Source organism: Acinonyx jubatus, chromosome A3 (assembly GCF_027475565.1).
Source record: "Acinonyx jubatus isolate Ajub_Pintada_27869175 chromosome A3, VMU_Ajub_asm_v1.0, whole genome shotgun sequence".
Lineage (NCBI taxonomy): Eukaryota > Metazoa > Chordata > Mammalia > Carnivora > Felidae > Acinonyx > Acinonyx jubatus.
The window spans coordinates 137,459,712-137,530,908 of record NC_069388.1 but is presented as its reverse complement, the minus strand read 5'-3'; the positions used below and the strand labels follow the sequence as shown (position 1 = coordinate 137,530,908).

The following is a 71,197-nucleotide window of genomic DNA, read 5'->3' as shown; positions in this document are numbered from 1 at the left end:
CAAGGGGAGAAGGTCCAACCACAAGGGAGAAGGTCCAACCATGAGAGAAGGGTCCAACCATGAGGGGGAGAAGGTCCAACCATGAGGGGAGAAGGTCCAATCATGAGGGGAGAAGGTCCAACCATGAGAGAAGGGTCCAACCACAAGGGGAGAAGGGTCCAGCCACAAGGGGGAAGGTCCAACCACAAGGGGAGAAGGTCCAACCACAAGGGAGAAGGTCCAACCATGAGAGAAGGGTCCAACCATGAGGGGAGAAGGTCCAACCATGAGGGGAGAAGGTCCAACCACGAGAGAAGGGTCCAACCACAAGGGGAGAAGGGTCCAGCCACAAGGGGGAAGGTCCAACCACAAGGGGAGAAGGTCCAACCATGAGGGGAGACAGGCCAACCATGAGAGAAGGGTCCAACCATGAGGGGGAGAAGATACAACCACGACAGAAGCATCCAACCACAAGGGGAGAAGGTCTAACCATGAGGGGAGATGGGCCAACTGTAAGTATCTCCATCTGGGGCACAAGAGGGCTCCTCCTTTCTGAGGAGGAGTCAACGGGTATAAACAGGTTAGGAAGAGTGGTCTGGGTGGGGGATGAGCCTGATGGGCAGGAGTTGGGTTTGAAAGAAATGTCTTCCCTGGCAGTAGGTGTTAGAGAAATGGTACTTGCCTCCCACTGGAGCAGCCCCACCGACCCTTAGCAATACGGTTCAAGCTATTAGAATGATCAGTACATGTCACAGAGCAAAAAAGACCCCATCGTTCACCCAGGATTTGCCCTTACTCGTTATAAAAGGAGACAGTTCAGGAGATTACATCATGCCGTCTGTCAGAGTTTCCGGGTGCTTCTCCAATCCACCTTTCCTGTGCAGCTCACTGTGTCCCACACGTGACAAGCCCAGCTATCTCTAGGGCATCTCTGCAGTGGCACATCCCGACGGCCTCCACTTAACTCTGAGATGGCTCTTCCACCACCAAATGTGAGAATATCATGCACCAAATGTGCATGAGAAGCTTCCAGAAGCAAAGGCAAGATCACCCCGTTCCCCCTTTGGCTGCATCGTCTGAACCCTCCCGCATCAAAACTAGTCATTGTTTCAGGGACCCGGTTCCCTCTTTCCCTTCGCCCTTTCCTCCCCCAACCAGGACAGGGTCAGCCTTGAGGTGAGGAATCAGTTCGAGAGGCGCAGGAGGGAGACCACAGGAACTGGTGTATGTGCCAAACAGCATCTTGAGGAGGCCTGGGTGAGGCCACAGAGCATTTGCCCAACTGTTCCTTTATCTCCACAGTTGACACGTGTGTGGGAGGGGTGAGGGAGGGACGACTGCGTGCCCAGCGGCTGCAGAGTTGGGACCCGACCTCAGACACAGCTCAGAATGTGGTCAAAGGCCAACACTGGCCACGCCAGGAGACAGAAGCTAAAGCAGGGACATCTTTCCCAAACCTGAGGGATGGAAACACACTTAGAGTAGGGAAGTTATCTCAGTTGACCCAAATAAATGGACCGAGTCCATTGAGCTTACTTTGTGCATTATTGGCCTAAAACACTAAAATTTTACTTCATGCGTTCCATCAGTCACTATCACTGCCAAAGACAGGCCTTTCAAACTGGTGCAGTGAAGTCAGAGATTATCATGCAAACGGAATCGTAGTTTGAAAACACATCCTACTCCAGACCTTGGCTTCTGTCACTTTGCACCCAAGCCGGCAGACACAGACCCAGATTTGGGGAGTGGAACTGGTACACTGCAGAACTGTCTCCGAGAAAAAGAACACGAGGCCGTGGACCAGAAGTACCCCACGACATGGCGAGGCTCCCACGCGGGCGAGGGCCCTGAAGCCTCGGAGGCATCAGGTCGCGGGAGAGCGGTCCCTGCTGGCCGGAGAGATGGGGCAGGCCGGCCATAAAGCCCGGAGCCCTTCAATACCACGAGCTGGGTTTCCGCTGAGGAGGTACGAAACTGAGCAGGAGGAGAGCGCTGTGTGCACACAGAGAATTAACACAGAAGCTTCCCAGGATGGGGGTCCAAACAACTCAGTCACAGGCCGCTGCTCCCATGACTCTGACTTGCAAATTCTGCTGGCACAACATCCACATCTCCCAGGATTGCCCTGAGGTCAGCCGGCTGCGAGCACAGCGGTCCCTGCAGCCTGGGGTCTGGGGGCTTGCTTCTGTGCCCACGCCCACACTGCAGAGTCCCCTCTGGCTGCATGAAGCCCAGGCCCCTGACTCAGTCCTCAGGTGTGCTGGGTTCACTTCCCAGGATTGCTGGCCCTGCCCATGTGCTTTCAGGTGAGTGACAGCAAGCCCAGGAGAGACCCAGGCCCTGAAATCCTGCTGCCTTCCTATCACAATGCACCACTCACATCTTGGTATGGACAGAGGAAGCCGTGAGAATACCAGAGCTCTGCTCTGCCCCGCAGCTTAACATCAACACAGCAATTTCATATTTGTGTCACTATGACTGACCCCCAAAACCTGCCCTTTGGGCTTTATCTGGATTAAATTTACGCCACTCTCCCCCGCAATCAGGTCTCACCATTGACGCCTGTGGTTGGGACTGAGAGACAGACTGAGCTTTAAAACAAGGCAGTGTTATCTAGAACCGCACGGCAGTGACCCTGAGAAAATGGGCTGGGCCTCAGGGCCATGGGGTCCACCACCCTGGATGTGGCTGTGGCACAGTGGGGGCCGTGCACAGCAGCCAAGTGGATCCGCCTGGTTTGCAGGGTTGGGTGGGAGCTCGTTTTTACATGAGTTTTGTACAAAAGTGTGTTGAAATATTTCACTTCCAAACCTGATGAGAAAGAGGACTCAGTATCCATCAATACCTCGCAGTGAACGCGGGTTGGAGTCAGTGGACTTGACTGCATTTTGTTTACAGAGGCTTGTGTTTCCACATCCTGGTTCCCTTGCTGTCAACAATCAAAACCTAACTCACGTGCGTGTTGTTTTAGGCAAGTTACCAAAACTGTGCAGATAGGAATCGATGCAGTTTCGATGGTGAAATGGGCAGAATCAACGAGCTTTTTCCCTCCACCAAACTTCTCTTGAAATTCCTCGTATGCTGGCTTTTTCCTCCCCAGAACATACAGTTCAGTTGTCTTCCTTTTCTTCTTCTCCGTGCGATGCGGCTTTCTGTAGCAGCTCAGGGAAGGCAGGAAGGGCACCCTGCATGTCCCCACCCCGGCCAGTGTGGTACTCGATACAGTGTCGTGCGCTGTAATCACAAGATGCATGAATGGAAAGCGGACGAGTCAATCAATGTTAAATATGTGAACAGATATTTAAAATAAAACACATTTACTTTAGATTTCCTATTCTGACACCAAAGTCCAATGGGTGGGACTTCCCCCTAGACCAAGCAATTCTCCAACACCAGCTGGGTGGCCTACAGTTCAACCCGACTCTGACACAACCTACCTGGAGAGAGTCGGGTCCCAAGGGTTCAGAGCCCAGTCCTACAAGACTCCCTCCACCTACCTTCAGACATCAACGGACCACCTGTCCTTTTGACTGACCAGCTGTAGATTGTATAGCTTAGAGTTGCCATGACTCCCAACTTGGGTTTGGTTAATTTGCCAGCACACATCACAGAACTTGGAGAAACACGTCACTTACTAGATTAACAATGTTAGAACACCACAGACCCAAAATGGCATCAGTTGGGTTAAGACCCCAAGTCAGTAAACAGGAGCTTAATATCTACTCTAACTGCACTTCTAACCTCTCCCAGAAATGTAAGTCTTAGTGGTCAGACAGCCATTTCCTGATCAGCACCAATGAGGCCGTCCCCCTGTCCATCACACAGGATGGATTCTCCATCCCCACCCACCCACCAAGGAAGTCAAGGTCACACGGACCTTCTCCATCCCCCGAAGGAAGACAAGGTCACACGGGCGTTCTCCACCCCCCGAAGGAAGTCAAGGTCACACGGGCCTTCTCCATCCCCACCGAAGGAAGACAAAGTCACACGGGCCTTCTCCATCCCCCCCGAAGGAAGACAAGGTAGCCCAGTTAATGGGGCCCCTGCCCTTCCCCCTCAGTAAAGGTGACCTAATAACTTCCTTGCCTACCCTCCTCCCCATAAGACCTTCCATTTTGTGCAAGTGCTCCCAGCCCCCTGGACCCGCCAGACGGGATGAATCCCTTGACCAAGCCAAGTGGATGCGCACATTTACAAGGCGAAGGACGCAGAGGGCAGGTGTGGAGAAAGGTACTTTCCACGCCCTCAGGGAACAGCTCTCTTCCCAGTGTCCTGTGTTCAGCAACAGCCTGTCCTAGTACAGAGGCTTTATTACATAGGCAGCCCCCTCCCCTCCCCTGAGCTCAGGCGGGTGGGACTCAGATCTGGAGAGGGGTCTTCCTGGCACCCAGCCCCCATCCTTACGTGTGTTGCACTGGTCACTTCATTAACATAACAAAAGACAGCTTCAACCCGGATATCACTTGGGAAATTCCAATGGTTTTAGTTTTGTGCCACAAACTAGGTGAAAACCAAATGTGATTTTCTTGTTATAGATCATATCTCAATATTACACCAGTTTCCTTGCAGTTTTAAACCTAATTACAACTGAGAATTTTTGGCCACTACATATATTTTTTTAATGTACCATATATTTTTACATTCATACCATGTATTAACATATGTATGAATATATTGCAAATATGGTCTTGCCAAGAGAGAAAACACAAGTATTTGCACAGATTGTGTGCATTTCGCTGTAAATATCTGAAACACGGTGCGCACTTCCACGGCAGGCTTTAGGGCTGCATCTGGGGGGGCACCGGCACCTGGCTCCTTGCCCGAGGCCACACCCCTGCATCCAGGTGGGCTCCAGAGCGAATTCCGGCCCCTGAAACACGGGCGGAAATGGCAAGCACCACCTTCAGACCCATCCCTCGTCCTTTCCAGAGCTCTGAGCACTCTTGCTCACTCCCCACCTACTGGTGAGTGAGGAAGACTCTAGAAGAGGAGCCAGGAGCAGGGAGCCCCAGGGCCGAGTCTCTGTCAACCTGAGGGGAGGGAGGGGGGCCGAACTCTCAATGTGCTCAGGCAGCAAGACGAGGGCTTAGTCTGTTCGAGCGGCTGGCGTGACCCCCTGGGCCAATCTGAGAGTGAGTGAGCCATCCCATCAGATGGTCCTTATGACAGAGGGACCTGGGTGAATGGCCTGACTTTGCAATTGACTTGTCCAGTGAGGAGGAAGGCTCTGGGTTGTCTTCTCACAGTGGACATGCATGGTGGCAACAATCTGAAGCGCCTCAAAGCCCAACAGTATTTTTCATTTTACTCATAAATTTCAAAAACATTATGGCATTTCTAGTCATGGGGCAGATTTGAGCTACAGCCTATGAGTGTGGGAGATAATTTTGTCCAAAATGTTTTGCAGAAATGGTATTCTCGTTTTTCTTTCTTTTTTGCAAAGAAGTAACTTCGTCCTGAGTCATCTCCTTGCACTCACGTTAGTCTCATAAAAAGAGTTAAGTTGGACAAAAGTGAAATTCTCCAGGTTGCTTACCAACTTATCCCTTGGAAATACTAAAACATAACTCAGATTTAAGCATTTAGAGCACTTTCTCTATATGAAAAATACAGCCAAATCGAATAAGAAACCTCTGCATTTATACACACAGATTTGCTAACTATAACTGTGGAATTCTTTGCAAATATAGATTTGGCAAAGAGAATTAAAAAAAAAGGAATCTCAGTTGACCAGGGGGCCGGGGTACTTCAGCAAATAGCTGGTCACAGATGAGCTAATAGACGTTCTTACTCAAAATTCCAATCCACCCAAGCCTCAGGGGAACCTCCAGAAACCACAGGTGATGCTAGGGTTTTGCTGATTAGGTGGGTTCGGGCCTGTGCAATTCACACTTCCTGGCAACCTTTGCCCACATCAATGAGGTAATATTTTCAAAATGACTCTGAAATGCATCTTTCATGAATTAAGTAGAACACACCTGCAGACGATTGAAGCAACACATACCTTTAGGTGCAATCTTGGGCTCTCAGAAACCACACGGTTGTTACGGCAATCAATACCGTTGTCATTTTGTTTTCCCGAAATACGGGCTTTGTGCCAAGCACATCTGCCTTGGTGGAAAGAAAATCATTCTTTTCCAACTTTCTTGCCACTCTGTTTGCCGGAATCCTCTTTTGATTTTATAGTTCGGTGCAAACCTCTTAATTTTTTTCTATGCACTTCATGCTTCCATAGAGCTTCCCAGAGAACAAATTGGAAGACTTACTAGAATTCTCCAGCAAATATTTACTGGACGTTAATCCAGGTGCCACTGGGAGGACACGGAAATGATGACAAGCCATCAGTCTTAAAATAACTCATATTTTTGTTAGTATTTTATTTTTTGTATGATCTGGTTCCTACTTCATGGAAATTATTATCTGGTTGAGATAGATGATAAAGCAGCATTTAAAGAGATGGTTAAAACCACAATGACGTGTAGGATCACTTGTTAAGTGATGTCAACATGACAGCCCCCAAACAAAATGTATGCTCCCTATTATTTTCTGTGATTGTTCCAGCCACTCTGTGGCCAGGCATTACCCATCCCTCCTCCCAACAGAAACTAAGGGTCAGAGACGTTGAGTATTTTACCAAAGTTCAAAAAACCAAACAGCCAAGAATTAGGTTAAGAATGATTGAAATTTCACTCAGTGAAAGGACAGGAAGTGTTTTTAAAAATCAGAAACACAGGGGCACTTGAGTGGCTGAGTCGGTTAATGTCTGACCTGATTTTGGCTCAGGTCATGATCTCACGGTTGGTGGGTCCAAGCTCCACATCGGGCTCTGTGCTGATGGTAAGAAGCCTGCTGGGGATTCTCTCTCTCCCTTCCTCTGCCCCCACCCCTCCCTCTCTCTCAGAATAAATAAATAAACTTTTTTTAAAAAGTCAGAAGCAGAGAGCAGCTGGACAGCTGGGGCAGTGAGAGCCAGTTTGGAGTGAAGCATGGGGCTGCCCGAGAAGGTGGGGGAGGAAGAAAAGCCACCTGGCGGAGGTTGTCAGCACCGAGGCCACGAGAGTCCCTGGAAGACATCCCCCACGATGGCTGTTCAGCAGGTGTCCTTCCTGAGGCCGCCACAAGGACCCGGGTGCGGTTGGAATGAAACCTGTCACTTGGCTTTCCCAGCCTATGCCTGGCTCCCTGGCCCTGGGATCTGCTTAGGATCCAAACAGAGGGGACTTGGAGCATTGAAGGTCAGGACCAGCATCCGCGGCTGTCGGGACGGACGGGAGGAAGCTGAGACTCCCAGCAGTGGTCCAGGCTTCCAACCTGAGGCACTTCAGAGTCACAGGACTGAGGACAATGGGCCACTCTGGTCTGTCTGCAGCAATGAAGCAGACGGCTTCCACTCTGACTTGGCCTGATGTGCTACCTTTCTTATGAATGTAAAGGTCTAAGGCCTCCAGTTCCCTTCAGCGTGTCCTCCCCAATGCTGTGACATTGGTTTATGTGTCATGAGGGATAAATATTTGTGGAGTGCCTGGTGCTGGTGGCCGGCAGTATAGCTTGGAAGGGGAAGAGGCAGACACAGAGGGAAAGCTTGGAAGAAGGGACACGTACCCGGAAATTAGAGATAAATGTGTAGAGATGGGGACACATTCTTGCAAAGGCATGTGACGATGTGGGGTCTCCACTGACTCACTGAAAGCCCAACGAGGCTAATTCCTGGAGAATGAGCCTAGAAAGACCCCCTGGGCCACCTTCCTCAACTTAGGATCAATTCAAGTGCAGTCAAAGGAGGGACCGCTTTCCTGGAGGGTGGAGGGAAGAGAGAGGTCCCTTGGGGGCAGATGGGACAGAGGGTGGAGAGAAACAGGCCTGCAGGGTTTGGAGGCTAACCCGCTCTGGAAGGGCACAGAGGGCCAGTGTTTAAGCATCACTCTTGTTTTGGGTGTAAGCAGTTGGCTGGGATTTGGGGCCATGGTTTAAGAGTTAAAGCCCTGGGACAGCAGGAACTTTGGAAAAGAGGTTGCGCTGGGTCATGTGGGGTTGACCGGACAGCCAGCGGATACGGGGTCTTGCGGCTGATGTGATGTGCCTCCTGGTGGCCGGGCCAGGGGACTCGTTCCAGAGCGAATGGCACACGGGCCGAGGGTCTGCATGTTCACAGAAACCCGAGGAGACAACAGGGCCCTGTCCCCGCAGGGCCGCCCCTCACGCAGACCCACAGCCCCGCGGTGCCGATCACACATCTGCCGCCCGCAGTGACAGAAGTGCGACCCTGGATGGTCTGGAAGGTTGACTGAGGCCCAGCACCGAGGTGAGCCTGGTCGGGCACCTCCTCCCAACCCTCGATGCAACCACAGAGGGCGGTGGTTCCTCGCCCCCCACGTGGCAGAGTCAGAGGAAACCTGGAGCTTTCTCTGTCCCTAACCATTTGGGAGACCGTCCACGTGGAGCAAGTGACCCTGCAGCCTGGGTGTGGCCAGAAGTTGGATCTCCCAGGGCTCTGACGGTGGCCTGAACGAGCATCCGTGCTCGTGACGGATGACAAACTCTGGCCACGAGCTCCCTCGGAAGCTGTGTCTTCTAGCGACCCGTCTGTGGAGACAGACGTGGCTGAGGATGATTTCCCTGCACTGCGTATGCCGAGCCCCCCGCCACAAGCCCCCACTCCCCGCCTTATGTGGCACCAAACCACGGGAAAGTCAAGTACTCAAAATATCCTGTTTATTGGGTAGATGCAGTGAAATCAGTACCAGTCGTACCCAGAAATCTGGGAAGTGATTTTCTGGAATTGATTCTAAAATATTTGCAACTCAAGGGGGTGGGCGTAGTCAGACATTGCCAATAAAGTAGGGGTCAATTACAGAGCTGTAATAATCTAAATTAATGCCATATGACAGGGCGTTCAGGCCACTCAACATGCAGCAGTTTTTAAAGGAACTTGACAAATTGAACTTAAGAGTCTGTTTTCCTTTTCAGGGAATAGCTGCACAGACGTTGCTTTTCAGAGGCTGGGACAGAAGAGTCCCCAAGCTTCACTGCCTTAGGAGCGGGGAGTGAGGGAAACGGTGACTCTGGAGAGGGCAAGGGACACCTGATCTATGCTTTCACTCTGACTGCCGGGGGAGGGGTAGATTTCCAAGGTCTCCAGCAACCACTCAGCTCACCTGGTGCGGGAGAAGACCCCTCCAGGCGGCCCTCGCCCTCGTAGTGGGAGCTGGCCGCTGAGGCTGGGCTGTCCTGGGGGAGGGGCTCACCTGCCCGGCCCGACCCCATCCTGTGATTCTGCCCTGCCCCAGACACCCCTCTCGGCCACCCTGCTCTCCACAAAGGACCGGGTGATTAGCATTTACAAAAAACCCGAGTTGAACTATGTAGCAGACGTTTTTTTAATTCAGAAAAACCCTTTGGGGCACCCAGCACACGCCCGGCCAGCAGAGCGCCACTGCTGAGAGCCGCGTGGGTCTTCGCGCCCCTGAGCTTGAACCCAGGCAGAGTGAGCCCCACAGGATGAGCCTCCAGCACCGAGCGGGCCGGGCCCTCCTTCAGGCCTGATTTCCCATTTCTCAACATGGCTGTTTGCACCGTGGGATTTGCTTCCTATGCATGGAAGGAAGGGTTTTGCAGTCGGCTGGAGGGATTTCACGTAAAAAAACAAAAAACCACAGTAAGTGAGGAAATGCCAGTTGAAGACACACACCTAGTGTCTGAGGGACAGGGACACACACAGTGTCCAAGGGACGGGGACACAGACCTAGTGTCCGAGGGACAGGGACACACACAGTGCCCAAGGGATGGGGACACACACACCTAGTGTCCGAGGGACAGAGACACAGACCTAGTGTCCGAGGGACAGGGACACACACAGTGTCCAAGGGACGGGGACACACACACCTAGTGTCCGAGGGACAGAGGCACAGACCTAGTGTCCGAGGGACAGGGACACACACAGTGTCCAAGGGACGGGGACACACACACCTAGTGTCCAAGGGACAGGGACACACACAGTGTCCAAGAGATGGGGACGCACACTTAGTGTCTGAGGGATGGGGACACATACACCTAGTGTCCGAGGGACAAAGACTCACACCTAGTGTCCGAGGGACGGGGACACACACAGTGTCCAAGGGAGGGGGACACATGCACTTAGTGTCCAAGGGACAGGGACACAGACCTAGTGTCTGAGGGACAGGGACACACACAGTGTCCGAGGGACGGGGACACACACACCTAGTGTCCGAGGGACGGGGACACAGACCTAGTGTCTGAGGGACGGGGACACACACAGTGTCCAAGGGATGGGGACACACGCACTTAATGTCCGAGGGACAGGGACACAGACCTAGTGTCCGAGGGATGGGGACACACACAGTGTCCAAGGGATGGGGACACATGCACTTAATGTCCGAGGGACAGGGACACAGACCTAGTGTCCGAGGGATGGGGACACACACAGTGTCCAAGGGATGGGGACACACACACCTAGTGTCCGAGGAACGGGGACACACACACCTAGTGTCCGAGGGACGGGGACACAGACCTAGTGTCTGAGGGACGGGGACACACACAGTGTCCAAGGGAGGGGGACACACACACCTAGTGTCCGAGGGACGGGGACACGGACCTAGTGTCCGAGGGACAGAGATGGTGTCCGTGAACAACAGATGATCTTGAGGTAGCTGGCCTCCCACTTCAGGACCCAGGAGACGCGTGCTCAGAACAGCCACAAAGCAGGTTAAAAGCCGTTGTCCCCGGGGCCCACGTGGGAGCAGTTTCTGCTGGTGACCGGCGGGGCTGGGACGTAAGAGCAACACCAAGGCGGTGACGCTCTGAAGCGAGCAAGGAGGCAGGTGCCCTCGGCGACAAGGTCTGCGACCCGAGTCTGTCGGCAGTGGGGCCGCGGCCTCTCGGCAGGCAGGCCCACCCATCTGAGCCTCCACGCGGGCGGCGGGCGAGCCCCCCTCCAAGCTACCATCTTTTATGTGACCTCCTCGGGTTGTGCCAGTTTCCACGTGCGAAGAAATGCTGCACTGAGAGCACGGCAGCATTTGGTGAAGCTTTGTGTTTCCAAACCTGAGTGATATCCAAGCCAAGCTGGTGACCAGCCAGAGCCTCCGCTGTGACCACTCAGGTCCCCGTGAGCCCAGTTCCCGGGCGCGGGGACCCCGCGATCACTCGCTCACTCGCTTCCCTCTGGTGGGAAGTTTCTCCACCACATCTGCTTCTCTCCAGTTAGGTCCCACCCAGACCCGCCCCTCCTCCTCCGGCCAGCTTCCACCCCAAGGTGGACGGGGCAGCGGGTGGCATCGTGCCCGAGAAAGTGTCAGGGGAGGGGGGCACACGTGACCTTGAGCAGGGGCATGGATGGCTCTGAGCATCACGCTCCCTCGGCAGCGGGCGCATGGTGTGCACCCCAGCTCCGGGCATCCCCGGGGACGTGCTTCCTGCCTTCTCTGACCTCCCGGTGCACCTGCTGGGATTTCCGGCTCCACCACAGTGACCTCCCTCCATCGCTCAATTTGAGGCCAGCGGAAAGTGGACGCGTCCCTCAGACACAGGTTTTCCTAGTTAGGAATTACAGGACAGGAAACAGTTAATGCATCATGTTGTCTGAAGGGCCCAGGGGTTGCCTGTGAGTGTGCACACCGTGGTCTACCTGACTCGTCGTGGTAGTTTTTCCAAAGTTGTCTTTGGCAGAAATACACCGAAAATGCTAAATGTGGTGCGCATGAAACCACTAAAATCAGAAACGTTTTCAAGGAAACGGCCATTTATTTTTCCCATTAGCAAACCAAATGATATCTGTGATGGCCACTTCAGTGGGAGCAGGCTCACCGGCGGGCAGGATTCTGACCGGACGCCGAGGCCCACCCAGCATCCACACCCCGAGTGGCCCCTGCCGCACGGCCCCATCACAGGCAGGACCGGGCTAGCTTAGATTGCAGACTTCGTGGAGGCTCCTAATCAGCAAGCTTGGAGTCAGTCCACGGGGGAGATTACCCTGGGTGGTCCAGACCTAATCAGGCGAGCCCACGCGGGACAAGAGGCAGTCTGTGGGGCCGTGCAGGCCGCAGGGGAGCAGACTCCATGCTGAGGAGACAGTCACATGGCAAGGACTAAATGGAGGTCTATCTCTCAGAGCTGAGGGCTCGGCCCTCCATCCCGGAGAGCAGCTCTGCCACGGCCCCGGGGCCCCGCAGACACAGCATGGCCTCTGACCGCAGAAACCCCGAGCTAATACACGGCGTGTGCTCTGCAGTCCCACTTGTGGTATTTGTTTTGCAGAATATAAACCAATACAAGTGCTAAAACAGACCATTCCCTTTAATCTCCCAGCAAAATTCCACACACCTGCTGCGTATACCTAAACGTGTTAACCGGTTTTGTCAGCCGCAATCGCGTCCACAGTCCAGTGGCCGCGCAGGGAACTGTGCCCGTCTCCTCGGCAGACCTCGCCCCCCCCCCCCCCCCCCCGGTCTGAAGCCATCGTGCTGACCGACCGGCCTTGTGTGTCTCCTTCCACTTCGTGCTCCATTTTTAGATATGTGTATTGTCCAGGATTTTGAGAGAAAGTGAACTGGAAACTCGTAGAACGTTTGCAGTTGGGCGGAAGCAGGTTCGTATCTGCCGAGGCCGTAGGACCAAGCGTGTTACACGCAGGCGGCAGGGAGCACCAGCCGGCTCTGGTGGGATGTGGGAGTAACGCCCCTCGCGTTGGCGGGATACTGGAGGGCTCACCCCGCGTGTTCTGTGGGCGTCTCCATAAAACTGTATCACATTTCAATCGGCCTCATCTTCCTAGTTTGGGTTACGAATCGTTATCAAAACCATTTATGGAAGAGGAGGAGGGCATCACGGGAGACCTCGTGCCCTCCGGCCTCAGGTTTAGCCTGCGTTTGCCGTTTCCCAGCTGAGGGTGCGGACGACCGACTCACCGTCCTCAGGTCTCTCAATGAGGAACTTCAGGAAACAGAGGTAACAGGACAATGATAGTTCCTGCCTCCCTGGTGTTCTGTATGTGATGTGATGAGGTGTTTCTTTTTTTTTTTTTTAATTTTTTTTAACGTTTATTCATTTTTGAGAGACAGAGAGAGAGCATGAGTGGGGGAGAGGCAGAGAGAGAGGGAGACACAGAATCGGAAGCAGGCTCCAGGCTCCGAGCTGTCAGCACAGACCCCGACGCGGGGCTTGAACCCACGAACCATGAAATCATGACCTGAGCGCAAGTCGGATGCTCAACCGACTGAGCCACCCAGGCGCCCCAGATGAGGTGTTTCTCATAATGAAATTCACCGTTGTGCTGGGCAATTAAGTTTTAGCTACTATCAACTGTATCACTAGAAAATCTGCTTTTTTTCTGTGACTTTTGGTACTTACTTTTCTTTTAAGTAGTGAATAGTCTTGAGTGGACTCAGCGGTTATCAGAAAACCAAAACAAAACAACACAACCCAGGAACCACTCGGTGACGGTGACCATGGGGAGCTGGCAGGAGAGGACCCGGACCGAGGAAGAGACTGGGGGTCCCAGGGGCCCACAAATGAGGACGCGATGGTGCAGGAAAGCTGAATCTGCTGAGTGAAGGTGAAGGAGGCCACAGGGAGGAGCCTGGCCCCAGTGAGGATGGGCCTGGGACCCAGCGGAAGGTGTGTCTATTCAGGGGGACAGGCGCTCTTCTCTGATCGCGGAAATGGAAAATGATGCGTGTGCGGGTGACCGTGGACGTGGAGGCAGTGATGAGAAGGGTGCACTGTGCACAGAACCACTTTCTCCATTGTGAGGGCTCCCAGCCGAGGCCCCGTCTTCCTCCCGTTGGGCATTCAGTTCAGAGTCTAGTGAGTTCCAACCCTACGTTTATGTCCCTGCTGCAGACCAAGCCACTTGGCCGGCCCAGTTTCTTTTTCCTTTTCTTCTTTGTTTTGCATCTAGTAGGTAACTTAATTGGATACAGTAGAAAATGTTCATCAATGAATATACACATTATAAATATTAGATGCATTTAAACTTCATAGTTTCCAAGTTATTTTATGAATCCCATTTTACCTTTTATTAAAACTTATACTTAGAATAATAACAGGCAGAGGCCACTTAAAATCCTGTCATAAGTATCCACGTACCCACCACCCAGCTGAAGAAAGAACGCGTCACACGTGAACACCGCCCCACCGTGGTCCCACCCCTTCGCCTGCACCGGGGAATCAGTAACATCCTGAACCCGAACTCGCTTTTCCTCCTGATCGCACCAGGCGTGCGTGTGTCCCTGGGATACATAACGTCCCATTTCACTTGTGTTTTGACTTTCTGCAGATGAAAGTACAGGCATAAGTTTCTCTGTCACTTTTTTCACTCACATTTTGCGTTTGAGATTTAACACTGTTGAAGCTTACAGCTGAATAGTACTATGTTTCATAGAATAGAATTCACCCATTTTATGCCGATGGACATTGGTCTCCTTCCAGCAGGGGACGGGAGCAAGGCCGCTAGACACAGCGTCCCCCTCGGGGCACGCCCAGAGAGCCGTCCGGTCTGCGCCCCGTCTTCATCCCTGGTGGGGACGTGTCGAGGTGTCTCCGGGGTGCGGCACACGCACACTCACGGCGGCCGTGGGCGGACGTGCCCCTCGCCCCCTTTGTGGATGTTTCCTGTGGGACGCACGCCAGTCTGCGGAGGGCAGGACGTGCCTAATTGTGCTCGTTTGAATGTCTCTAATTTTAATTACTATTTGGCCAGGGACTTCCACATGCCGATTATAACCACTGAGCTCCCCCAGGAAACGCCTCTCCAAGGGCCGTGTCTGTTTTTCCGACAGGTTGTTTGCCACCTTTTCGTGGGTCCGTGGCAATTCTGCAAACTCTGACCGGGACCGAGTTGCCCATCTCCTCCCGGCCTGTGTTGCCTTTTCACATTCTTTGAGGTACCTTTTGATTCATAATATATACATATTATGAATATATTATATTGTATTATAATTCATAATATTAATGTAGTCAATGTTATAAATTTATCCTTTATTGTTAACAATTTTTTTTATCTTGTGTAGAAAATTTCTTTTTCCACCAAGGTCAAAAAGCTATTCTCTGGTATTTTCTCCAAAATGTTCAGTGTTTCAAGTTTCACACCTGAGTCCTTGAGCCACTAGAGTTCACTTTTAGGTTTCCTGTGAGGTAAGATCTGTTATGGGGCTGAGTTGTGTCCCCAAAATTCTTATGTTGAGTCCTAACCCCCAGTACCTTAGAGTGTGACCCTATTTGGAGACAGCGTCTTTGAAGAGGTGACTAAGTCACGAGGGTGGGCCCTACTTCAATAGGCCAGGTGTCTTTACATGAAGAGGACATTTGGACAGTGACACAGGGAATTTTGCCTTCGCTGCCATCCCCCGCCTGCCCCCCTGCCCTAGGCGGGACACAGGTCACCTTATCCAGGGTCCGCGGTGGCTCTGCAGGTTTTCCTACATCCACCTGGCTGGACACCATCCCAGCACGCATAATAAATACTTAATAAATATTTGTTCTTAACTCTGTCCCCTTGCTTTATATCGAAATACACTTAGCACAAGTATAGTATAGTAGGAGTGCTAAAAATAATAGAGCCTTGGGGTGCCTGGGGGGCTCAGTTGGTTAAGCATTGACTCTTGATTTCAGCTCAGGTCACAGTCTCACAGTTCGTGAGTTCGAGCCCCGAGTCGGGCTCTGTGCTGAGGGTGCGGAACCTGCTTGGGATCCTCTGTCTCCCTCTCTCTCTGCCCCTCCCCCACTTGCTTGCATTCTCTCTCTCAAAATAAATAAAAATAAACTTAAATTGAAAAAAATTGAGCCTCTGTTACATATATGTGTGTATTTAGTCTTCTCTTTGTGCCCTCTGAAGCTCGCGGTAGCCTGGACCATCCCGATGGCCCCAAAGGACAGGTGACCGTAGGGGGACAATGTGCTTGGTGAACAAGACAACACAAAGCCAACAGGAGAAGCTTCCGAAGTTACAGACTGTCTTTTGAGGACTGAGAACATGCCAGCCTCCTACATAATAAATAAAGACCACAAAAGTCTTCTTAAAAACAGAGATGTTGGGGCGCCTGGGTGGCTCAGTCAGTTGAGCATCCGACTTCGGCTCAGGTCACGATCTCACGGTCCGTGAGTTCGAGCCCCGCGTCGGGCTCTGGGCTGATGGCTCAGAGCCTGGAGCCTGCTTCCGATTCTGTGTCTCCCTCTCTCTCTGACCCTCCCCCGTTCATGCTCTGTCTCTGTCTCAAAAATAAATAAACGTTAAAAAAAAAAAACAGAGATGTTTTCAACAAAGGGTCTGAAACAAGAAAAAAAACAAGCTAAACTTTGATGTGCTGCAACAGATAAGCATTATTTTCTCTTGAACTTAGAGTTTGGGTTGCCACTACATTTTAGTTCACACGTCAACTCCAAATTTCTGGCCATGATTATTTCATTATTTCTTAGTTATTGTGACAAAACAACCAAACCAAACTTTTTTTTTTTTTAAGTTGAGTCTTGGGAAAAACCTATAGAAGATCTTTGGTCATTAATCAACGCACCTGTCACTGCCTTGAAATCCTGACTCTGGCGTCTGGAAGACTCCAGGGCTGGGGATCTGCTGCCCCAGGGAGCGTGACTGACACACAACCTTCTGTTTCTCTCATTTGGGGGACCAGGAGATAGAGCTTTTGTGTCCTGGGAGCTTTCCTGTCAGACTCCACTCAATCACGACTCAGTCGTCCTACAAATCACACACTCTGTCCTCCACCATCTCCCCTGATTGACTGTCCTTTCAAATCCACCAGATTCAATTCTGTTAGTCTTCTTCTGGCTGATTTTACATCGGAAAATCTTGTAAAGGACTAGAAAAAAATACTGACATCTGTAGAATGTAAACTATACTTGGAAATGCAAACTTAGACACTGACCGTGGAAAGAAAAGCACCCATGTGCTCTACTGCGTCTGTAAGTAACGCATGGGGTCTGGGAGTCAAGACCTGGCCATCCTGAGACTGCCCACCTGTGGATGCCCTCTCCTCTCCTTTCCTTCCCTTCTCTTGTTTCCCTGACACCACTCAGCAGCCAACATGAGGCCTCTTCTGAAGTTAGGTCTGTTTTCTGATCCTCTGTTCCTCGTAACATTTTTGCTCTGAAACCCAAGATTTCATCAGAGGGAAGGGGAGGAAGACAACTCAATGGTCGAGTTCTTGGATACAATCCCAATAGTACAGTCTGTGGAAGCAACAACTGGTAAGTTGGACTTCGTTAAAATTAAAAACTTCTCTGTGAAAGACACCGTCAAGAGATGAGAAAACAAGCCACAGCCTGGGAGAAACCAATTGTCAAAGACATATCCGATAGGGGGTTGTCATCCAAAATACACGAGAGTCTTAAAACTAATAACCCAATTTAAAAATGGACAAAGGTTAGAGCACCTGGAGGCTCAGTCAGTGAAGTGTCCGACTCTTGGTTTCGGCTCAGGTCATGATCTCACGGTTCATGGGTTCAAGCCCCACATTGGGCTCCACTCTGACAGGGTGGAGCCCGCTTGGGATTCTCTCTCTCCCTATTTCTCTGCCCCTCCCCTGCTCACTCTTTCTCTCTCAAAATAAATAAACTTAAGAAAAATTTTTAAAAAATAAATAAAAATGGACAAAAGATCTGAACACACACCTCCCCAGAGAAGAGACAGAGGCAGCAGATGCCTCACTCGTCTTCTGCGAAACGCCAGTTAAAACCACACGGGGTCCCACTGCACACCCATGAGAACGGCCACAATCCGGAACCCCGACAACGGCAGGTGCTGGCGAGGACGTGGGGCAGGAATGCCCACTCACGGCAGGTCGCGACGCAGAATGGTGCGGCCCCTCTGGAAGACAGTGTGGAGCCTCCTCACAAAACTAAACACCAGACGGTCCAGCGATCACACTCCTTGGAATTCAGTCAAAGGAGGTGAGAACTTACGTCCACGTGGAAACCCGCACGTGGATGTTTACAGCAGCTTTATTCGTAACTGCTAAGCTCGGAAGTAACCAAGATGCCCTTCAGTAGGTGATGGAAAAATAAACTGTGGGCCATCCAGACAATGGAATCTCATTCTGCACTAAAAATACATGAGCTACAAGCCACGAAAAGACAAGGAGGAATCTCAGATGTTACTGAGTGAGGGAAGCCAATGCGAAAAGGCCGTGCACTTGATGGTTCCTGCTATACGAAAATCTGGAAAAGGTGAAACTGTATACACAGGAAACAGATCAGTCGTTGCTGGGAGTTGGGGGATGGAAGTCAGGAGCACAGATGATTTTTAGGGCAGTGGAAAAATACGTATTTAATACACATATAATAATGATGCATGCCATCGTACACTTGTGTGAAGCCCGGCAGTGAACGTGCAAGCAGCTGCGAGAGGAAACAGACCGACATTAAGGCGGGAGGTCTGTGACATTTGAGGGCTCCAGGGACAGGACAAAGTCCGCAGCTGGCCCTCTAGGACTGGGGCCCCGCTGGACCCATCGTTTATGTGTTGAACTGATGCTGCTTGGTTTGTGATGATGCCCAGATGGGAGCCTACACAGGAGGGTCCAGGGAGCCAGAAGGGGTCCAGGACGAGGCTAGTTCTCCCCACAGGCTTCTCCTCCGTGTCTCCGGAGCAGCAAGCGGAAGGAACTCGGCCCAGATGTGCCCAGATGTGAAACAAGTGACCAAGATGCTCCCTGCAGCTTCCAACTGAAATTAATCATTAAAATGCCTTCCTGAGACCGAGCTCTGCAGGGCGAGGGCCAGACCTCCGATCTGCACACCTCCGTGCCTCACGTGCCGGCCGTGAGTGACGAGCCACCTGAGCATTTCGGCACCCGCCTGGCGTGCTCTTCCTGCAACTTAATCTTTAAAAAGTGTTCCATTGGATTACATTACAGTTAAGTATGTGTTTATTAATTCAAATGGATTCCAGGGCCTGGGCAAGCATGCACACTGGTGTGCGCATCTTTTGTTCTCTGCTGTGTGTGTGTGTGTGTGTGTGTGTGTGTGTGTGTCTTTATCCAGTCTGCTTCTGACAAAGTAAAAATTAACTTTACAACATAGTTTGGACATGGTCAGCTTAGTTCAAATGAAGACAGGAAATCAAAGCATCATAATTCTTGGTCTGTTCCCTTTGGAGAAGCCTCAGCCTGGCCCCCGCATCCCTGGAGCACTTGGCCTGCTGCCCTGGCGCCCTCTGGCGGCGTTAGTGAAAATACACGTTTCCTCGCCTGAGAATAAGTTTGCAAACCTGAGGAGAGACGGGTTCTGCGTTTTGACATTTTTGTTTCACAGCTTAGGAAACGGGCCGCGCAGAGCACATGGCTGCTGAGGGGGGCACGTCCCTCGTGCACTTGTTTGCACACACGTCTTTCTCTCCCTGGGCTCCTGGGCTGAGCTGACACTTGGATGTGTCCCGTCCTGGGTGTGAGTCTTAGGACTAGATCGATACCAAGTTATCGCCAGCCCGCTAGCCACTACTGTCCATGCGCTTTAGGGAAATTTAACGCCTGCCATATGTTTTGATGCTTGCCGTCATCTTATTAAATGAGTACGGCACGCATTAATACACATTTTATTCGCAAGGGGAAACAAATTCAGAAAAAACTCAGTGATTTGGCCGACACTGCCTCTCTAGCAAGTTCCGAGAGTCAGAAGTCAAACCAACCCCTCCCACTCCAAAGACACTCCCCTTCCAGGCCTCGTCTCCCACAGAATGCTATTTTATGTCCTTGATAGTCTTGTGAGCAAGTCTCTGGGAACATGGGAAGCAGTGTTTAAAACCTTTTTCTGATGCAGGAGGAGTCTTCTAACACGGCAAGACTCGGCGCAGGTGTCTTTACCCAGAGTCCACTGCTAGACGTGCAAACGATTCTCAAAACCACTTCGTTTTCATGAGCAGTTTTACAGCCACCAGGCGCTCATCCCGCAGCCGAGGCACAGCGACTATTCCGGAATCTCAGCTGTGTGTGCAGGTAACTTGCTGTCAACAGGAAGTCACCTCACTGGTAGGATGGGGCGTGGAGAACCCCCAAGGCCTCTGGAAGGCTCTCCTAGAGGGCGAACGTGAGGGCGCCATGAACATGAAATCCAACCGTTATCGGTCTTCTCCACCTCTGTCGTCCTCCGTGTCTCCGTTATTCTGCTCAGTGGACACTGCAGGGAGTAAACATTCCAAGGCTGCTTGTCACAGGCACCCCCACAGCGGGAGGAACACGTGGCCCCTTCCTCACGCCAGAGGTGACCAGCCACAGAAGCAAGTGAAGCAGGGATTCAGGGGGGTTCAGGCCGAACACTATGCTGGGGAAAAAAAAAAAAAAAAAAGACAAATCCCACAAGCATCCACTAAATATATTTCAAAAACGTACATCTTTATAATATTATACCCCAAGTATGTTTTCAGGGATTCTTGGCTAAACTTTTACATGTCAAAATATAAATAGTCTGAATTCACTATTTCCTTAATTGCCACTTTTACTATTAAATGCACATAATCTCACAAAACATTGACTTGACATGAATCGGACTGACTACTTTGGTTTAATCCTTCCGACATGAGTAAGCACTTCCAGACCAGAGCGTCAAGAGTGGAGGGCTGGTCTTCGTGACTTCACGGGTAATACAAGTTTGTGTAAGTAAGTGAAACAAACCCCCAAAACATTTGGCATTAGCCAAAATCTATGCAAAATAAATAAATAAGTAAAACTGAAAGTAACTGCTTTGCACCAACTTCCTTGTTGTTTGTCATCACGCTCCTTCCAGGATGCGTGGCGGCCTTGTTGGCTTGCAGTGAGGGTGAAGTCCCAGCCCTTCGCAGCTGCGCCAGTCAACACAGAAAACACAAGAATTTCTCACAGTTCTAAACTCTTACAACAAAGGCGAAAATCAAACTTCAAACCGGAAAGACATTTTGCCTTACATGTTATTAATTTTAATAATCAATAATGTTAATTATGTTAAATATGTTAAATGTTTTAATAATGTTAATGTTAATAAATATATGAAATTAGAAACAATTTTTAAGAGGCAATATTGTAGTATGAACAGATTAGTCCGCCAAAGTGCAAAATGTCAATTAGCATTTGCAAAATGTTAGCCTCTCTGGTAACCAAGAAATGCACATTAGAACAATGAGATAAATTTGTGTTTATTCACCAGAAGAGTATTCTTTTAATGTTGCCAGCTAAACAGGGTCAAGGAAACACGTGGAAACGATGCTGGTTTATGCTTCCTGAAGACCGGCTTAGCAATATTTATCAATTGCAATAAAACGTTTATATTTTGACTTAATTTCACTTGCAGGCTTTACCCCACATCAATAACTAACATGTAAAAGTACGCCTCGGTAGTCGTAGAAACTTGTATTGCTTAAGTTAGGAAAACAATCAGAAAAACTCTGCACCTCCAGTACCAGTAACTGGTTAAGCAGATTGAACTAGTGATTTGGTTACAATGCAGTCATTGAAAATGACGTACATATTGAAATGTGATCATGATAAAAGGAATTGAAAAAATACTTCATAAAAAATTGACCTTAAGGAAAACTGTAGGGGCAGCGAACTGACATTTGACCATCTCCTTCCGTTCCAAATACACCGGAGGTCATTTAAGAACAGCAAAGCAGACGAGGGCAAGCTGGAGTCCCTGCATGTAAGATTCAGGAAGAGCGGACTCACGGCGGTGGGCAGGGCTCGGCCCGGGGAGACACGCCCAGGCTCCCCGAGATGGATAAACTCGGCTGGGGACCAGGCCGGACCTGGAGCGCGGGGACCAGCGGTGCCCGTGGGTCCCCGGCAGAAGAGGAGACACACAACACAGGGTGGGCCTGCTGTACGGGCTGCAGGCGGAGGCGGCCGAGTCACCGTCCCTGTCTAGGGACGGCTGTCCCGGGCTCACCGTACAACGCGGGCCGGAATGCCATCCGCGGACCGTTTCTGAACCCGCTCTGGAGGCTGGAAGGAGGCAGTGTGGGGGGCGAGGCCGAGGACATGAAACAAACGTAAGCCGTAACCCCTGCCAACAGGGCACCGACGTAGGCAGTGTCACCAGATGCAGCGTGAGACGTCCTCGGCTCCAGGAAGTGAGATGCACAGCACAGAGGACACGTGAGGTCAACAAGAGGCGGCGGGGACCCAAGCACCCGAGGCTCGAGGCTCGCTGGCCTTCCCGGGGGCGCGGCCTGGCGGGGTAGGGTAGGTGGCTTGGTGTCTGTAAGTGTTGGACCCATTTCCACTGATATTCCTTAGTCCGCATCCCTAGTCAATAAGGATTCCAAATTAAAATTTTTAAGTGCTTTGACATTCAAGTTTTATTTATTTATTCAGACAGAGCAAGTAGGGGAGGGGCAGAGAGAGAGACAGAGAGAGAGAGAGAGAATCCCAAGAAGGCTGCGTAACCTTGAGATCATGACCCGAGCTGAAATCAAGAGTCAGACACTTAACCCACTGAGCCACCCAGGTGCCCCTAAAAGTTTTTAACTTTAAATTTTTTGTAAAGGGTGAGACTATGTCACCATGTCCTTGCCACTTTGTCACAATAAATAATGCAGGTTTATATGTCACCTTATTTGATATGTGTGTGTCTGTGTCTGCGCTGATTTTCTGACAAAAGTCAATGTCTGGGTACGTGAAGCTCAGGGCCTAGTGAGGGACCACATGGCCACACCAGCAGAGCCAACCTTCTGAGGGTTCCTGCTTCGTCCACAGAAAAGTCAAAGCAAATGTACAATTTCAGGGGGAAAAAACCATACTATATGTTATTAAATATATAGTCGGTCAAGTCAATCATATGGTCAGTGTCAACGAAGACACTGAAGGTGTCACAGATTTGGAATACGCAAAATATATTTTTATCGTGAATCTCTTTTTCCCCCTCTTTGTTTACAAATATACACGTAAAACGTCTACTTCACTTAAACAGAGGGGACGATGTCCTCTGGATGGAGCGGGCAGTTTGGCGTGTAGGACCTTCCTTCCCATGACAATGAGAATTAAAACACTTTTTAACAATTGCATTTTAAGGCACAGAATATGAACTTACCAGTTAAAAAAGGTTTGTGTGTGTGTTTGTGAAAATAAAATATAACCGCCCCCCCCCGAAATTGCATATGCACACACAAATGTACAAAGACAAGGCCCCGTGTCATGTTTTCACACTGATATACATCATTAAAATCAAATTCAGACCATGTTCATGATACTGCACTATGACATCCAGACGGTCCCACAGCACAGTCCAAATAATTGCAGGGAGTGGAAACGCGGTGCGGCCTCCTTACATCAGTCACGTGAAGCCGGACGTCTGGCTGTGTCCCCTTCCCTCTACGGGTCCGCACAAGCTCAGCCTGCACATCCCTTCTGCCTTGCATGAGCTCACACGGCTACTCCTGGGGACCAGGGATGGGGCCGGGGCTGTGACGCCTGAGCTGTCCCAGGACCACGACACCACTCAACACCTGATGGGGAGCATCCCACTCACAGGCTGCAAGTGCAATGGACTTGAAATGATGGAACACGGATGCTACTTTGAAACCACTTTTTACATTCAATACAAAAGAGAACATACCAGGAAGGAACTGGAAAACATGTCATAGTAGAAACTTCACTGGCTCTGTCTAGAAGATCCTATCAACTCCCTTCTAAAACTGTCAGAAATCAGGAAATTGTTTCTCTACCAAGAGTTCACAATTGTCCAGGAAAACGTTCTATATTTCAATTTCAAGATTTAATTTAAAAATCTATCAAAGTGTGGGGTGCCTGGCTGGCTCAGTCAGTTGAGCATCCGACTTCAGCTCAGGTCATGATCTTACTTAGGTTCATGGGTTCAAGCCCTGCATCCAGCTCTGTGCTGACAGCTCGGCGCTTGGAGCCTGCTTCAGATTCAGTGTCTCTCTCTCTCTCTCTCTCTCTCTCTGCCCCTCCCCAACTTGTGCTCTGTCTCTCAAAAATAAATAAACGTTAAAAAAATTTTTTAATTAAAATAAAAACTATCAGAGTGTCACCTTTTAAGCTGCTAAATATAAATGTCAGACTTTTTTTTTTTAAAGAATATGTTTCGTTTAGAGGGAAAAACCTTGTTAAAATTAAGACAACTATTCACAATTTTTTTCAAACCCAAATCAAGAGCCAGCAGCATTTCCTATACTGGACCCTGCACTTTTAAAAACCTGGATCTCTACTCACCTGTCGCCCTCCAGCTACGGAAGGACCAAGAGGCCTGAGCGACAGTCTGCAAAGGAGATGCTAAGAGGTAATGGTGCACCTGTTCTAACACAAGTGCTAGCACATTCCTGAGCACCCACACTTTTAAAAAGTGAAATTTAGGAAGGACTATAATCTTGTCATCATTGTAAAAACCTATTAGCTGGAACAGCTAAACAGTCACTGAATATTTCTACTTCTAATCCCGCATCCTGAAAACCTTTCCATGGAGCCCTGACTTGGAAGGCCTTTGTACCGTTAACTCCTAGAACTCCTGTGAGAACACAAAGCAGCCCCGAACTTCCTCTGCCCCGGGGCCAACTGTGTGCCCTTCACAGAAGCCTTGCCTCCTGGGCCTTGGCTGCCTGCGCTCACAAGCCTGACTCTTTTCAGGACCTTGCTCCCAGGGTCTCACATACAGACTACTCCAGCCCAGGGCTTCTCAATCCTGGCACTGCTAACATGCCGGGTCAGATCATCCCTAGCTCGGGACCACCCTGGGCTCCAGCCCTCCAGTGACAACCCAGAATGTCACCAGCTTTGCCACATCCCCTCCGCGGAGAACCAGCTGGGCCGCAGCCTGGGAAGCAGCGCATGCAGGGGGTGACGGTGCCGTTGCACGGACAGCACCGTTTATCATTTGCTTCAAAGTGTGTACGTTGCTTCAATGCTTTACAATGAATACTAATCGTACAGGTGACAACTCGGCGAACTATGCACAGACACTACTGATTTACACACTTTAACAGGAAGATGCCGACATCCTGGGTCGATCCAGGGCTAACCAACACCCAGATGGAACAGGAGACTAGTGTTTATTTTAAAAACCAGTTTTAAAGTGTGTCCTACAACACGGATGTCACGATAAAAGAACCCTCTGCACAAACGTGAGTGGCCGAGTAAGGACGCCTCTGATGCACACTTTAACCCTTGACTCAACAACAGAGGAAAACAACGTCCATAAGAAAACCAACACAACTGTTCCAGTGTTATTCTTCTTTTCTCTTCCTTCCTCTTCTCTTCTCCTGTAACGTTTTCAGGTCAGTCATTACGTTCAAAGTCTTTCGGACCCACATAATCTAAAAACAATGATTTTGAGACACGTTTAGAATTGGAAAACACACATCCATCAACAACACTAGAACTCAGAAAGCTGTAACACACATACCACAATGATCATGGCATTGAGCAGCAGCGGTGCTGAAAACACTAGAGAAATGAACATCCCCCGTGAATCGAAATACTGGTATTTTGAAAATGACCTGTTTCAGGAAGAAATTAAAAGTTACTTGGTATAACGGAAAAACGTCCTTAGCGATATTCCCTGACATAAAGCTCCTGGAGAGCCTCTTACGTCGACTAAGGCTCCACCGCCTGCCCCACAACCGAACCCACCCTCAGCCCTTCCCAGCTCACTCCTACTGGGCCCCATCAGGGAACGTGCAGCGGGCCTGCAGCGAAGAAGGCAGGAGCCCCGGGGCCTGGGGAAGAGGGCGGTGGGGGCAACAGCAATCAACCCTCGGATTTGCCGGGCAAAGTAAACACTTGTGCGCTCTGGTTAACGGCGAGTTTGACGTCACCTGGGACGTGCTGTGCCTTCCGTGGGCCAGAAGGCGTCACGGGCTGCACGAGCTCCAGAGCTACTCTGAGACGGTGCCAGCCGGCTCTCTGCTCGAACTCTCACCAGCAGGCTGAGTCCCTCAAGCTGCCCCTAGGCAGAGGCTGGTTGTATCCTGGGGCTCGTCTGCGGCCACGAGTGACAAGCAGGACGACCGTTTATAAAGCACCTAACAACCCGTTAGCTCAGTGAGTCACGGAGGAGCCGGCCAGCAGCCCTGGCGTCACGGCTGAGAACAGGGGAGGCAGAGCTTAGAGCTTACACTATAGGGGGAGATGGTTCAGATAAGACGACACTCAAAACGCACTCATGTGACTGATGTTCCGGAGAAAAATGAAGCCAAGGAGCATGGAGTTGCACGTGGGCTGCAGGAAGGCTCCCGACACTCCAGCAGGGACCCGGGGGAGCCACCAGGGCCCAGCCGCGGCCAGCCCGTGGCCGTGGCTGCCGTGGCTGCGCCGAGGCCTAGGTAGAGGAGGGGCTGGCGCCTGGGGAAGCAGGCCACCGCTCGGGAGGCATGGGGGTGGGCACCGAAGGTGAGGGACAGAGCCGCGCTCGTGGTTTGTTTCCGAGGTCAAGGCCCTCGGGAGGAATCTGCATGGCGAGTGAGGTCTCTGGCCAAAGTCACCGGGAGGAGAAGCGCCAGTACAGAGCGGAGCACCGTGCCTGGGGTCAGCTCTGGATGGGGGCCGAGTGTGAAGCGCTGCTCTCCTGATGGTCATCAGACCTCCGGCGGCTGGGGCGGCTGCCCTCGCACAGGAGGAAGGCAGAGAGCGGAAGGAGGGACGTCCTGAGAGAGGAGACTGGCAGGCTGGTGTCCTGGAAACCCGCCAGCAGGTGGTTCAGGGGGAGGGAGGCTGAGGTCAAGTAACCCGCGGACTGGCGGTGGGCCAGGCCCCACGCGCCCCACCCTGTCATGAACAACAGCGTTTCTGCTACAAGGTGGGGAGCGGGCCCAAGGGGACAGTGACCATCTTCCAAGTCTCATCGTGAAGGGTCCAGACGGGGGAGGCCCAAGGGGCCCTGTTTTACATTGAAAAGTAGGGATTGTCTCAGTACGTCTGGCTGAGGAGATGGGTTCAGAGGGCAGCCAGGAGCAGGTGCTGGGGCCACAGCCATTCCCTGAAGGCACAGGCTTCTTCCAGGTCCTCAGGACCCGAGGAGCAAGGACGTGTGGGGGCTGGAGAGACAGCAGGTGTAACGCAGGTGGGATGGAACGTGCACGGTCACCTAGGGTGGCTTTCCGCAACCTCCTGGAGAGCGCCAAATGGCACACATTCATGCTTCCCGGGCCAAGAGGCAAGGTCTTCAACCCCTTTTTGCTGAGAGTCTAGTAGCTTTTCTTTTTTTTCTTTCACATTGAAGAAATGTAAATGTTTTAGCACTTAGAAATATCAAGACCATTTTTAGCTCACAGGCCACGTAAAACCAGTGGGCCAGATAGGGCCTGTGGACCGTTGTTTGAAAGCCACATCTAGACACACGTGTGAGGGTCCCAGATGAAGCCCCTCGGTTTGCCCAGCTGTGTCTCGCTCACACGTGTGGGTGCCGGTGCTGAGCTGCACCCAGACACAGGGCCTGACACTCAGGCAGGATGATGTGAGAGCTAGAAACGGGGGCAGAGGACAAGCAGAGGGCAGTGACGGCTGGTGATGCCCCGCGGGTCTCCACACCCCGGGGAACAGAGGCTGGCAGGAGCCGTGGTGGAGAGGGAGGAGGTGGGGCTCCAGGGAGGCCGCAGGCAAGGGGCTGGAGCTGAGATCACTGGAGGGCGGCCGGGGGTTTATGCCAGGAGGACATCCCGAGGCCTCGAGAGGACACGGCAGGTCCAGGGAGGGCAGAGAGGTCTCAGAGCACATCACCCACCGCCCTGACCACGCATGGAGCGAATTCTCTCTAAAATGCCACTTTCTCTACTCTGCAAATAGAGCTACCTCAAACAGCCCCTCGAACTGTCGCCCGCTGTCATGAACCGTATCAACCAATCTTCAAATCCTAAACTGTCTGATAAGCCGTTCCTCTGACCTAAACCTGTCGGAGCAGAAGCACTTGGGCCCCCGGGGCCTTCAGCGACTTGTTTTCTCTTGCGGCTCCCGGAGTCTTGTGGTCGGCGTGCAATGCTCCCACTGCACAGACCACTCTAGAGTGCCACTCCCCAGTACGGTCAACATGCACAGGGCGTCGGCCTACCTCCAGTTCATTGCTGCTACTTCGTTGATGTACTCGGCACAATAAACTAGAATCACTGGAAGAGAGAGAAACCACGTGTCAGGATCCGGATGGCAATTGATCACCAATCTTTACAGAATTAAACATGCTGTTTACGATGGTATATTTAACATAAATGTAAGAGAAGAGCAAGAATTTGATGAGAGGTGGACTTCCTATTTTAGAGACAGTGTGAGGTAAGACCGTGACGCTTGCACACTACAGGCAGGACACCTCCCCTTGACGGAAACACGGGAAGGTCTCAGTGCAGAGACCGGAAGCAGGTCTGCCCCTGCAAACCACGTGCGCACACGTGTGCCTGCGCCCGCGCTCCGACACGACCCGGTCACGGTGACCCAGTCACAGAACGCCCAGAGCTGCGAGACCAGGTGCCTTCCACCGTCACACTGCCACCCCGCGGGGACACACGGGACAGCCGGCTAGAGACAGGCCCAGAGGTTCTGGCGGCCGCAGCAGGAATCCGATGCCCCCCGAGCCTACCTGAGTAGAGACGGCGACCCTCCCGGAGCCCGGGCGCAGAAGCACGCGGCTATTCAACCCCAGACCCGGAGCTCGCTCAGCACCGCGTGCTGCCACCGTTCCTGCGTGAAAACTACACGGCGGGATGCGGCAAACCGCAAAGTCTGATGCTTCCAGTTCTCAGGTAAATTAAAACGGGAAAAACCTTCCCGTCCTTGACCCAAGTCACAAAATGGAAGACACCACGGCTTTAGAACCTCTGGACTCCTCCCTCCGGATTGGACCCAACGAGGCACATCAAGAAAGCCAAGGGAAAAGGAGAAAAGGGGGGGAAAGGCTGAGACACGGAAGGCGGCGGAATGACGCCATCTCTGCCAGCTGACCAGGTAATGAATCTCGGCGGTGCCACCCAGGGGCTGAGTGACCTGGGGGGCAGGGAGGCCCTCCGTGTCTCACTTGTAAAAATGCGGCAAATAACACCGCCCTGAATAAAATCAATCTGTGCGGGTCTGAGAGTCAAAGGAATCACAGAAGATGTACACACACGTAGAACACTGTCTGTCTGTTGCCCCCACGTGTGCAAAGTCCTCCCCTCTTCACCCTCAAACATAAGAAACCCAACACGGTTCTTGAGTTGCCAAGTTTTCCTCACACGTCCGCTCCCGTGATCAGGCCGGCGTCTTTCTCCGAGGGACCCGCCCCGGGCCCGTGCACAAACTGTCCTCGCGGCAGGGAGTTCACTGGGGCCCTCATGCCGCACCCCTGCTGGTGGCTCCCTCCTGCAGGCCCTGCACACCCCGGTCTACGCGCTGCCCCCGCACCTCGCACGAGGCCCCGTCCCGGCGCTCCGCTGGTTTGCTGCCTCGTCCGGATCACGGGCGACAGCAACGCACCTCCGTCCGAAACTGCGTCGCGGGGCCGGTGCTGCCCACCACCTCGTGCGGGCCCAGAGGCGCACGCGCCCGTGACAGCACGTGGCGGCAGGAAGCAGGGCCTCCGCTCATCCCTTGCGCTGCAGGACGACTTCTGCCACGCCAACTCACCACTTCCCTCTCTCCCGAGGACGCTCTCTTACGGACACGTCCCACCCTGCACCTGGTCACGTCACACGGCAATCTGGGTCACAGAATTCGTGCATTCTACTCACCTAAGCACAGGAAATGCCCGACCTGTAGTTTATACCTCTGGGCTGAGAGACACGTGAGCAGCAGACACAGCACGTGGAAGACGGCCAGCCCCAGGAGCCACGGCTCCGCCCAGTCCGTCTGCTGCAAGACACATCGCTAGAAACTCATCACCGACAACTCACGTGGGGGCCAGGCGTCGCGTCTCCTGGGTCAGGGGGGCCAGCGGTCCCTCACTGCCAGCGCTCCTGGGGCTGCGGGGCGGGGCGTCCAGGGCCCTTGCCCCACAGGCCTCCCAGAAGCAGGTGTTGGGGAAGGAAGGGGAGGAGGGAGACGGGAACCGACTGCACCGCAGCCACCCGCAGACATTAAAGAGAAATGTCACTGCTTTAATGTCTGAGCACGCAGAACTGGGGCACCACGGATTTCCCCTTCTGTGGCCTGAATAAAATCATGTTTTAAGGCTTCTAAGGATCATCGTCCCAGGACAAGCAGGAACAGAGTTCCTGAGACTAGCACTCAAGGCCTTGGGAAATCTGAGCCATCCCAATTTGCTAGATTTCCTCCGACCTTTCTGTCAGGCCGCCAAATAGCACTGACATGTCGGGTCTCCTCAACCGGAGGGTGGGCATCTGTCCGCACCCCCAGATGCTCGTATCCCCCCCCCCAACCATGCTCGGATTTACCCTTCGTCTAGATCTCCCCTGCAAGCTCACCCCCAAGCCCTGCCCTTGGCCCCGCCCCCAGCAAACCAGGCCGGGAACTGCATCAGGACACTGCAGAGCCCTCAGGACTAAGTGTCCCCTGCCGCTTCTGCACGCCCCGGAGGGTAAACTGCCCACAAGCTACCCGTCCCCATCAATGTGCGGAGGGGGCAAAGGGAAGGGAGCGAGGGGGGGGCGTCCAGAACAGCGCAAGAGCGGCACCTGGAGCTCCCACTGCGCTGGGGGAGCGGTCCCCCCACCACCTCTACCCGCGGTGCGTCCACACCTAGAGCCCAGGGCCGCCCAAGGGTCCTCGCCAGGCCCCGCCCCGAAACGTCCCGCCCACCACCAGGCCCCGCCCAGGATCGGTCCTCCCACCACCAGGCCCCGCCCCCACCCCATCCGGTGTCGTCGGCGTCCGTGGCGGATGCGAACAAACCCGGACTACCCCACCCCCCACCCACCAACCATCACCCAAGCTGGCGACCAAAAAGGCAGCGAGTTACCGTGATCACGGCGGGAATGCTGACGGGGAAAGAGCTGACCGAGAAGGCGGACGGCATCGTCCCCGGAAAGGCCCACCCTCGCCACCACCGTCTCCTGTCCCCACCCCAGTCGGTTACCACAGGGAACGCCTCCGGCGTCCCCTCTCGCGGGATTTCTACTTGTCGCGAAATCTGCTCGGATCCAGCTATCTCGCGATATCTCCCGTGCCCGGTGCCAGGTCCACATCTGGCGGTTTTCTATGGCTTTAAATCCAATGTTGAAATTGTAACTACGCTCCTAGAGTGTTTTCCCAAGCGGGCCGAGAGGCGAGAGGGGACGAGAGCGTCTTTAGTTCTCAGACCTTCAACCCAGTGGTGCTCTCGAGAACCGGGGAGCGAGTGGGCGTCTCTGCCTGCTTCCGACGCCGGCCCCGAGGGACCGAGGGGGGACGGTGTCCGCGCTCCCGGGGGACCGAGGGGGACAGGGTCTGGGAGGGACCCACTTTTTCTGGCAGATAACGTTGTGCGTGCGCACACATCACCTGGGCCCATATGTACGTGGGGTCTGAGTACACCTGGGGGTGCCGAACGTTCCACCTTTCTAACAAGCCGAGTGAGGGGGATGCTGCCTGTGGGCGACCGCAGTTGAGAAGGCCCTGGGGACGCCCTGCCTACCCTCCGCTTACAGGTGCATTCGGGTCGCTGTTCGTTAACCGGGGTGTCCAGAGCCCTGCGCCTCAGGGACGGACTCGGGACCCGCGGTTAATAGGTGAGCGCGGGCACGCGGTAGCAGGAGCGGGTGAGACAGGGTGTGTGTGTGTGCGGCCGCCCGCGGACCTACCCGGAAGGCGACCGTGTGCCCGCAGGGCCGGGACTGCCACGTGCGGAGACAGCGCCCGCCGTCTGGGTGGAGTGGAGCGAGGACGCGCAGTGCGCAGGGGCCCCGCCTCTGGGGCTCGTGCGGGAGCCAGGCGGCGCCAAAGGACGCGAGGAGATGGCTTCCCGGCAGGTGCGTTCCTGAGCGGCGGAATCAAACCGACACTGAACCCAGAGGGCCGCGCTCCGGTTTAAGCCGGGCTGCTGCAGCGTCCGAAACGGCGTCCGGTGACCCCGCAGGTCCCGCGGGTCCCGGCCGCAAGGGTCGTGGGGTCTGCACGCTCCCGCGCCCTCCTCCCCACGCTTTCCACTCCGCCCAGAGACCTCGAAGAACACCTGCTAGGCCAAGTCCCGCCTGCTTTGAACGCTCTGTGCTCCTGCTTCTTAGGTGTTCTCCCTGCTCCCCGCTCCGCTGCCGCTGCGCTCCCTTTTCAGACACTTTCTAACCTTTGCCCGGAATCGTCAGGGGGCACTCAGCTTTCCCTGCACCGAGTCAAAATCCCACTCGCATCGTGATCCTGGAGGTGGGATCCCTAGCAGTGTGTTCAACACAGAGCTGCCGTTCCGGTTCTGGGACTACATCTCCCCAGGAGGTGACCCTGTGTGCCCTCCGCCCCGCCCCTCCTTCCCCGGAGTTACTGCGGGCCGGGCTGGAACAGACCCCTGCGGGGACCCGGTCGAATCGCATTTTAGTCAGGCGCCAGCAGGTGGCAGCACGCCGCCTTGCCTGGGTCCTGCTGGCGGAGCCTGAACACCTTTTCCATGTTTTCAACAAAATCAATTTTCGAGTGTTCACAGTTGTTGAACTGAGAGGCTTTACTCTACACCATTTAATTTTAGACGGAGAAATAGTTTGGTTTTTTTCCCGAGCGTTATGGGGTAGCCGAATCTGTTCTTATCGATTCTTCTCTCATGGAATGCAGGTGTAAACTTGCAGTCACTTAACGACAGGCTTCCGAGAACTCCGTAATTATGGACAACGAAAGCCTTATGGATTAAATCCAGCAAATTTTATATCTCACCTTCACTTGATATTTTCAGTATTCCACTGATGCGTCCCTACCTCAGTGCTCGGGAAGTGGTGACCACATGGGTCACAACCACACCACACTGTGCTACTTGGTTTGACGCGTTTCTGTCCTTCTCACTGACTGAGCTGCTCCAGGGCCTGGTCCTGTCTTATCTGTCTGATTGTTTGACACCCTCAGCACATCTGATACCTAGTAGGTTGTCCGTGAGAATGTCTGTGACCAGAGCGCCAAACACATCTGTAGCGACAGCTCATTCAGTCGTTGGAGATGAAATCTTCTGGAATCTGTGTTTGTGTGCAGACCCTCAGGACTACGCATGCAAGCGCACTCCCGGGAGGGCTTCTTGTGTCCACAGACAAGGAGGGAAGAGCTGAGGAAACAAATTAAGGCACTGTCTTCTCTTGGGAAAATTGAATCCATAATGACACATTATTAGTTGAAGTCCTCCCCTCCCACCCCCACCTTATTCCTGAGCCAGCAGGCACTAAAGCAGCAGTCTTCCAGAACATGTTTGGGAAGCCTCATTGTACAGCATATGGAAGGGACTGTGTTCCTCGAGCCCCATGAGGTTTCTATAGAATTTCTTAAAATTTTATCGTGGCTAGTAGTAAACACACAAGTGCAATGTTATGTTTGGGGATTTTCCCTCTGTATTTTTGATTGTATATTGTCGACCCAAAACAGATAAGATCACTAAAGCGTGGTTAAAAATTAGGCCACACTAACATGGTATTTGGGTATTTGATGTGCTCTCTAATAGGTCGTCTGTAAGAAGCCAGAGCCAGATGACCAGGCTCTGTTGATGTCCTGGGATGAGGCCCATGGTGACACAGACATTAGTCTAAACCTCCCTCTTGGCTTTTCTGATGTGTGTGCCTGATGCCTCTCGATGGCAAATCTGTCACATGCCATCAGTGGCTGGCTCTGGGTTTATGGAAAGTGTGGAAGCATTTCCCACAATGGTTTCTGGCACATAGTGGACACTCAGGGGACGTTTGTCTAGTCATTCATAGCCTGGCCATTGGCTAATGGGACAGGCCCTGGGCCAGATGGTGGACCACCACCAGGCCAAAAGGCGGTCCACGCCATGGGAGACACGTGCTGTGATGGTGCCAAAGGAAACTGCCTGCAGGAAGCGTCACCAGGCGGGGGCATGTGCAGGGCTGACCTCTGAAGATTGAGTAGAGACTCCTCTGGTAAGCTGGGTAGAAGGAAAAGAACATTGCTGGCAGAGGAAACCATGTGTTCAGACACAGGTAAGGATGAAATTTGTTAACGAATATAAGGAACTGTAAGTTCTTGCTCTGGGTTGAAGTGAAAGGCGTCTCGTGGAGAATATTAGGGAATTTGAACATTAACCAGGTAATGTAAGTGTGTGTGCTCTGTGGAGACTGGCCTGACTCTTACAGGCCAGTATTTCTCATTCAAGGCCCACTATTCTCCATGTTCAGGGACATATTCTCAAACTATTTCTCAGTAAGGCTATAAATGCCACATCTGTATTTAGATGGCAGTGTTTAAAATCACTGTGTCCATTTACACGTCTGTGTCTCCTCTGTCTGTGCATCCACTCTGCATTTCCTGAACGTCCACTTTATACCACAATTTACTTCTAGAACCCCAAAGACGCCCCCACCCTCGTTTCTGGAAATGATGAGCGTGTTCCCTCACACAGAGGAGGGGAGTGTAGGTGGCACATGGGATTACAGTCACTGCACAGCTGCCTTCATGTAGGGAGCGAGGCAACCGGCCATGGCTAGTGTGCGGGGGGAGAAGAGCCTGGCACGCAGGTGCCTCCGGAGGCTGGAAGGCAGCAGAATCATCTCCCTGGGAGACTCAGAGAGGAACCAGCCCTGCCAACACTTTGATTTCAACCCAGTGAGACCCGTTTCAGAGTTTTGACTCCCAAAAATGTAAGATGCATTTGTTAAGCCGCTAAGTTTGGGGCAGTTTGTTAGAGCAGCAACAGAAAATACGTAAGGCAGGGGGTGCAATGGGCGGCAGTCGGTAACCACTCATGTTTTTCAGAAACCTCAGTATGCGTGTGGTCTCCCCCAGGCGAATGTCCTCCGCGGTCGATGCACGACGTCCCCACCCTCCAGCTGTCACTCCATGAGTTCCTGGGCACAGTACGCACACCTTCCTGTGCTTCTTACATCCTTTCCACCCTTAAAAAAAATTTTTTTAACGTTTATTTATTTTTGAGACAGAGAGAGACAGAGCATGAACAGGGGAGGGCAGAGAGAGAGGGAGACACAGAATCCGAACAGGCTCCAGGCTCCGAGCTGTCATCACAGAGCCCGACGCGGGGCTCGAACTCACGGACCGTGAGATCATGACCTGAGCCGAAGTCGGACACTTAACCGACCGAGCCACCCAGGCGCCCCCTTTCCACCCTTTAAATGCAACCTCTGGGATCCTATTAGCTGGGACTTTCTTGATTGTAGGTTGTGGAAATCTCCTCTCCCTCTGGCAGAGCAACGTTCTCTGGACCTAGAGCAGGAAGCATGGCCCTGAGCCTTGGCCGCAGACCCTCCTGTCTACATTCATGTTCCCCGTTGCTTGACATCGTTATGAAAGCAGTGGCCAAATCATAGAATGACTTTTTAAATTAGGAGGGGCAAAAGCATCTTTTGATTTTTACTTCTGTCAACTAGCTGTTTCTCCAGCTTTTAAGATGATAAACTAGGGGCACCCGGGGGGCTCAGTCGGTTAGGCATCTGACACCTGATTTCGGCTCAGGTCATGATCTCGGGGTTCATGAGACCGAGCCCTATGTCGGGCTCTGCACTGACAGCTGGGAGCCTGCTTGGGATTCTCTCCCTCCCTCTCTCTGCCCCTTCCCCACTCACGCTCTCACTCTAAAACACAAAACAAAACTGGGGACATGTCGAAGACTCAGTGAGAAGAGAGATCAGCTGGGACAGCAAGTGGGAGAGTTGATGGCTCGCAGGCTGGTTGCGGGGGGCGGGGAGGCCTGAGGACAGAGGGTGCTCTTTGCAGGGTCAAGGTGGGAGTGACCCAGCCCAGTGTTCACAGGTTCACACCAGTGCCTGATTCTTTATCCTTTTCCCTTTTGTTTTGTTAAACACCTAGAGTGAGATATGGGCTGGTAGGCTGGGTGTACATTCAGCGTGATTCTCCTGACAGGAGCCCGCCCCCCAGGGTCCCCCTCCTGGTGCTGGTCCTGCTGGAGGTGCCATCGCCACACTTGCTGTGTCTTAACGTGCATTTCCCGGATAACTAGTAAAAGTGAATTCTTGTTCATATGCTTATTGGCAATTTATATATCTTTTAAATATTTTCTCCATTTTTTACTGGGTTGTTTTTTCTTTTTATTATTAGGTATAAGATTAAAAAATATGTTTTGCACACTCGTTGTTTATTAGATCTATGTTTTGTGAATGTTTTCTCCTGATCAGGAGCTTGTCTATTCGTAGTCTTACGGAATCTTCAATGAACAAATATTTTCAATTTTGGCAAAGTTACTTTATCATTTTTTAACATGTTCATTGTTTTCTGTGGCCTAAGAAACATTTGCCTACCTCATATCACAAAGATCCTGTATTTTCACATAAAACTTTAAATGTCGATGAGCCATCTCAAATTAACTTTTGTGAAATGGGTGAATGAGGAAGGGTCAAGTTCATGTTTTCCTTGATATGCAATTATTCCAGAACTGTTTACTAAAAAATGCTTTCTTTCCCCCATTTGATTGCCTTTCCACCTTTGTCCAACATCAGCCAGCCCTGGGGGGTGCCTACTGCTGGGCTCTGTCCAGTGCGGGCCCCCTGCCCTCACACACACAGTCTCTACCACTGAACTTTATCTGAGGCTCAACCTTATCTACATGCATCGTAAACACTGGGAGAAAGTAAAATAAAGTACAGTAGAATGCATCAGATGTATCTACAAAACCTACAGGAAATGTCTTTTAAACTTGCCCAGCATTTACCATTTCCAAAGCTCTTCACCCCTTTCTGGAGATTCACATTTTTATGCTGTATCATTTTCTCTGAGGCTAAAGAATTTCCTTTAGCATTTCATGCCGTATGGATCTGTTGCTATTTCCTTAGTTTTCTCTGTCTGGGGATGCTTTCATTTGGTCTTCGTTTGACAGGCTGTTTTTGCGGCACATTGATTTTTGCACGTGACCTTGTCTTTCCATGAGCGCTCTGGAGCAGCCCTGCTGTCTTCCGACCGTAGCTTCTCACCGGAGCCAGCTGTCCTTCCGCATGCAGGTTTTCTGTGGGTACTGTGCCATACTCCTGTTTTGAGGATTTTCTCTTGGTTTCACCAGATGGACGATGATGTGCCTAAGATTCATTTTATCTGTATTTGTATTTCTTTTGGCTCAATAAACTTAATTCTCTGAGCTATATCTGTTTTTAACCAAATATTTACACTTTTCAGACACCATTCCCACCAATATCCCTGTCCTATTCTTTGTCTCTTCTCTCCTGAGATGACAGACGAATGTATATGCCAGACGTCCCAGGATTACAGAGGTATGCTTAGTTTGTAGGCTGTACAAAATGGGGTATATGAGAGCTGGCCCCGGGCTTGATGAGCCCTGATCTCCACGGTGAAATGTAAACACAGCAGTTAACTCAAACTACAACAGAGGAGTCCGGTGTGTAGGGCACATTTTCTGTTTCTTTGATTTTGGGGTAGTTTTGTAGGACCTATTGGACATTGTGCATAACATAGATATGGGTTCTGTTATTTCTTCCAGAGATTAGTGACTTAAACAAATAAAGGCATTAAATCAGTTTGACAAACTGCTGTTGAAGACTATGAGTCTGGAGTTCTCTCTCGTCCAGCAAGAGAGCAGATGCAGAATTGAATACAAGAGAGGCTAATGTCTGGGAGAAGATAAGAGCCTGAACAGGGGTTTCGTCTCTGGATTTATGGAGCTCACTAGATGCTACCCACGTGGCGAATGTGAAGAAAACAAGATCTTACACACGCGAACGTGGAGAAAACAATCAGACAGTAATCATTAACCTATGTGTGTAAGAAGCAAAGCAGGGGCAAGAGGAGTTTGTGGTCAAAGCATACTGGCACCAGAGGGAAAGTAATTTCCTGCAGGTGATCCAACAAGTTACTCATGATCCCTGTACAATGTCTCGCTAGCTAACCTCAGGCGCTTTCACCCCGTGGTGGCAGCTTTCTGCCCCATGATTTTCTAACCCATTTATGTAAGTATAAAGAATTCTTGAACCTATTTCCCCACAAGCTGCAAACTCTTTTGTGCAGAAGCTGAGTTCTTAGTTGGGTTCATCATCCTTAGACGGGCTGCTTGCAGCATGCTTTGTGCAGAGCTCAGGCACCAGCCAGAACCTGGGGCACAGCACGTGCACTGAATTTGGGGTGCCCGCCTCTGCATCCCTCCTTCCTTGTGGGCAGCCATCACTCCGTGGATGTGTCCTCTGTGTGTTCAGGCAGGGAAGACTGAGGATTCCCTGCCACAGGGAAGGCCTTACCCTAAAACCAAAGTCCCTACGAGAAACCTGCTTCTCCCCCCGTGCGCTGCCATTCTCTCCCACAGTCTGTGCGTCCCATCGTCCTCCAGGCCTTCAGGAGGTCACTTTCCAGATTTCGTTCAGTTTGCAGTTTTAACTTGAGGACACTGTCGTAACAGCAGCAGGCTTGGCCACTTCCTGCAGAAGTGCTATCCTGACACCACTTTTTTTTCTTAATGTTCATTTATTTTTGAGACAATGCAAGAGACAGAGTGCAAGCAGGGGAGGGGCAGACAGAGGGAGACACGGAATCCAAAGTGGGCTCCAGGCTCTGAGCTGTCAGCCCAGAGCCGTGACGTGGGGCTCGAACTCACGAACCATGAGATCATGACCTGAGCGGAAGTCGGACGCTTAACTGAGCCACTCAGGCGCCCCTATCCTGACACCACTTTTAAGTGGTGCTCCGGTAGAGGCCGAGGCGAGGCCACTCCGATGGGCCACTTTGGCACGAAGCCCACTTGGAGTTAAAGGCAATCAAAACCCAGCAGATTCAGGAAAAGCTCTTCCCCTCCCCCTCAACTGCCTGCCCTACAGGAAGAGAGCTATTAACAGGCTCCTCTTCACCCAGGAAACCCACCTGCGTAATGGGCACCTTTATTCCCAAGCATCTCCTGTCACCTTCCTGCTAATGTCCTTCCTCCTCTTTGTGTCCCAGCACCTCTCCCTCCCCTGAGCTCACGGGAGCTTCCGGTTGCCTCACTGTCTTTGGAATTTCACATCAGGGTGGGTTCCCGTTATGTTTGGCATTAATTTTGATTTTCTCCTGTTGACCTACCTCATGTATTTGACTGTCACCCAGTTCACAGAGCCTTGAAGGGGACGGGAGTTCCTGCCCCTGACACCCCAGCCCTGTTCTGTGCCATGTGTTTGCTACCTTGTCCATTTTGCAGTGAGCCAGCAGACTCCAGGGAGGAGAGTGACTGCCAGTCAGGATTTACGCAGGATTCTCCAGTGTAAACTCTCTTAGATGTTTTCCCCGTCAGACCAAACCTAATTTCCTCCCTCTTCTAGATCGAGAATTCTTCGTGTTAGGAGATGATTTTTCTCTCCAGAAAGTAATAAACTATTGACTCGATACCTGATTCCCTTGCTCAGACGGAGCCTTCTAGTCTCTGAATTCATGTCTCAGCAAACTCTTCCAGACCACTCTTTCACCTGCTTGCAATGGTGTTTTGGGCTGTCTGGTCACCTTCTTCTCGGCCGTGGTGGGGCTGCCCGGATGGGCACAGAGGGTTCCGTCAGCAAAGAGCTGCTTGGGAACAGGAGTTGGCCCGCCACCTTGTGGCCACTTTCCTTCCGTGGCACCGGATGTTCACACGCAGATTTGCTCTCCTGACCTGTCGAGGTGGGTTGGAAAGGTCCCGGGCTTCCAAGGCAACGCTCCTGCTCACCGTGGGGACTACAGTAGGGTTGTGGAAGCAGGGACCTCAGCCCCCGCCCCACACCAGCCCGGCACCCTGGCCCCCACAAGGGGACCTCCGGCAGGGGCATCCCCGTGTTGCCATGGCGACGTGCCCCAGGGCCTGAGCAGCACTGCCTCCATGCTGTGGCCGGTCCCCTAGTGGTCCAGTAGGGTGACAGCTATCCACTTCCCGTGCTGCTCAGGATCTTGTGGCATCATCACCAACTTGTTTCTAAGATTCTAGACAACTACGACAGAGCTTTGCATGCAGTTGTCAAGCGGATTTCCACCTCCACGTGAGCAGTCATCACACACGTTGACGGGCCCCGGAGACATCCAGAGAATCATTCACCTCTTCAGCAGGGGGTCTGCTCTTGTCCTGGTACCAAAGAAAGAGACAAAAGCCCTCCAAAGGCTGCTTATGACTCTAAGCAAGAATCAGCAGGTGATTCCTTCTGAGCCTCAAGGTTGGGGGGAGCCTCTGGGAGGGGCTGACTGGGAGACTGCCGCGGTCGGCCTGCACACAGAGCAGGTGCACACGGGACGCCTACTCGGTGGTGTGAAACCACAACCTGACGCAAGGTGATGAGTTTACATCGGGGTCTCCTGTGGCATTTGGACTGAGAGTTGATGATGGTTGCCCTCGCGTGGAACATCTGGTCCTTCCCTGAGGGTCGTCAGGTGGTTTTCTGGGTAACATTCTGCACGTGGCATGAGTTAGCTGGGCTGCCGTGGTGATAGTACAGACGTGGGGATTGAACGACCCAAGTTTATCGTCTCACAGTGTTGGAGGCTGGAGTCCAAGGTCAAGGTGTTGGGGCTGGTTCCTCTGAGGCTTCTCTCCTGGGCCTGTGCTCACCTGGTCTGCCCTCTGTGCTGTCAGGGCTCAAACCTCTTCTTATGAGGACACCAGTTGTGTGGATTAGATCTCACCCTGATGAGCTCATTTTACCTTAGTTAAAGACCATGTCTTCAAATATCATCACATTTGAGGCTCTGGGGGTTGGGACCCACCATATGAATCTGCGGAGACACAGCTCAGCCCGTCACGGCCACCACGGGGCGTTTGGCACAGGGCCAAGGACACGCTTCCCCGTCCAGTCCTCTCTAATTTGTAAGCATCTGGAATAGTGGAAAGAAAATGGATTTAAATCAGAGAAAACTGGATTTTAGTATGATTTGTTTTCCCTACTAGCTGCATGGCCTTGGGATTGTTAGTTTTTAGTTGCCCGAGTCTTCGTTTGTGAGTGAATGTGGAGAATGGTGTCTTTTGCTGATTGTTTTGAGGGTTTGTGATCGCTGCCTTGAAGGTCCTGCCTCCGGCCCAGTGTGAGGCCTTCTTTCTGCCTGACAAATAAGTGAATGCCAGGAGGACAGTGGTCCCCCAGTTACTGCAATGCCTCTTCCCACCTGTCTCCTCAATGCCAGGAGCCACCTACCTGAGTGGCCAACGAGCAAAAGAGGGTACAAGACCTGTCCTTTGATATGGATTCTGGACCATGCTTAAGAATAGCCTTTCTGTGGGGCCCCTGGGTGGCTCAAGCCAGTTGAGCATCCGACTTCGGCTCAGGTCAGGATCTCACGGCTCGTGGGTTCAAGCCCCGCATTGGGCCCAGTGCTGATGGCTCGGAGAATGGAGCCTGCTTCCGATTCTGTGTCTCCCTCTCTCTCTGCTCCTCCCACACTCACACTGTCTCTTTCTCTCAAAAATAAATACACATTAAAAAAAAAAAAAAAAACAGGGCTCCTGGGTGGCTCAGTCAGTTGGGCGTCCGACTTCAGCTCAGGTCATAATCTCGCGGTCCGTGAGTTCAAGCCCTGTGTCGGGCTCTGGGCTGATGGCTCAGAGCCTGGAGCCTGCTTCCGGTTCTGTGTCTCCCTCTCTCTCTGCCCCTCCCCCGTTCATGCTCTGTCTCTCTCTGTCTCAAAAATAAACAAACGTTAAAAAAAAAAAACATTAAAAAAAAACAGCCTTTCTCACTTATTGCTTATTACCCACAATGCATCTTGAAGATTTCCAATTTAAAGTTGGGTGTGATTTTAAGGACATTTGCAAAACTATGCGCAGGATATTTCTAAGTTACGTATTCATTGATTAATTTTTGCTTTTCATCAGTCCCAACAGACTCACATTTACCAGCCTTTCCAAAGCAATCCGCTTACATCATGAATCCTCATATTCAGTTCAGTTAAGTGATATAAGTACAATAACGAGCAAAACCTTATGAACTTGGTTGGGGGTAAACACGGCTTACTTTTCATAAGACTTTAACTGCCTGTGGGGAACACACACACAGGCTTTGAGTGTCCAGAACCCTGTGGGCCACAGCAAAATACAACAGAGGATTTGGAAAGGTCCCCTAATTCGGGGAGTTAAATGAAGTATGACAACAGTGACCACTTTTAGAAGAACTATTCCTGCAAAAACTTAGAAGGTGTGGGGAAAAAATAAAGAAAAAAACAGACATAAAAAGGTTTGGGGGGCGCCTGGGTGGCTCAGTCGGTTGAGCGTCCGACTTCGGCTCAGGTCATGATCTCGCAGCCCGTGAGTTCGAGCCCCGTGTCGGGCTCTGGGCTGATGGCTCAGAGCCTGGAGCCTGCTTCCGATTCTGTGTCTCCCTCTCTCTCTGCCCCTCCCCCGTTCATGCTCTGTCTCTCTCTGTCTCAAAAATAAATAAAAACGTTAAAAAAAAAATTAAAAAAAAAAAAAGGTTTGGGAATGCCCTGAATACCTTGATTTCATTTCTTAGTTTTGCATCTCACACAGCAGAGCCACTCTTAAAGTTTATCCTTCTTAGCAGATGTTATTTAAAATACAAGAATGCAGGGGCACCTGGGTGGCTCAGTTGAGCGTCTGACTCTTGGTTTCAGCTCAGGTCATGATCCCAGGGTCGTGGGATTGAGCCCCACGTCAGGCTCCGTGCTAAATGTGGAGCCTGCTTGGGATTCTCTCTCTCTCCCTCTGCCCCCCTCCCCCAGTTGCACATGCACTCTCTCTAAAAAATAAAAAATCAAAAAATAAGTAAAATACAGTAATACAGACAATGTTATAGCTTTATGGAACCTAGAGACCAAATCAGTTCAGTGACTCATTTTACAAATAACTTGTGCTGTGTCCCATGCAGAGGGCATGGGGGTCCATTTAAAGCTTCCCCTTCGGAAACGCCAAGGCATCAGAAGACGCCATGTGCGAGTTTCCATTTTATTTTATTCTCAAGTCTGTATTTTTTTACACAGGAGCAATGAACGTAGGCAAAGAAGCAAACACACAAACGTAAAGCGTGACCGCCACGGGGCGTTATTTGGAATGTATCTGTCACCTTTGCAGTTTGGTTTTCCTGCAGACGCGAGCCTTGGGTCTCTATGCTTCGGGGTTGGCTCCCCCGAGCAGGACCCAGCGTCAGTGTGAGAGGCTTCCTTCAGCCCTGTTGTCCCTGCCACCTCCTGCTGGGCCGCTGCTCCCGTTTGCAAGCTGCACTAAGGGTTCTCCTTTCTCCAGAGATCCGTCCCTCTTTCCTGCGCAGTCTGCGGTGGGGACAAGCAGCTTTGCCCACGGTTGCTTTAGGTCTGGATTTGGGCCGCAGGATACACGGAACGCAGATGGAGCCACGCCACCGCCTGCTCCAAAAACAAGCCTCCAGGGCTTCACTCGTAGGTGATGGTGGGAAGAAGAGAGAGAAAGGGAGACAGAAGATTTCCAAAACAGTTACACACAGCTTGATCTGCGGCATTCGAATTAACCTGAGTCCCCATGAAGAGAAACACACGCTTTCCTTTCGCACAGTTTTGAAATATTCACCAGTACGAGATTTTCTACTCCTCTGTGAGTCTCCAAACATTCTTCCCACTGAATCGTTGTCCTTATTTTTGGAGCGAGTCCTGAAAGACATTCTCAGAAGGAAGAAAGGAACAAAATTTCAAAACACTCCTTTGTTAATAGAGTTTAACCCAAGAAAGAGGAAAGAGAAGTGATGGGTTAAAGGTGAGACCCCGTGTGTCCACACCGTGACAGAAGGCAGCAGCGGTCTCGGGGAGAAAGTCCAGCAGTTCCGGCCCGGTCACCCTGGGCACTGGCATCCGTGTCTGCCCCCCAAGCCCTGTGCCGCTGTCCTCTGGTTTTCTGTCCCTGCTCTGCCCTGGCCGCTGCTCATGGAAACTTCCGGCGCCAGTGGGAGACTGGAGGCCTCTCAGTCTTTCAGATGGCCCGATCCAGGCGTGGTCATCTTAACTCTCTTGAATTATTGTGTTAAAATCACATAATTACCTAGAAACATGACACTTTTGTTATCACAGATTTTGTCATTACAGCTTCTGAGTATCAACAGATCCTAAGGAATATCATAAAAAGACAAATGTATTGTCGAACCTAGAACCAAAATCAACGGTGAACAGAAGACAAGGTTTGTTTTCACTCATCAACCCCGTCCACACAGAAACCCGCATGTAATTCTGCACGGCGGTGTGTTTTCCTTTGACAGCATCTTGAATTTGATTATGTGGAGGCAGAAAAGATTAACAACACATTTAGACGGAAAGAATTGGTCAGTTAATCAAAAGGCCAATTGCAGACACCTTTCTCTTTTTGTGACCCACAGCGTTTGTGCAGGTGACACCCATGGGGGCCTCCGCAGGCCCAGGAAGCTCTGGAAATCGCTCACACGTCTCTTTCTCAGCCTGTTTACATATGGTTTCTCTGCAGGAAAAGTCTACATCTTTAGCTAAAGGGCCCGTGGCACCCAGAGATTGAGAAGATGGGCTACGTTTCCTGGTTCCTGGAGCTTAAATGTCAAATATTATTGCCTCCATCTTTCACTCGGGTTTGCTGTTACGATGCATCTTTCCAGATAGTGGACATGGGAACCTTTCCTGTGGGCACACCGCCAGCCCTTCACTTGTGAAAACAACTGAAATGTGTTGATTTCCTAAGAATTAACAGGCTTTTCTATTCGGTGGATGTCGTGAGGGGAAGTGTAAATGAGGAGTGAAATGAAAAGTTTCAGCCCGCTGGGCAAAGAGGGCACTGTGTCTTGTGGTTAGAACTTGGCTGTGACACTCAGCTCTGCAGAAAGAACTCACCAGCCCAGCGGCCATCCCTTTCCCTGGGAGAGAAGATCACTCCTACACTATACCTGGAGGTAAGAAACTGTAGCTAATGCGGGGAGAGCAACCTAAAGTAACCTGGAGATGTTCCAGCCGTAGCCGTCCGTCCACACGGTGGGGAAACAGCACAATCAAACGTGGAAAACGGAGACGGTAAGGCAGCAGGAGTGCAGACTGAACAAGTAGATACTAATTTATTTCTTTAAATAAAAACTTTAAAAACGTATTATTCCGGGGGCTCCTGGATGGCTCGGTGGGTTAAGCGTCCGACCCTTGATCTCCGCTCCAGTCGCGATCCCATGGTTCGTGAGTTTGAGCCCCGCGTCGGGCTCTATGCTGACAGCCCGGAGCCTGCTTGGGATCCTCTGTCTCTCACCCTGTGCTCCTCCCCTCACTTGCACACTTTCTCTTTCCCTCTCTCAAAAATAAAAAACTTTAAATAAAAAAATTAAAAATATATTATTCTGATTTAGAATTTTAACAAGACTATTACCTTTCTTATTTGCCTTTCATTTTGATATTTGAATATACTTTGAACTTCATTTCCATTATTTTTCTATTAAGATTTCCTTATGAAACACTCCATGATCATCTTAAAATCTTGTGGTGAGTATTCAGTACTTTCTTTAGCTAAAAGTCAAAAGACTTGCTGCTTGTCAGCAAGCAGGAGGAGGCTGGAGAGGAGAAGGCGGAGAAGTACGTCGGATGCACAGAGAACACTGACTTCATCCAGAAGAAAAATCTACAGGTAGGTGTTTTTAAGGCTTCTTCCTTTTCTTTAACTGTGACTAAATGACACCGTGTTGAAACGTAACGTGCTCCAGGGTAAGTCCTGGCTGTGGAAAACCCCTTAACAAGACCTAAACCTTGTCACTGGTTGCTCAGTTTGCTGCTGTCTTGGTGGTTGGATCAGATCCAACCAGTGGATTGATGCATTTCTACCGAGTGTGCTCCGTCCTGGGCTTACAGGTGTCCTGTCTCACTGGGACGACGCTAAAATGACAGCTGTTAAAATATAAATAAAATAAAACCAGTGCACAAAATGAAACCGTTCAAAAATCTGCTCCACGCTGTGTGAGGTAGCTCAATGTTTTAAGCAACATTTTCGTTAAATGAACATTGGTTTGGGGGAGCCTGGGTGGCTCAGTCGGTTGGGTGTCGGACGTTGGCTCAGGTCATGATCCCACGGTTCGTGGGTTCAAGCCCTGCGTCAGGCTCTGTGCTGACAGCTCGGAGCCTGCAGCCTGCTTCGGATTCTGTGTCTCCCTCTCTCTCTGCCCCTCCTCCACTTGTGCTCTGTCTCCCTCTGTCTCAAAAATGAATAAACATTAAAAATTTTTTTTAAATAAACTAAAAAAATAAACATTGGTTTGGTGTGTCTTTTCCACTAGCCTACACAAAGTCTGTTTTTACTTTGTTTTTTACTTTGTTTTTACTTTGTTTCCAATCATGTGATATTTTACCTATGGGATGTTGAGTGTGAACGTGTGTTGTAATTACCTTTACTGAGAACCTAAAACTGAACTTCAGGGACGTGAGAAAGGTACGAACTTCTCTTTCTCTTGATTTAAAAATTGCGCTGTCGGTCTCTTCGGAAGATGGCGGCGTAGGAGGACGCTGGGCTCACCGCGCATCCTGCTGGTCACTTAGATTCTACCTACACCTGCCTAAATAACCCAGAAAACCGCCAGAGGATTAGCAGAACGGAGTCGCCGGAGCCAAGCGCAGACGAGAGGCCCACGGAAGAGGGTAGGAAGGGCGGAGAGGCAGTACACTCTGCATGGACTGGCTGCATGGACTGGCGGGAGGGAGCCGGGGCGGAGGGGCGGCCCGACGGCTGAGCAGAGCCCCCGAGTCTGGCTGGCAAAAGCGGAGGGGCCTGGCGGACTGTGCTCCGACAGCAAGCGCGACTTAGCGTCTGGGAGGTCCTAAGTGAACAGCTCTGCTCGGAAAGCAGGGAGGCTGGAGGACAAAGGGAGGGAGAGGTGCTGAGCCCCCCGACGACAGAGCTCAGTCTGGTGGGGAACAAAGGCGCTCGCCAGCGCCATCTCCCCCGCCCATCCCCCAGCCAAAATCCCAAAGAGAACCAGTTCCTGCCAGGGAACTTGCTCGCTCCGCGCAAACACCCAACTCTGTGCTTCTGCGGAGCCAACCCTCCGGCAGCGGATCTGACTCCCTCCCGCTGCCACAGGGCCCCTCCTGAAGTGGATCACCGAAGGAGAAGCGAGCTGAGCCTGCCCCTCCTGCCCCCGTGCACCTTGCCTACCCACCGCAGCTAATACGCCAGATCCCCAGCATCACAAGCCTGGCAGTGCGCAAGTAGCCCAGAAGGGCCACGCCACCCCACAGTGAATCCCGCCCCTAGGAGAGGGGAAGAGAAGGCACACAGCAGTCTGACTGTGGCCCCGGCGGTGGGCTGGGGGCAGACATCAGGTCGGACTGCGGCCCCGCCCACCAACTCCAGTTATACACCACAGCACAGGGGAAGTGCCCTGCAGGTCCTCACCACGCCAGGGACTATCCAAAATGACCAAGCGGAAGAATTCCCCTCAGAAGAATCTCCAGGAAATAACAACAGCTAATGAACTGATCAAAAAGGATTTAAATAATATAACAGAAAGTGAATTTAGAATAATAGTCATAAAATTAATCGCTGGGCTTGAAAACAGTATAGAGGACAGCAGAGAATCTCTTGCTACAGAGATCAAGGGACTAAGGAACAGTCACCAGGAGCTGAAAAACGCTTTAAACGAAATGCAAAACAAAATGGAAACGACGACGGCTCGGATTGAAGAGGCAGAGGAGAGAATAGGTGAACTAGAAGATAAAGTTATGGAAAAAGAGGAAGCTGAGAAAAAGAGAGATAAAAAAATCCAGGAGTATGAGGGGAAAATTAGAGAACTAAGTGATACACTAAAAAGAAATAATATACGCATAATTGGTATCCCAGAGGAGGAAGAGAGAGGGAAAGGTGCTGAAGGGGTACTTGAAGAAATAATAGGTGAGAACTTCCCTGAACTGGGGAAGGAAAAAGGCATTGAAATCCAAGAGGCACAGAGAACTCCCTTCAGACGTAACTTGAATCGATCTTCTGCACGACATATCATAGTGAAACTGGCAAAATACAAGGATAAAGAGAAAATTCTGAAAGCAGCAAGGGGTAAACGTGCCCTCACATATAAAGGGAGACCTATAAGACTCGTGACCGATCTCTCTTTTGAAACTTGGCAGGCCAGAAAGAATTGGCACGAGATTTTCAATGTGCTAGACAGAAAAAATATGCAGCCGAGAATCCTTTATCCAGCAAGTCTGTCATTTAGAATAGAAGGAGAGATAAAGGTCTTCCCAAACAAACAAAAACTGAAGGAATATGTCACCACTAAACCAGCCCTACAAGAGATCCTAAGGGGGACCCTGTGAGACAAAGTACCAGAGACATCACTACAAGCATAAAACATACAGACATCACAATGACTCTAAACCCGTATCTTTCTATAATAACACTGAATGTAAATGGATTAAATGCGCCAACCAAAAGACATAGGGTATCAGAATGGATAAAAAAACAAGACCCATCTATTTGCTGTCCACAAGAGACTCATTTTAGACCTGAGGACACCTTTAGATTGAGAGTGAGGGGATGGAGAACTATTTATCATGCTACTGGAAGCCTAAAGAAAGCTGGAGTAGCCATACTTAGACAAACTAGACTTTAAACTAAAGGCTGTAACAAGAGATGAAGAAGGGCATTATATAATAGTTACAGGGTCTATCCATCAGGAAGAGCTAACAATTATAAATGTCTATGCGCCGAATACCGGAGCCCCCAACTATATAAAACAATTACTCATAAACATAAGCAACCTTATTGAGAAGAATGTGGTAATTGCAGGGGACGTTAACACCCCACTTACAGAAATGGATAGATCATCTAGACACACGGTCAATAAAGAAACAAGGGCCCTGAATGATACATTGGATCAGATGGACTTGACAGATATATTTAGAACTCTGCATCCCAAAGCAACAGAATATACTTTCTTCTCGAGTGCACATGGAACATTCTCCAAGATAGATCATATACTGGGTCACAAAACAGCCCTTCATAAGTTTACAAGAATTGAAATTATACCATGCATACTTTCAGACCACAATGCTATGAAGCTTGAAATCAACCACAGGAAAATGTCTGGAAAACCTCCAAAAGCATGGAGGTTAAAGAACACCCTACTAACGAATGAGTGGGTCAACCAGGCAATTAGAGAAGAAATTAAAAAATATATGGAAACAAACGAAAATGAAAATACAACAATCCAAACGCTTTGGGACGCAGCGAAGGCAGTCCTGAGAGGAAAATACATTGCAATCCAGGCCTATCTCAAGAAACAAGAAAAATCCCAAATACAAAATCTAACAGCACACCTAAAGGAAATAGAAGCAGAACAGCAAAGGCAGCCTAAACCCAGCAGAAGAAGAGAAATAATAAAGATCAGAGCAGAAATAAACAATATAGAATCTAAAAAAACTGTAGAGCAGATCAACGAAACCAAGAGTTGGTTTTTTGAAAAAATAAACAAAATTGATGAACCTCTAGCCAGGCTTCTCAAAAAGAAAAGGGAGATGACCCAAATAGATAAAATCATGAATGAAAATGGAATTATTACAACCAATCCCTCAGAGATACAAACAATTATCAGGGAATACTATGAAAAATTATATGCCAACAAATTGGACAACCTGGAAGAAATGGACAAATCCCTGAACACCCACACTCTTCCAAAACTCAATCAGGAGGAAATAGAAAGCTTGAACAGACCCATCACCAGCGAAGAAATTGAATCGGTTATCAAAAATCTCCCAACAAATAAGAGTCCAGGACCAGATGGCTTCCCAGGGGAGTTCTACCAGACGTTTAAAGCAGAGATTATACCTATCCTTCTCAAGCTATTCCAAGAAATAGAAAGGGAAGGAAAACTTCCAGACTCATTCTATGAAGCCAGTATTACTTTGATTCCTAAACCAGATAAAGACCCAGTAAAAAAAAGAGAACTACAGGCCAATATCCCTGATAAATATGGATGCAAAAATTCTCAATAAGATACTAGCAAATCGAATTCAACGGCATATAAAAAGAATTATTCACCATGATCAAGTGGGATTCATTCCTGGGATGCAGGGCTGGTTCAACATTCGCAAATCAATCAACGTGATACATCACATTAACAAAAAAAAAGAGAAGAACCATATGATCCTGTCAATCGATGCAGAAAAGGCCTTTGACAAAATCCAGCACCCTTTCTTAATAAAAACCCTTGAGAAAGTCGGGATAGAAGGAACATACTTAAAGATCAAAAAAGCCATTTATGAAAAGCCCACAGCTAACATCATCCTCAACGGGGAAAAACTGAGAGCTTTTTCCCTGAGATCAGGAACACGACAGGGATGCCCACTCTCACCGCTGTTGTTTAACATAGTGCTGGAAGTTCTAGCATCAGCAATCAGACAACAAAAGGAAATCAAAGGCATCAAAATTGGCAAAGATGAAGTCAAGCTTTCGCTTTTTGCAGATGATATGATATTATACATGGAAAATCCGATAGACTCCACCAAAAGTCTGCTAGAACTGATACATGAATTCAGCAAAGTTGCAGGATACAAAATCAATGTACAGAAATCAGTTGCATTCTTATACACTAACAATGAAGCAACAGAAAGACAAATAAAGAAACTGATCCCATTCACAATTGCACCAAGAAGCATAAAATACCTAGGAATAAATCTAACCAAAGATGTAAAGGATCTGTATGCTGAAAACTATAGAAAGCTTATGAAGGTAATTGAAGAAGATTTAAAGAAATGGAAAGACATTCCCTGCTCATGGATTGGAAGAATAAATATTGTCAAAATGTCAATACTACCCAAAGCTATCTACACATTCAATGCAATCCCAATCAAAATTGCACCAGCATTCTTCTCGAAACTAGAACAAGCAATCCTAAAATTCATATGGAACCACAAAAGGCCCCGAATAGCCAAAGTAATTTTGAAGAAGAAGACCAAAGCAGGAGGCATCACAATCCCAGACTTTAGCCTCTACTACAAAGCTGTAATCATCAAGACAGCGTGGTATTGGCACAAAAACAGACACATAGACCAATGGAATAGAATAGAAACCCCATAACTAGACCCACAAACGTATGGCCAACTCATCTTTGACAAAGCAGGAAAGAACATCCAATGGAAAAAAGACAGTCTCTTTAACAAATGGTGCTGGGAGAACTGGACAGCAACATGCAGAAGGTTGAAACTAGACCACTTTGTCACACCATTCACAAAAATGAACTCAAAATGGATAAAGGACCTGAATGTGAAGCAGGAAACCATCAAAACCTTAGAGGAGAAAGCAGGAAAAGACCTCTCTGACCTCAGCCGTAGCAATCTCTTACTCGACACATCCCCAAAGGCAAGGGAATTAAAAGCAAAAGTGAATTACTGGGACCTTATGAAGATAAAAAGCTTCTGCACAGCAAAGGAAACAACCAACAAAACTAAAAGGCAACCAACGGAATGGGAAAAGATATTTGCAAATGACATATCAGACAAAGGGCTAGTATCCAAAATCTATAAAGAGCTCACCAAACTCCACACCCGAAAAACAAATAACCCAGTGAAGAAATGGGCAGAAAACATGAATAGACACTTCTCTAAAGAAGACATCCGGATGGCCAACAGGCACATGAAAAGATGTTCAGCGTCGCTCCTTATCAGGGAAATACAAATCAAAACCACACTCAGGTATCACCTCACGCCAGTCAGAGTGGCCAAAATGAACAAATCAGGAGACTATAGATGCTGGAGAGGATGTGGAGAAACGGGAACCCTCTTGCACTGTTGGTGGGAATGCAAATTGGTGCAGCCGCTCTGGAAAGCAGTGTGGAGGTTCCTCAGAAAATTAAAAATAGACCTACCCTATGACCCAGCAATAGCACTGCTAGGAATTTACCCAAGGGATACAGGAGTACTGATGCATAGGGGCACTTGTACCCCAATGTTTATAGCAGCACTCTCAACAATAGCCAAATTATGGAAAGAGCCTAAATGTCCATCAACTGATGAATGGATAAAGAAATTGTGGTTTATATACACAATGGAATACTACGTGGCAATGAGAAAAAATGAAATATGGCCTTTTGTAGCAACGTGGATGGAACTGGAGAGTGTGATGCTAAGTGAAATAAGCCATACAGAGAAAGACAGATACCATATGGTTTCACTCTTATGTGGATCCTGAGAAACTTAACAGGAACCCATGGGGGAGGGGAAGGAAAAAAAAAAAAGAGGTTAGAGTGGGAGAGAGCCAAAGCATAAGAGACTGTTAAAAACTGAGAACAAACTGAGGGTTGATGGGGGGTGGGAGGGAGGAGAGGGTGGGTGATGGGTATTGAGGAGGGCACCTTTTGGGATGAGCACTGGGTGTTGTATGGAAACCAATTTGACAATAAATTTCATATATTAAAAAAAAATAAAATAAAATAAAAAACTGCGCTGTCCCCTATAACTTAGGAGAGCATATTTTTATCTCCTTTAACCTCCATAAATGTATACGAAATTCAATTTCATCATTTTCAGAGTCCAGCCCATCCGAATAATCTCTCCCCCACACGGCTGGAAAGAGTTTTCATTAAGCAGGAACCTTCAGCCGTGTCATGGGGGCACTGACCACAGCAGCAGCTGTGAATCACGACCCCCCCTCAGCCCACACTTCCACTCGTTTCTGGGGAGGACCAGGCTGCTTTTCCCCTGTAATCCGCTACGCCCTCCTCCCTAGTGGAATCCACATCGTTTACGCGGGAGGAGGATTTCTTATTTGATTTCATTATACTTGCTTCTCACCCAGAGTACCGATGAACTGGGGCTCGTCTATCTACTTTGAATTCACCGTGGCATAAAAAAGCACATTCGGTTAGAATTCTGAGTGGTACCAGCTCAGGTGTTCTCTCCTGCCAGGACCTGTTTCCTGGCAAAGTTCCTACGTTTTCACTTGGGAGAGTCAATCACAGAAAGTCTCCTCCACAGCTGTGTAAGGATGCTCCTCGTCTCGCGGCACCAACAGAGCCAAGAGCTTGGGCCATCAGTGCCCTCTGCCCGCGGGCCAGCCTCCCGCTGGACAGAATCATCCCCTCTCTAGCTGTAGGAGTTACTTGTCGGTGAAATAAGCCAAAAAATAAACGGTAAGAGTATTTGAGGTAAAGAAACAAATGTGTCTCTACTTATAAATGACATATGCTTATGTAAGAAATATTCCATAAACTATTAGATTCAGCAGGTTGGTTAGACAGACTCTCTGTACACAATGTCGATACACAGAAACCTTTCCTACTTACCAGCAATTGACTAACAGAAAGTACATTTTTTACGTGATACCATTTACTATAGCATCAAAAATCACCAAATACCTAGGAAGCACGTGTCAATAAGTGTAAGGCCTCTACACCAAAACAATTAAAACATTATTGAGAGTGAACGGAGGCCTAGCTACCTGGACGGATATACTATTTTCTTGGATCGGAGGAAGCGATGTACTGAGAATGAGAATTCTCCCTAAATCCGAGCAGATGCGTTTGTTTGGCGACAAGACACTCGATAACCTAAAACGCACCTGGAAACAGAAGGGCCGTGAGTAGCAGAAAGTCTACGCTACGCGATACCAAGATTTGCTGGGAAGAGAGCCCAGCAGAGCGGAGCAGCCCAGGGCCGTGCGAGGCAGACAGGTCGTGGCGGTCCAGCCCCAGGAAGAAGGACACTTGCTCAGACACACAAGCGACGTGCTACAACAACGGGAGAGGCAGGTCCTTTCAGCGAATGGTGCTGGGTCAACTGGGAATATACTTAGGGAGAAGCTCAGATCTACAGGCACCATAAAGCTAAACAGGGAAACAACCCAGCTTCTGGAAGATACCGTGCAGATATTCTCCTTTGTTACTCGGGTAGCAAAACAGTCTTTAAACGGGATTTTAAAAAGCTCTGCTTATAAGGAAAAAAGAACTTCTATTTACCAAAGACCCCATTAAGAGTTTTTAAAAAGTAAGCCGCAGAGGAGCAGAAAACATTTGCAATACATGTAACTACCAAGGAATCATTACACCGGTAATAATACCAATATATATATACATCAGTAAGGAAAAGACTATCAAAAAGAAAAAAGAAAAATACGTGAATGGGAAGTTTATGACGGGAATCTCCAAATGACCAATAAATATATGACAAGTTGCTAAATGCCGCTACCCTTCAGGAAAATGAAAATGCAAACCAAAATGACAGAAACGACCCGCACAGTGAGAAGACAACCCATGACGTGAGACAGAATTTTTGCAAACCATGCATTTGCTAAGTGGTTGATCTCCAAAATATGTAAGGAACACCCACAGCAAAAGATTGACTGATTGACAAATGGCCAAAAGACTTGAATAGACATTTCTCCAAAGAGGCAGATATGTGGCCAAGAAACATATTAAGAGATGCTCAACATCATTGATCATCAAGGTGTTGAAAACCAAAAGCGCAATGAGATGTCACCTCACACCTATTAGGGTGGCTATTATGAACGTGTTGGCAGGAAGTAGTGAAATGAGAGCCCCGCGCACTGCTGAGGGGGATGTAAAGGCGGCCGGGGCTGCAAAAACAGTATGGAGGTTCCTCAAGAATGGAAGTGACGACCACACGATCCAGCAATCCCACCTCTGGGAATTTCTCAAGAACTGAGGTCAGGGTCTCAAAGACGAAGGGGCACCTCCACCCCCATTTCAGAGCAGTATTACTCACAACAGCCGAGACTCAGAAGCAACCTAGGTGTTCATCGATGACTGGATAGACAAAGGAAACGTAGTGCACACACACAATGGGATATAATCCAGCTTTAAAAAAGAAAGAAATCCTGCCATTTCTTCTGACATGGATGAAAGGTGAAGTCCTGGGGCGCCTGGGTGGCTCAGTCGGTTAAGCATCTGACTTCGGCTCAAGTCATGATCTTGCGCTCTGTGAGTTCCAGCCCCGCATCGGGCTCTGTGCTGACAGCTCAGAGCCTGGAGCCTGCTTCGGATTCTGTGTCTCCCTCTCTCTCTGGCCCTCCCCCATTCATGTTCTGTCTCTCTCTGTCTCAAAAATAAATAAACGTTAAAAAAAAAAAAAGAAAGAAAGAAAGGTGAAGTCCTACCGAAATGAACAACCCCATCCTGGAAGGATAAACGTGGCACGATTCCACTCGACAAGCTGTGCAAGGAGCCAGACCCACAGGGGCAGGGAGCAGGAGGGCGGTTGCCCTCGCACATCGTCTTCTTTGGTTTTGACGGTCTTTTCTTCATTGCTGCGATGTGTTTATACAATAACCTGATATGTGGCAAAAAGCCCCAACTGCTATACACAACACGTATGAGTATCAGAAGCATATTGTTGCACCAAAGAAACCACACACACACACACACACACACACACACACACACTTTAAGAAAGGTGCACGTAACCTGGTGTGACGGGACAGGCGGCTTCCACCTCTGGACTGGGGGCACATGGAACACTTAGGTGTCCTGATCTGGGCAGGAGGTCGTGGGGGCATTCACTCCAGGACACCGATGCAAATTATGACTTATGTGTCCCTTTACTCAGGTGTGATATACTTTGACGTGACTGAGTGAGTACGGACAAACTTCGCCTAAACATACCAGTGAGGAAAACAAGCTGTATCAGCCCGATTTGAGCAGTCCACTCCATGGAAAGCTGTCCTCACACCTCTGCTGTCCCCAAGGTCCCTGAAGAGTGCCATCCACCCGCGCTGTCCCACAGGACTGAGGTTGTCACAGTACAAGCGTCGGTGCGCCCGGCCCCCGTGCGCCCGACCTGCCACAGGGACAGTGCCCACCCACCTCTACCCTCTCCATCAGCAGTCAGAACCCACGTTCTGTGCAGAAAATGAATTTTCTTACAAATTACTTTGTCATTGTTGTTTTTTTTAATTAATTAATTAATTTTTGAGAGAGCCAGAGAGAGAGAGAGAGAGAGCACAGAGGAGGAGGGCAGAGAGAGACGGAGAGAGAGAATCCCAGGCAGGCTCCTCACTGTCAGTGCAGAGCCCGACGGGGGGCTCAATCTCATGAACCATGAAATCATGACCTGAGCCAAAACCAAGGGTCGGATGCTTACCTGACTGAGCCACCCAGGAGCCCCGTGTCATTATTGATTTTAAATAGATCTTTCGTGCAAGTGAGTTTGCTACTTTTTCCGTACAAATGTCGAAGGCAGGGGAGCTGGGGGGCAAGTGCTTTCTAAATCAGTCATACTCTGGGGTTCTTCTGGCCACGCGGCAAAGAAAGTGTGAAGTGAACTCATTCTCTCCGCGGGCCAGCTGAGCAATCTGGACACTGATGAAGGCGGTCTAGATACTGAGGTAGAAAACACCATGTTTCATGTGGGAGGGATTCAGCCCCTGAAATATTGTTTACCAAATCGCCAGCTGAATCTTATCACAGGAAAGCAGATTTTGTTTTCAAACACTTTCGAGAGGTGCCTAAAATTCAATACGTGTGCCGAGCCTTCGAATGCTTTGAAGGAGTTTATCTGCTGAAGCGCTAAATAGCATTCGACTTAAAAAGGCCTCTCTTCCCAATTCTCAGGCAGGCTGTCGGCCTCTGTGCGACCCCGCTGGCTCTTTCTTCGCTTTCTGTCCTTGGCGGGCGGGCGGGCACAGGGCCCCCTCCGCGGGCACAGGGCCCCACCGACGCCCCTGACTTGAACTCCCTGGACAACCCCGGTCCAGACTGTTTTCAGCTGGTTTTCCAATAACTATGTGTTCGGTGTTGTCGCACTGATTTGGTAAGTTGACAAGGGGCACTTTAAAAGGCTGGTTTCACATGATTTCTAACCACAAAAACAACACAAAATAAAGTTTCTAAAATGCTGATGAAGACACATGATCTAAGTCTATTCCATGCCCGACACCCCCCAAAATAATCATCAATCAAGGTTAATATGCGAGTGTACATACATTCAGTAAATAACGAATATACACAGGTGGTGAAGGCACCTTCCACAGGCCTGATACCCCCACCTGCCACAGTCTCCTTGTTTGTGGGTCACAGAACATCCAGTTATAGACAAAGTGGGGGAGGAATCACATGCTGCACACGATTTGGACTCATTTTTCCCCAGGCTCGTGAGCTTACAGTGTCCTGGACAGAAGCCAGGATTCCTGAGGACGTGCTTCCTCATCAGGGGCTTACACGGAGTGTCTATGAGCGTGAGGTAAACGTGCACACGCACAGCACACACACAGGCACACGCTGTGGACTGAGCATTGAGCTGAGCCCCTGAGCTGCTTCAGGCTCTCTTTGCAGGGAGAAACCTGCAGCCTCCCCAGCCTGCGTCTAGCAGGGGACAGGCATCGTTGAGCCCATGTGGGAACAGGTGCACAGCCGCTGTGGTGGCCGGGCCGGAACAATGGGCGGGACTATCCCAGTGTGAATTTGAAGCTCTGGGCTTCGAGCCGAAATAGCCACTTCTCAGCACGGCGAGTGCCCGGCCCAGCATCACCTCTTCTGAGCAAAGCACAGACGCCAAAGTCAAGGTGGGATCTTTGCGGAGGCTGTGAGAAAAAGACCCTGCGGGAGCCCCTCTGCCACGAACCAGCCGCTCCTCATTAGGAAAGCTTCAGAAGAGGACAGAAAGCCCGAGGTGGCAGAGGGTTGCTCTGCACCCACCTGTGACATAGTGACCGTGCTGTCGCTCCCAACACTTCCTTCTGACCCGTTCTGCCCAGATCCTGCCTTATGTCCCTAGAGTCAGGATCCCTGTTCCTGGAGGGTTTTCCACGGGACCCTGTGCGTGTCATTACCACTAGAGGGTTTTGGTTTTTTTCTTATTTTAGAGAGGGACAGACAGAGACAGAGAGAGAGCACGTGCGCATGAGTGAGGGAGGGGCAGAGAGAGAGAGAATCCCAAGCAGGCTCCTGCTGTCAGTGCAGAGCCCGATGTGGGGCTCAAACCCAGATCATGACCTGAGCCAAAGTCGGACGCTCAACTGACTGAGCCGCCCAGGCGCCCCTGGGTCGTCATGTTTAGTGTTTGACTCTGATTTGCCAGCTGCAGTTGTAAAGATGGACGAAGCCTGGCACCTGCCGCCCAGAGGAGGGCGTGATCATAGTGCAGGAAGTAAGGCCTGCTGATAGCTACCGGGTTCAGCAGCGACACTTACCCCCTCAGGGGACAGGACACCTCCTGACAATTCACCCCGTCACACTTGGGCAGGAGTTTTCTCCTCAGTTGGCTAATAAAACATCACACAGGAAGGCGAAGATGAGCCAGCACTCTGCCGACAGGCGCACGGCATCTCCATCTGCTAGCGCCCTGTTCCGTCCGCTCCACACGGCAGCTGAGACGATCCTGTGTTTCCGCGGCACCCCCAAGCGTCGCTGCCCTGTGGCCAGAGCTTTCTCCGGGAGAACCCTATTTCACGAGGGGACACACCACGTGAAGCCAGGCCTGACTGCCATTTACAGAAAGAAGTTGTCTCAGACACGGACACCAGGCAGGCATCTCAGCGGGGCAGACAGACAGACAGGGCTCTCTCTCACTTCGTGTCTAAATGAAAAGTTTCTTTTTGTAAATCAATCTTCTCTCAAAGAATACAAGCTAGGGGCACCTGGGTGGCTCAGTCGGTTGAGCGTCTGACTCTTGGTTTTGGCTCAGGTCATGATCTCACGGTCGTGAGTTCAAGCCCCGCGTCGGGCTCTGGGCTGACGTCATGGAGCCTGCTTGGGATTCCTTCTCCCTCTCTCTCTGCCCCTTCCCACTTGCTCTATCTCTCAAAAGTAAAAAAATAAACTTCAAAAAAAAGAGTTCAAAAAACACAAGCTACACAGTAACAAAACGTACACATTTCTCACACGAATACAATCACTTCGAGGCCTGATATCATGAGAATGAACCCATAGTTAACAGCCCATCTTATAAAATTGCAGTGACCACACTGTCAGGGTCTGTCCCCACGGGGACAAAGTGCCTCATTAGCTATGGTACAGGAGGTGATCAGGGTTCTTTTTATCAGAACTGACATCTGAATGAAGAAAGTTGAAACAGCCCTATTGGTTTTTCATATAATTCCTATTTCAATAAGGAAAACACAGAGGAAAATGAAGGTTAAAGCAGTTCAGTACACGTGGAGTGCAGGATATTAATGTCAACGGTGGTGACTTCTGAAGACTGAAGGGTGCTTTGGTGACGACACAGTGCTAACGTCTCAGGCTCTCTATGGATTGTGTCCTGTTACAAACAGGACTCACAGGTGTAACTTCCTTCCACACATACGGAAATAAGTCTGATTAAACACAAACAAACCTTAACCTGAGTGGGTTTTTGATGGTTAAAATATGACCTCATTAATGTTCCCTCATAAAAATATATAATTGGCCTTCATTTGTTTGGTTTATAAGATCTTAGTATGTCATTAGAGCATTTAGTAGATCGTGTATCTCAATAATTCCGGAAGAAGTATTTTTTATTTTATAATTTTCTTTAACATTTATTCATTTTTGAGAGACAGAGGGAGACAGAGCGTGAGCAGGGGAGGGGCAGAGAGAGAGGGAGACACAGAATCGGAAGCAGGCTCCGGACTCTGAGCTGTCAGCACAGAGCCTAACGTGGGGCTCAAACCCATGAACCATGAGATCATGACCTGAGCCGAAGTCAGATGCTTAACCGACCGAACCACACAGGCACCCCTGTAATTTTAATTAAATTGTATTTTACTACAAACTTATTTTGCTATATTAAGGCTACATAATACCACAAATTGTTTGGATTGGAACAAATCTATAACATCAAAAATAGCAAAACAAAACAATATCCAACTATTGTAACCTAAAGCAGTGAATCCTCCGCAACGTTAACTTAAAACATGGGAACAGAGAAGACAAAAGTTCGTAAGAACAATGAGATCAGTGACACCGTTACAGATTCCACAGACACTTAAAACAATGAGAGGATCTTACGAGAAAGTGGTGATGACTCTGAACATGTAGATGTAAATCCACTGACGACAGAAACTGAAACAACGAAACCAAAACCGTGTGTAAGACAGCGCGTGCCACGGAAATCTAACGTCATCTGAATACGCACGCAACGGCTCTGGCCACGATGACTTCGCTGACAAGTAATTTCACGCTTAAAGAGGGAATGCTGCCAGCATCACGCGGGATTCCGGAGGATCAGAGCTGGTCCGTGAGTCCCGCCCTGTGACTGGACCCACTCGTGTTCCTACACGGGCAACAGAAACACAGAGAAGATAACGTTTAGAAAACACTACTTGCGACATCACAAAAGCCTCAGATAACTGGAAATGAGCGCAAATAAGAGACGGAAGTCTCCTACCCCGAGAACTGCAAATTACTGCGGACCGAGCAAGGAGTCGGAGACTCGTAGCCGACACCGGAGCGTCTCCCAAATTATCTGCGGGCTCGCGGCCCTGTGCCCGACGCTGGGCGTTTTGTGGGTGATCTGAGCAGCTGGGCTGTTCTAGCTGAGCAGTCGAGGAATGTCAGTGAATATTCCGTGAGTGTGAATAGAACAATGACACCCTCCGAAGGACCTGCTGGGAGGACCACAGGACACGGCCATGGTGACACTGGAAGGACCACGGGACCGGGCTGCTGTCACAGTCACAGTTAAGGTTTATCAAGTGAAAAGGCAAAGGTGAAAATCCGCGAAGGGAACAGGTGTCTGGGAGGTCCCAGGGACACCAGGTGGGAGCTTTCCTGTGACCTTGGCCAGTGGGGCCTCGGGGTCATGTTGCGTTCTCCCCCCGCGATTAAGGGGGCCTGTTAGGGGGCCGGATGCCTGGGGTGCAGCACCCAGCTGACTAAACTCAGCCACTCAGAGCCCCCCACCCCCCAGCAAAAGCTCATTCCTCATAAATCAGGCTGTTAACATAAAGGACAGAGTGTCCCAGGGCCTCGGGCTACAGACGCGCTCACAGCAGATAGGACGCCCCAGGGGCCTGGCACCTAGCTCCCCAGAGCCCGCTAAGGGCTGGTCCTGAACACAGGCCTGTCCTGGGAATGCACAGGGTAGGAGGAGCTCAGGCCTACAAAACTGGGGAGGAAGAAAGTGGCACCTCTACTTTAAATCTTTCACAAGTCAGTCTGAAAATGACTAAAGTTCTACGTGTAAAAACAAAATATAACTGTTAAAATTCTATCAAAAATAGAAGAACATTTAAAAATGTTTTAAGTCTTACGACTTCCCTGAATATGAAATAAAGCCCAGTAAGTCATTAATAACTATAACACACATCACCTAAAACCATTAAAAATCCTTGTGATAAAGGCAAAAATGAAGACATATTGATAGTCTAATAGAAAATATTCTTGGGGCACCTGGGAGGCTCCTTGGTTAAGCGTCTGACTTTTGATTTCGGCTCACGTCATGATCTCACAGTCTGTGACCCGAAGCCCCGAGCAGGACCCTATGCGGACAGCACAGAATCCGCTTGGGATTCTTGCTCTCTGCCCCTCCCCCACTCATTCTCAATCTCTCTCCCTCTCTCTCCCTCTCTCTCTCTCTCTCTCTCAAAAATAAATAGAAGACATTTAAAAACTTTTTTTAAAAAGAAAATATTCTTAAAACATATGATGGGAAAACGGTGGATCTGTGTTGGTAATACTCACAAATAAATGAATGAAAAACCAGCGTAAGCGGTGTGGCAGGTGAAATCATGCCCCCCAGAGATGCATCTCCCCCAATCTCAGACACTGTATGCTGGCTCACGTGACAGGAGGGGTTACAGACATGGCCCTGAGATGGGAGAGCACCCAGCGTGCCGGGGGACCCAGCGCGAGCACCCGAGTCCTCACCGGCTCCAAGGACACACGGTGACAGAGGGGGAGGGAGGCGGTGAAGACAGGGCCACCGCCGAGGAATGCAGGCAGCCTCCAGAAGCTGGGTGAGCCCTCACCTAAGCACGTGATAGGAGATGGGCATCCTCTCTGCCACCACAGACACCCGCGTTCTGCCCACACCCGGTGTGGTTCCCGGAGCCCCCGCGGGGCAGCTCAGCTTCTGGCCTGGAGAGCCGCGGGGACATCACTTCGCTGGGTGAGACAGTGCAGTCTGGTCACTGTTTGGCAACAACAGGAAACGAACTTTCCAACACACGCCGAAAAGTATAAGAATTCACAGAAGAAACAAAAATAAACTTCTGCGAAAGTTACTCAGTTTTGCCAGGACGTCTGCAGTCCCGGGTTAAACCGGTGTGAACGACTCTTTTCTCCACACCAGTTAGAGAAAGGCAGAATTTTGCTAATACTCGGCTTCGACCACCTGGAAGGCGTCAGAAGCTCGGGCACTGTAATGGGCGAGGTCCCCGTGGCAGTTCCCACCGCCGGGCCTTCCACGCACACCCTTAGGGCCGCTCTTCTAGATTCACCAGCAGCTGCGCGCCCCCCGTGCTGCAGATCGGCGCACGGAGATGTCTCGTTAGGGATCGTTGGGAGCGCGTTCTGGGGAGGCAACCAGCGTGAGCCACTGCCTCGACCGTCTGGCAACGTAAAACGAGGGACACGGCGGTCTGGCCGTGCAGTGAGCGCTCGGGCCGCCCGAGACCGCCTCCCGTGCGGTAGAAGGAAAGCGAGGAAACGCGCAGAAGCCACAGGCCAAAGAGACGCGTGACGCGATTCCGCGTTAACCATGCACGCATTTGCACACGCGGCGCTGCTTCCGTGGACTTTCTCGGGAGTTCCCGGTGAGGCGAGAAAAGGCGTGGGAAGGGTCTGCCTCCTCGGAACGAGTTCCCGGAAGCCACGTGTGTCCAGGCGCCGAGGCACCTGCCCCTCCGGGCCGCTGGCCTCGTTCTCGTTAACCGCCAGGAGCGGAGTGTGACGCGCCAGCTGGTCAGCTGCACCGGGCTGGCGTTTTTTCCTCTGAAAAACTGTTTACCTTTCAAGAGAAAAGTAGGCGATGATAAATATTGAAATTATTAACGTGTTACGCTTTTTGTTCTGGGAAGAGAGATTAATTATATAATTCTGTAGTAGCTTTTCAGGGAGAGTGAGCTCAAGCAATTTAGTACATCTGAGATGTTATGTAATGGTCACATTAATTATGCATCGGCTGATGTTAGAGTTGTTCATCTACGAATATTGTATTCTGTGACTTTTAATCAACCAAGATAAGGAAAAAGAAATCTCAGTGAAAGCTGCTAGTTTTCATTTAAGAAATGAAAGAAACATTCTTCACTTTAAAGGACATCCATCTCGGGGCGTTTCGGTGGCTCAGTCAGTTAAGTACCTGACTCTTGATTTCAGCTCAGGTCATATCCTCACGGTTCGTGAGATCGAGCCCCGTGTTGGGCTCTGCACTCGCAGCACGGAGCCTGCTTGGGATTCTGTCTGCCTCCCTCTGCCCCTCTCCTACCCACACATGCTCTCCCTTTCTGTCTCTCTCTCAATATAAATAAATAAACATAGAGAAAAATAAAGGACACACATTTTGGTAATTTAAAAACACATACTTCTTGTGAGTACTCTTTGAGAAAAATTTTATTTTTATGACGCCTGTGGGGTGCTGTGCTTTTCCAGCAACACCCGGAACAGTGTGAATTATGCTGCTCCGAACCGTGTGTCTGTCTGTCCCCCGCACGCTTCTCCCCTCTCCTGGAACGTTGTGCTTCGTAAATATTTCCTTATGTTGCTGCTGAGTTCCAAGCAAATGCACTGAGCATAAGAAATGTAACAACATATTTCAGTTCATACAAGTTTTGTGGCCTTACCTTCCTGTTCACTTTGTTCCTGGGAGGTCTTTCTCAGAATTTGCCGCATCCTAAGCCAACGGCACTCACTGGGTGTATATTCAGATGACCTCACTTCAGCTTCCTACCTTTCGTGAACTCTTTACTGGACTTTGCCCATGCGAGAGGCCATAATCTGTCTCTGCCTCGGGTTCAGGTGGGGGCCGGGGACGAATCTCCTCCGAACCCCTGACATCCGCATGCTGCCTGCTCTCTGAGCTCTTCGGTTCAGCCATCTGCACTTTTCCCTCTTACGACAGACACGGATTGCACCCAAACCCTCCACTTCCAAGGCCTCACTGCTGTGAAGTGTAAGCTTTAAAGAGAAGTGTGGGTCCCCTGGGAAGGGAGTGTTTTCTAAGGTCGGGGGCGGGTGGGGGGGAACCCTTGTAGCTCACAGGAATTTGGGAGAAATGGTCAGAAAGCATTGCTTCCAGAACACGGCACGAGCTTCTCTGATCCTTCTCTAGAAGCATCAGAAGAGCAGAATGCAGCCAAGTAACTCCGCCTCTCCGAGCAAAGTTGCGGAACGTTTCAGGAGTCAAAACTATTCAGGACCGGCAAGGGTAACGTTTACAGTTCTGGCATCAGTAACAATCGCCAGGCGTGCAAAGAGGTGGAAGAATCCAGTGTATGTGACGACGAAACCAACGAATAGAAACAGATGCGGGAACATCACCTATTATAGAATTAGTAGGTGGGTTGAAAACCAGTTACGAGACTTTGTTTACTAAGGCAAAAGAAAGTAGGAGCATGTCAGGAAGAGAAGTGGACTGTATTTTTTAAACCAAATTGAATTTCTAGAGATGGAAGCTAAAATATCTGACGTGTGAGTTAATGGATTGGACATCGCAGAAGAAAGGGTCCAGAAACGTAAAGGTTCAGCGAATGAACCTAGACAAAGGAAAACACAGAGAAGAAACTACTGAAAAAATTAAAATGAATTGAAAGAAGGCAGTGCCAGTGAGCCATGATGTGATCCAAGTCCCAGAAGCAGGGACCAGGGGAAGGAGAAAACATTTGGCAAACACAGGTGTCCACCTCCTGGGGGATTTTTAGCCCCTGCCACAGGGACCAGTGAGGCAGGATGGCTCTCGGGGCCCAGCCAGGTGTGACCGGCCCCCCTCACCTGCCTCACCAGAACCTACGCTCGCCCTGAATCAGAGCACCCGGATTTTGAGGCTGCGGACCGTGGTTTACTTTCCATTGGCAATTGTTTGGGTGGCCCGAGCACGAGTGGGTTTCTGCCGAGTGGGAGAACTTGCACGTTCACTCGGGATCCAGTCCTTCGGGATCCAGCTCGAGGCTCCCAGTGGCCCCGCGACCCACCTGCTCCCTCCCTGAGCGGAAGAGGGTCTCAGATGGGAATCTGAAACCTGGAACCGAGCCCTGCCCCCCGAGGACCGCCCCGCCCGCCAGAGGTCGGCGGACAGGCCCACGTGTGCAGCTCGCAGCCTGTGCGCCCATCCTGCTAATTTTCTGGTCTCATGTAATTTGACAGGGATTTACTAGGAAATACATTCCATCAGTGGAGGCCAGACACTGTGGTGATGAGACGTTTCTCCCACTGACCCTTGATATTTTTAGATACTCAGTCAACACCATTAAATGCGTTGCTTCCTTAATGTAATTTTCATGCAATACCTGTGGGTTCGTGGGTCTGAGATGAGTGTTTACAGAAAGTGACAGATCATTAGTCCAGCAACCCCTGCAGGTGGGACTTCGGCGCCGTCCGGGGGGATCCCCAGGTTCCTCGGCTTGTGCAGCCGATGTGTTAGCCGTGAGGCCTGTAACCTGCTGGAAAGGACAAGTGTTCATGCCAAAAACTACAAATATGCCTCTCCATTTGCCTTTTTCATGAGTAACATTTAAATGTAGACCCCAAACTAGTGCTCTGTGCACATAACGGTGATTTCTCTTCACACGTGACTGGAACTGGCTTGTTATTCTATGTACAGAATAGAGTACTTTTTATTAAGACTTTTTAAGGGTTTAGGTTCACAGCAAACTTGAGGGGGATGCAGAGAAATTTCCCACATATCCCAGCCCCCCAGTCCGCCTCCTATGACGCACACCCTCCCCCCTACACCTCCCGCCTCCTCCCACACAACCCTCCCCCACCACAGACACCCTCCCCTCCCCAGACGGTGCCTTTGTTACACCCGATGAGCCCACAGACGAGCATCCGAGGCCCCGGTTCACATCGGGGTCAGTCTTGGGGGCACACGTTCTATGGTTTGGCACAAATGTATAAGGACATGAATCCCCCACGTGGTACCTGACAGAGCAGTTTCACTGCCCGAAGAGTCCTGTGCTCCGACCATCATCCCTCCCCCGATGCCAGGCAACCACCAGTCTTGGCACCATCGCCGTAGTTCTGTCTTTTCCAGAACGTCCTGTGGTTGGAGTCACGCAGTGTGTAGACTTTCAGACCCACTTCCTTCACTTAATCATCTGCATGGAAGGTTCGTCCGCGTCTTTTCACGGCTTGATGGCTCATCTCCTTGTAGCGCAGAGTAACCCTCCACTGTCCGCGTGGACCACAGCTTATTCATTTATTCACCCACCGAAGGGCGTCCATGATTTGGGAACAACACCACTATAAACTTGGGGGGGGGCAGGTTGTGTGGACGTGTTTCAATTCCTTTTGTGAGTACCAAGGACTACTTGTTAAGAGTGTGCTTCGCTTCATAAGAGACCCCCGCGGTGGCCCCCACAGCGACCTCCACAGTGGCCCCCACAGTGGCCCCCGCAGTGGCCCCCGCAGTGGCCCCCGCAGTGGCCCCCGCAGTGGCCCCTGCAGTGACCTCCACAGTGGCCCCCGCAGTGGCCCCCACGGTGGCCCTCACAGTGGCCCCCACAGTGGCTTCCACTGTGCATTCCCGCCGGCAGTGACCTTGACTTCCTGCTGCTCTGCATCCTGGCCGGCGTTGCATGCTGTCAGAGTTCCGATTTGGCCATTCCGGTCAGTGCCCGGTGCTGTCTCACAGTTGTTTCGATTTGTGTGTCCCTGGTGGTATATGGTGCGCCATTTCACCTGCTAACTTCCCTCTGCATAACCTCTCTGGGGAGGTGTCTGTTAGGGTTTGGCCCAATTTTTAATTGGCTGTTTGTTTCCTTAGTATTGAGCTTTAAAAGTTCTTTACATATGTGTATATAAGTTTATTTCTTTATTGAGAGAGACAGAGAGTGAGTGAGATCGTGAGTTGGGGAGGGGCGACAGAGGGAGAGATTCCCCCTCAGTCTCCATGCTGCCAGCTCAGAGCCCGACATGGGGCTCGGCCTCACAAACCTTAAGATCATGACCTGAGCCAAAATGAAGAGTCAGATGCTTAACAGACTGAGACACCCAGGCGCCCCAGGTTCTTTGTATGTTTTGAGTTTTGAATAACAGTCCTTTCTCAGATGTGTCTTTTGCAAATATCTTCTCCCAGTCTGTGGCTTGTCCTCTCTCTCTCTCTCTCTGACATTGTCTTTCTGAGAGAAGAAACTTTTTATTTTAATGCAGTCCAGCTTATCGGTCCTTCCTTTCACGGATCCCGTCTTTAGTGTTGGATCTAAAGGTCGACACCATCCCCAAGGCCACCTGGGTGTTCCCCGATATCATCTTCCAGAAGTTTTACATTTTGCATTTTACGAAGATGGTCTTGGCTTCGTTGTCAACGATCAGTGACTATACTTACGAGATCTCCATTCACTCTACGGATCTAGATGTCTGTTCTTTGACCAATGTCACATGGTTGTGATTGCTACGGCTTTCTATTACGTCCTGAAATCAGGTGGTATCAGTTCCTGCATAAAGGAGGATGTCACATAATGACTATAAAAGTTTAATTTCACCAAGAAGACATAAAAACCCCAAATGTTTATGCACCTAGTAAAAGAATTTCCTTATTTAAACAAAACCTAGTAGAACAGAGAGGAGAAATAAACACATTTACAGTTATTCATGGAGACTTCAAGACCCCACTGTCAGTAACTGGAAATCAGCAAGGACCCATGAGTCCTGAGAACACCAGCAACCGGTCAGCCCCCTGACGCCACAGGAACACCACCGTCCGTAGCAGAACCTAACCCCTTGTCCAGTGGACACGGAACGCGCACAGAAATGGACATAGTGTTGTAGGCTCTGGAATCGACATTAACAATTTTGTAAAAGATAGAAATGATTTAAAGCGTGTTCTTTGCCCACAGCAGAACGAACAGATATCACCTAACCGCCCACTTTGGAAATTAAACAATATTATCAACTGAGAAACATGACACATCAAAGCTTCCTGGGGTTTACCTTCTCTTATTTTAGCTCTTTCAAACAAAAATGAGACGTGTTTTTGCACCCACGCTGCAGCATTATTACAGCAGTCCACATGCAGCTTAGCGCTGGGTTGAATTGTCCCCTTTGTGAGAGTTAATCGGGAATTTTAGGGGGACTGGAAGTTGGAGTTCTCCCGGTGCGTTCGTGGCTCGGTGCCTGTGCTAGAAATAACTTTTATTTGAAGTAGAGTGTTTGCCCCAGGATGAGGGCACCTTCGGCAGCTCCCCCCGGACTCCCTAACCACCTGCCCGCCCTCTGCCATCCAGAGAAAGCAGCTGTTCTGATGTCTGGTCACCTCCGCTTAGTTCTGCCTGGTTTTGAACTTCGTAAGGAACACCTGCCAGTGAAAAGTCTACTTGGATAGGAGCCAGGCAAGTTATTTTAACAGAGAGAATTTAAAACTGAAGTGTTCTCCAGCACCGGAGAACTAGGGAGGAAAGGAAGGAAGCACAGGGCTCGGGGGAGGAGAGAGCTGCTCCATGAGCGGGACAAGTACTCATGTCATGTCATCATGCCCTCACCACCCTCCCACCACACGGAATAGCTCCGCCATCAAAGTGTCCCCACATCAGCCCCCTTTTAGCCAAACCTTACTGTCCACCAACCCCAGCAATAATGTTCTGGATTATCTTACAAGCAAAAAAACAAAAAAACAAAAAAAAACTTACGAAGTAAAAATGTTCTTCCACATGCTTGTATACACATGCATGTATCGTGTAGATTTTATTCCATGTAGAAAGAAGCATACGTTCTCATTCTGAAATGCTATAATATAGAAGGTAATCAATTAGCCAGTGGTAGTCGTGTTCAAATTTGCCTAGCACTATGCATAATTTTGCTTGTGTAGACACACATATTTGCCGAGTTAGGTGAAATGGGATTCCACTCCATGTAATAGGGTACCAGCTCTATTTATTAACCTCTAACTTATCACTTCTGGTAGACACTTGGAAGGAGAAGTTTTAATAACTGCATGACATACACATAACTGGTACAACCTCCCTGCAGTGTGGCTGTGATGCTAACAACAGGATGTAGAGACACTAACGTCGTACGTGTGTGTGAATAACTCCCTACTGAGGATCATTTCCTGGGGGCGGAACGTGTACGTGCTTGAGGGAAAACACACTGGGCTGCTCTCCGCTCCCATGTAAACACGTCCAGAAGATCTCGTTTCCCTCATCTGGGCCAACCCTTGGGGTGGCCTGTGCACGTGTGTGCGTGTGTGGGATTATGTGTGTGAACGTCCCATATTCGCCCATTTGTTGTAAAATTGTTAGCTTTTAATTTTAATGTCTATTATTGCCAGTGGGCTGAACATTTTCTTCTAATATTTGAATTTTTGGAAACATGGCCTTAGTTTTTCTTTTGTGTTCATTCCTTCCCCTCAATAGGTTCCAATCTGCTGGCTGCACGTATTTCTTTCAGTTTCGTTTTCTTGCCAGCAGTGGTCAGAGATCACATACTCTTGGATAAATTCTTGGCACATCCGTTGCCACCGGGAAATAGTAAAGAAAAGCCATCCGTAACATGATGGGTTTTAACTTTCATTTGTCACTTAGGGGTGAGAACATCCCAAGCTTTTAAATTGTATAGTTGTGTCCTCAGATATTTCCTCCCTTATTTGAACACTGTTTACTAATTACTACTTCTTGGAAAGTGTGGGATATTACTGAAGGCTCATCATTTCCACAAACACATCCTTGATTAGCAAGTGCTGATGGTGTAATTCTCAAGGTAGAGAAACTTTGACCTCCCTGCAGGCTACTCAGATTCTCAAAGACTGTGAACTGGGAGCCCGTGAGGTCTGTTTCCACATGGCAAGGCGGGGTTCAGCTTTTGGCCCAAAGGCATTTCAGTTTTACATTCTTAGGTCAAGAATGTGTCTCGGCATGAACTCACCTGAAAGCTAAAATGATTGTTCTCTGGATCCCTCCAGATCTTAGAAGTCAGATGTAGGTGAGTTCTGCCGTCTGAGGTGAAAACCGGAGTCCCCAGGTGTAGACACTGGATGGTAACAATGGGCAAAGCAGGGGCTCTGTGCTCATTTGACAATCAATCCTGTCCTCAACCATTTTCCTCCAGCAGTGGTGCGTCATTGCAAATCATTTCCGTTCACGCCTTATCAGTCAGGGCAAACACAGAAACTCATTGCTTAATTTCTGTGATAATAAACTAGCAACCCCAAATTCGTTGTTTTCTTCACGCAGTAACAATTTGTTGGGCGGGGCTTGGTGTGACGGCTCCGTTCTCCACTAGGTGGCACTGCGTAGCGGACTGGAGTGGATCAGTGTGAGTGCAGGTGCGCGTGGGAGAGTGGGCGTGGCTTCGCCCAGCGACCTCATCTCCGACCCCCGGGAGCTCTGTGCGCTCACAGACCCGCGATCAAGCACCCCTCGTTTGTCTCAGGCCTCCGTCCACTCCCGCCTCTACCCTGTCCGTGTCCCAGCCGGCTGCCTGCCGGGCCGCACCTCCCTCCGGGTGTTATCTCAGATGCGCTGTGTTTCAAAAGCCCGCACTTCAGAGGCCCCGTGGCGCGGACTCCAGCCGACTCTCTGGGGAGGACGTTGCTGAGCGGTGGTCCCACGTTGCCCCAGAAAACGTGTAACCGCACGAGGGCAGAGGTTCGGAGATTAAGGCAAACCACAACACAGCCGGTGCCACCACACTCTGGCGTCTTTGTTCCCAAACCAGCAAACGGGGCTGCTCTCCAGGATCCGCTGGGACCTTTGCCCGAGGGGAGGCCGCATGGCCTCTACCAAACGCCCTCCAAGCGGGGGAACCGCTTCTCCCCACGTGGCACACGGAGCCCTGAGACCCCGCTGCCTGCTCCTGGGGGTTGGCCCTACTTCCTCGCCGGAGCCCCGCCAGGCACCGAGCTCTGGAACGTCAGACTCTGCGCCCCACTGTTTACAGAATCCTGGTGGCATGGAAACCCCCTCCTTCCTCCCCATCAGTGGTTTTGGGGGACAGATCCCTCGTCAGTCCCTGCGACTGTTTCCACTCTTTCTCTCTCCTCCTCTCCAGCTACTTCCGGGGGAGTGCTTTCCTTGCACTGCCCGCCTGAGCCAGAGTCGGTCCCGAGGGACAGCTTAGCTCCCATCAGGGCCCACTGGTTTCTTCTCAACATTGCAACGAGCCGTTAAGAGTTTGTGTGACCTGCTGTGTTGTTCAGTCGCCTTCCCCGGGGGAGGCTGGACCTTCCTGGGTGGAGAGGCCTCCGGCACGTCCCCCACGCAAGTCACTAGATGCATTGACTTCATCATATGCAATCACACAGGTCCTTAGGTATGACTTTTGGTGGAAGCCGTATGGAGGAGGTGACGGAAACCCAGC

At 50.2% G+C, this 71,197-nt stretch overlaps 1 protein-coding gene and 1 long non-coding RNA gene across 6 annotated transcripts; both read right to left on the bottom strand.

The window, feature by feature from the left end:
* Positions 1-24,960: 24,960 nt before the first annotated feature.
* TMEM18 (transmembrane protein 18) lies at positions 24,961-30,964 on the bottom strand. Of its 4 annotated transcripts, none has more exons than XM_027077758.2 (5): positions 30,805-30,964; positions 29,618-29,738; positions 27,973-28,027; positions 25,333-25,426; positions 24,961-25,243 (listed from the first exon to the last, which is right to left on the bottom strand). In XM_027077758.2, the coding sequence occupies exons 1-5, from the start codon at positions 30,859-30,861 to the stop codon at positions 25,154-25,156; spliced, it is 417 nt and encodes a 138-aa protein (XP_026933559.1). In that variant the 5' UTR covers positions 30,862-30,964; the 3' UTR covers positions 24,961-25,153. The 4 variants fall into 4 exon arrangements, with proteins under 4 accessions (XP_026933559.1, XP_026933560.1, XP_053057300.1 ...); XM_027077759.2 differs by having other exon boundaries at positions 29,618-29,735; positions 30,805-30,956; XM_053201325.1 differs by lacking the exon at positions 30,805-30,964 and adding an exon at positions 30,521-30,715.
* A 32,378-nt stretch (positions 30,965-63,342) lies between these two features.
* On the bottom strand, positions 63,343-70,767 carry LOC128311334 (uncharacterized). 2 transcript variants are annotated; one of them, XR_008289740.1, is made up of 4 exons: positions 69,764-70,767; positions 65,825-67,338; positions 65,191-65,343; positions 63,343-63,472 (listed from the first exon to the last, which is right to left on the bottom strand). It is a non-coding gene; the product is annotated as an uncharacterized LOC128311334 (long non-coding RNA). The 2 variants fall into 2 exon arrangements; XR_008289741.1 differs by having other exon boundaries at positions 65,191-65,340.
* Between the last annotated feature and the right edge of the window lie 430 nt (positions 70,768-71,197).

Coding starts and splice junctions, on each gene's coding strand:
- TMEM18 (XM_053201325.1), bottom strand. CDS start 30,700: ATGGGGTGGGGGCGGGGCCTGGTGGTGGGAGGACCGATCCTGGGCGGG. Junction 29,739..30,520: donor CAGCGCAGTGGGAGCTCCAG/GTGCCGCTCTTG, acceptor TGTGTCTTGCAG/CAGACGGACTGGGCGGAGCC. Junction 25,427..27,972: donor GTAGCAGCAATGAACTGGAG/GTAGGCCGACGC, acceptor TTCCTGAAACAG/GTCATTTTCAAAATACCAGT.